This window comes from Oncorhynchus gorbuscha, linkage group LG23 (genome assembly GCF_021184085.1).
Source record: "Oncorhynchus gorbuscha isolate QuinsamMale2020 ecotype Even-year linkage group LG23, OgorEven_v1.0, whole genome shotgun sequence".
NCBI lineage: Eukaryota > Metazoa > Chordata > Actinopteri > Salmoniformes > Salmonidae > Oncorhynchus > Oncorhynchus gorbuscha.
In genome coordinates this window covers 56931378-57003466 of record NC_060195.1, presented here as the reverse complement: position 1 = coordinate 57003466, position 72089 = coordinate 56931378, and the positions used below count along the sequence as shown (strand labels likewise).

At 43.3% G+C, this 72089-nt stretch overlaps 2 protein-coding genes across 2 annotated transcripts; one reads left to right on the top strand and one right to left on the bottom strand.

The window, feature by feature from the left end:
- The first annotated feature begins 14633 nt into the window (after nucleotides 1-14633).
- On the top strand, nucleotides 14634-38926 carry LOC124010940 (beta-galactoside alpha-2,6-sialyltransferase 2-like). The gene is made up of 6 exons (XM_046323767.1): nucleotides 14634-14860; nucleotides 24835-25678; nucleotides 28179-28276; nucleotides 28657-28758; nucleotides 32280-32454; nucleotides 36895-38926. The coding sequence occupies exons 2-6, from the start codon at nucleotides 24928-24930 to the stop codon at nucleotides 37140-37142; spliced, it is 1374 nt and encodes a 457-aa protein (XP_046179723.1). The 5' UTR covers nucleotides 14634-14860; nucleotides 24835-24927; the 3' UTR covers nucleotides 37143-38926.
- Nucleotides 35131-64860, bottom strand: LOC124010941 (opsin-3-like). The gene is made up of 4 exons (XM_046323768.1): nucleotides 63970-64860; nucleotides 42863-43188; nucleotides 39150-39383; nucleotides 35131-36607 (listed from the first exon to the last, which is right to left on the bottom strand). Exons 1-4 carry the CDS (start codon nucleotides 64337-64339, stop codon nucleotides 36254-36256), a joined length of 1284 nt encoding a protein of 427 aa, XP_046179724.1. The 5' UTR covers nucleotides 64340-64860; the 3' UTR covers nucleotides 35131-36253.
- Nucleotides 64861-72089: the final 7229 nt, after the last annotated feature.

Sequence of the window (72089 nt, the reverse complement as noted above, 5' to 3'; positions counted from 1 at the left end):
CCCACTATATCCTACCATAATACTCTAGCCTACTATTGTCATGCAGGTGAAAGAGGACCCAAAAGCGACTTGGCGAAAACAGAGTCTTTAATCCAGTAAAGTAAATACAATCAAAAAACACAACTTTCACTCGAAATGACGAGGACAAACTGGAGACTCGATCTTGAACAGCAGGTGAACAGCAGGTTGCCTCGGGAAGGCACTTGAACCAAACAGACTCAGACACCTGCTCACCACGCAGCATCTGAGGAAAACACGACACGACAGGGCGATACACAAACACAGCACGGTGAATTCTAGACAAGGAACCGACAGGGCAGAAACGAATAACAAGGAGAGAAATAGGGACTCTAATCAGGGAAAAGGATCGGGAACAGGTGTGGGAAGACTAAATGATTGATTAGGGGAATAGGAACAGCTGGGAGCAGGAACGGAACGATAGAGAGAAGAGAGAGCGGGAGAGTGAGAGAGGGAGGGGGAGAGAGAGGGATAGAAAGAGGGAAAGAACCTAATAAGACCAGCAGAGGGAAACGAATAGAAGAAGGAGAAGAACAGGGACAAGGCATGATAATCAATGACAAAACATGACAGTACCCCCCACTCACCGAGCGCCTCCTGGCGCACTCGAGGAGGAATCCTGGCGGCAACGGAGGAAATCATCAATGAGTGAACGGTCCAGCACGTCCCGAGACGGAACCCAACTCCTCTCCTCAGGACCGTAACCCTCCCAATCCACTAAGTATTGGTGACCCCGTCCCCGAGAACGCATGTCCATGATCTTATGTACCTTGTAAATAGGTGCGCTCTCGACAAGGACGGGAGGGGGGAGGGAAGACGAACGGGAGTGCGAAGAAAGGGCTTGACACAGGAGACATGGAAGACAGGTTGGACGCGACGAAGATGTCGCGGAAGAAGCAGTCGCACAGCGACAGGATTGACGACCTGGGAGACACGGAACGGACCAATGAACCGCGGAGTCAACTTACGAGAAGCTGTCGTAAGAGGAAGGTTGCGAGTGGAAAGCCACACTCTCTGGCCGCAACAATACCTTGGACTCTTAATCCTGCGTTTATTGGCGGCTCTCACAGTCTGTGCCCTGTAACGGCAAAGTGCAGACCTCACCCTCCTCCAGGTGCGCTCACAACGTTGGACAAACGCTTGAGCGGAGGGAACGCTGGACTCGGCAAGCTGGGATGAGAACAGAGGAGGCTGGTAACCCAGACTACTCTGAAACGGAGATAACCCGGTAGCAGACGAAGGAAGCGAATTGTGAGCGTATTCTGCCCAGGGGAGCTGTTCTGCCCAAGACGCAGGGTTTCTGAAAGAAAGGCTGCGTAGTATGCGACCAATCGTCTGATTGGCCCTCTCTGCTTGACCGTTAGACTGGGGATGAAACCCGGAAGAGAGACTGACGGACGCACCAATCAAACGACAGAACTCCCTCCAAAACTGTGACGTGAATTGCGGGCCTCTGTCTGAAACGGCGTCTAACGGGAGGCCATGAATTCTGAATACATTCTCGATAATGATTTGTGCCGTCTCCTTAGCGGAAGGAAGTTTAGCGAGGGGAATGAAATGTGCCGCCTTAGAGAACCTATCGACAACCGTAAGAATCACAGTCTTCCCCGCAGACAAAGGCAGACCGGTAATGAAGTCTAGGGCGATGTGAGACCATGGTCGAGAAGGAATGGGGAGCGGTCTGAGACGACCGGCAGGAGGAGAGTTACCCGACTTAGTCTGCGCGCAGTCCGAACAAGCAGCCACGAAACGGCGCGTGTCACGCTCCTGAGTCGGCCACCAAAAGCGCTGGCGAATAGACGCAAGAGTGCCTCGAACACCGGGATGACCAGCTAACTTGGCAGAGTGAGCCCACTGAAGAACAGCCAGACGAGTGGAAACAGGAACGAAAAGGAGGTTACTAGGACAAGCGCGCGGCGACGCAGTGTGCGTGAGTGCTTGCTTAACCTGTCTTTCAATTCCCCAGACTGTTAACCCGACAACACGCCCATAAGGAAGAATCCCCTCGGGATCAGTAGAAGCCACAGAAGAACTAAACAGACGGGATAAGGCATCAGGCTTGGTGTTCTTGCTACCCGGACGGTAAGAAATCACAAACTCGAAACGAGCGAAAAACAACGCCCAACGAGCTTGACGGGCATTAAGTCGTTTGGCAGAACGGATGTACTCAAGGTTCTTATGGTCTGTCCAAACGACAAAAGGAACGGTCGCCCCCTCCAACCACTGTCGCCATTCGCCTAGGGCTAAGCGGATGGCGAGCAGTTCACGGTTACCCACATCATAGTTGCGCTCAGATGGCGACAGGCGATGAGAAAAATAAGCGCAAGGATGAACCTTATCGTCAGACTGGAAGCGCTGGGATAGAATGGCTCCCACGCCTACCTCTGAAGCGTCAACCTCGACAATGAATTGTCTAGTGACGTCAGGAGTAACGAGGATAGGAGCGGACGTAAACGTTCTTTTAGAAGATCAAAAGCTCCCTGGGCGGAACCGGACCACTTAAAACACGTCTTGACAGAAGTAAGAGCTGTGAGAGGGGCAGCAACTTGACCGAAATTACGAATGAAACGCCGATAGAAATTAGCGAAACCTAAAAAGCGCTGCAACTCGACACGTGACCTTGGAACCGGCCAATCACTGACAGCTTGGACCTTAGCGGAATCCATCTGAATGCCTTCAGCGGAAATAACGGAACCGAGAAAAGTAACGGAGGAGACATGAAAAGAGCACTTCTCAGCCTTTACGTAGAGACAATTCTCTAAAAGGCGCTGTAGAACACGTCGAACGTGCTGAACATGAATCTCGAGTGACGGAGAAAAAATCAGGATATCGTCAAGATAGACAAAAACAAAGATGTTCAGCATGTCTCTCAGAACATCATTAACTAATGCCTGAAAAACAGCTGGCGCATTGGCGAGACCAAACGGCAGAACCCGGTACTCAAAATGCCCTAACGGAGTGTTAAACGCCGTTTTCCACTCGTCCCCCTCTCTGATGCGCACGAGATGGTAAGCGTTACGAAGGTCCAACTTAGTAAAGCACCTGGCTCCCTGCAGAATCTCGAAGGCTGATGACATAAGGGGAAGCGGATAACGATTCTTAACCGTTATGTCATTCAGCCCTCGATAATCCACGCAGGGGCGCAGAGTACCGTCCTTCTTCTTAACAAAAAGAACCCCGCCCCGGCCGGAGAGGAAGAAGGCACTATGGTACCGGCGTCAAGAGACACAGACAAATAATCCTCGAGAGCCTTACGTTCGGGAGCCGACAGAGAGTATAGTCTACCCCGAGGAGGAGTGGTCCCCGGAAGGAGATCAATACTACAATCATACGACCGGTGAGGAGGAAGGGAGTTGGCTCGGGACCGACTGAAGACCGTGCGCAGATCATGATATTCCTCCGGCACTCCTGTCAAATCGCCAGGTTCCTCCTGAGAAGTAGGGACAGAAGAAACGGGAGGGATGGCAGACATTAAACACTTCACATGACAAGAAACGTTCCAGGATAGGATAGAATTACTAGACCAATTAATAGAAGGATTATGACATACTAGCCAGGGATGACCCAAAACAACAGGTGTAAACGGTGAACGAAAAATCAAAAAAGAAATAGTCTCACTGTGGTTACCAGATACTGTGAGGGTTAAAGGTAGTGTCTCAAATCTGATACTGGGAAGATGACTACCATCTAAGGCGAACATGGGCGTAGGCTTCTCTAACTCTCTGAAAGGAATGTCATGTTTCCGAACCCATGCTTCGTCCATGAAACAACCCTCAGCCCCAGAGTCTATCAAGGCACTACATGTAGCACCCGAACCGGTCCAGCGTAGATGGACCGACAAAGTAGTACAGGATCTTGATGGAGAGACTTGAGTAGTTGCGCTCACCTGTAGCCCTCCGCTTACAGATGAGCTCTGGCTTTTACTGGACAAGAATTAACAAAATGTCCAGCAACTCCGCAATAGAGGCACAGGCGGTTGGTGATCCTCCGTTCCCTCTCCTTAGTCGAGATGCGAATCCCTCCCAGCTGCATGGGCTCAGTCTCTGAGCCAGAGGAGGGAGATGGTTGCGATGCGGAGCAGGGAAACACCGTTGATGCGAGCTCTCTTCCACGAGCCCGGTGACGAAGATCTACCCGTCGTTCTATGCGGATGGCGAGAGCAATCAAAGAGTCCACATCTGAAGGAACCTCCCGGGAGAGAATCTCATCCTTAACCACTGCGTGGAGTCCCTCCAGAAAACGAGCGAGCAGCGCCGGCTCGTTCCACTCACTAGAGGCAGCAAGAGTGCGAAACTCAATAGAATAATCCGTTATGGACCGTTCACCTTGGCATAGGGAAGCCAGGGCCCTAGAAGCCTCCCTACCAAAAACTGAACGGTCAAAAACCCGAATCATCTCCTCTTTAAAGTTCTGGTACTTGTTAGAGCAATCAGCCCTTGCCTCCCAGATAGCTGTGCCCCATTCTCGAGCCCGGCCAGTAAGGAGTGAAATGACGTAAGCAACCCGAGCTCTCTCTCTAGAGTATGTGTTGGGTTGGAGAGAGAACACAATCTCACACTGCGTGAGAAAGGAGCGGCACTCAGTGGGCTGCCCGGAGTAGCAAGGTGGGTTATTAACCCTAGGTTCTGGAGGCTCGGCAGGCCAGGAAGTAACAGGTGGCACGAGACGAAGACTCTGGAACTGTCCAGAGAGGTCGGAAACCTGAGCGGCCAGGTTCTCCACGGCATGGCGAGCAGCAGACAATTCCTGCTCGTGTCTGCCGAGCATGGCTCCTTGGATCTCGACGGCAGTGTAACGAGCGTCTGAAGTCGCTGGGTCCATTCCTTGGTCGGTTCCTTCTGTCATGCAGGTGAAAGAGGACCCAAAAGCGACTTGGCGAAAACAGAGTCTTTAATCCAGTAAAGTAAATACAATCAAAAAACACAACTTTCACTCGAAATGACGAGGACAAACTGGAGACTCGATCTTGAACAGCAGGTGAACAGCAGGTTGCCTCGGGAAGGCACTTGAACCAAACAGACTCAGACACCTGCTCACCACGCAGCATCTGAGGAAAACACGACACGACAGGGCGATACACAAACACAGCACGGTGAATTCTAGACAAGGAACCGACAGGGCAGAAACGAATAACAAGGAGAGAAATAGGGACTCTAATCAGGGAAAAGGATCGGGAACAGGTGTGGGAAGACTAAATGATTGATTAGGGGAATAGGAACAGCTGGGAGCAGGAACGGAACGATAGAGAGAAGAGAGAGCGGGAGAGTGAGAGAGGGAGGGGGAGAGAGAGGGATAGAAAGAGGGAAAGAACCTAATAAGACCAGCAGAGGGAAACGAATAGAAGGAGAAGAACAGGGACAAGGCATGATAATCAATGACAAAACATGACAACTATACTAGCGCACTATATCCTACTATAATAATCTTGTCTACTATACTAGCCCACTATATCCTACTATAATATATATCCTACTATAATACTCTAGTCTACTATACTAGCGCACTATATCCTACAATAATACTCTAGCCTACTATACTAGCCCACTATATCAAACTATAATAATCTAGCCTACTATACTAGCACACTATATCCCACTATAATAATCTTGTCTACTATACTAGCCCACTATATCCTACCATAATACTGTAGCCTACTATACTAGCACACTATATCCTACTATTATAATCTATTTTACTACACTAGCCCACTATATCCTACCATAATACTCTATTCTACTATACTAGCGCACTATATCCTACTATAATAATATTGTCTACTATACTAGCCCACTATATCCTATTATAATATATATCATACTATAATAATCTAGCCTACTATACTAGCCGACTATATCCTACCATAATATTCTAGCCTACTATACTAGCACACTATATCCTACTATTATAATATATCTTACGACACTAGCCCATTATGTCCTACTACAATAATCTAGCCTACTACACCAGCCCACTATATCCTACCATAATACTCTAGCCTACAATACTAGCACACTATATCCTACTATAATAATCTATCCTACTATACTAGTCGACTATATCCTACCATAATACTCTAGCCTACTATACTTGCCCACTATATCCTACCATAATACTCTAGCCTACTATACTAGCCCACTATATCCTATTATAATATATATCATACTATAATAATCTAGCCTACTATACTAGCCGACTATATCCTACCATAATATTCTAGCCTACTATACTACACACTATATCCTACTATTATAATATATCTTACTACACTAGCCCATTATGTCCTACTACAATAATCTAGCCTACTACACTAGCCCACTATATCCTACCATAATACTCTAGCCTACTATACTAGCCCACTATATCCTACCATAATACTCTAGCCTACTATACTAGCCCACTATATCCTACCATAATACTCTAGCCTACTATACTAGCCCACTATATCCTACTATTATAATCTATGTTACTACACTAGCCCACTATATCCTACCATAATACTCTAGCCTACTATACTAGCCCACTATATCCTACCATAATACTCTAGCCTACTATACTAGCCCACTATATCCTACCATAATACTCTAGCCTACTATACTAGCCCACTATATCCTACCATAATACTCTAGCCTACTATACTAGCCCACTATATCCTACTATTATAATCTATGTTACTACACTAGCCCACTATATCCTACCATAATACTCTAGCGTACAATACTAGCACACTATATCCTACTATAATAACTCCACACTTACAAACCCCAAAATAACTCATTTTAACTAACCCATAGCCTTTGACAACCCTATTACTACCATTACTACTACTACAGTTACTACTGCTGTCACTACCACTACTAACAACCATACAGTGGTGGAAAAAGTACCCGATTTTTACACTTGAGTAAAAGTACAGATTCCTTAAAAGAAAATTACTTAATGAATTAAAAAATGAATTAAAACTGAAAGTCACCCAGTAAAATACTACTTGAGTAAAAGTATAAAAGTATTTGGTTTTAAATGTACTTAAGTATCAAAAGTAAAAGTATGAATAATTTAAAATGTCTTGTTTTAAGCAAACCAGACAAAATGTTTTTTTTTTTTTTTTTTTTTTTACGGATAGCCAGGGGCACAGTTCAACACTCAGACAAAATTCACAACCTAAAGATTTGTGTTTAGTGAGTGTGCCAGATCAGATGCAGTAGGGACGACTAGGGATTTTCTCTTGATAAGTGTGTGAATTCGACAATTTTCCTGTCCTGCTAAACATTCAAAATCTAACGAGTACTTTGGGTGTCAGGGAAAATGCATTCATTAAAATGTACATTATTTTTTTTAGAAATGTAGTTAAGTAAAATTTGTCAAGAATATAAAAAGTAAAGTATAAATACCCCAAAAAACTACTTAAGTAGTACTTTAAAGTCTTTTTTACTTACAGTTGATGTCGGAAGTTTACATACACCTTAGCCAAATACATTTAAAAATACATCATTGTCCATTCGGAAGACCCATTTGCGACCAAGCTTTAACTTCCTGACTGATGTCTTTGAGATGTTGCTTCAATATATCCACATAACTTTCCTTCCCTCATGATGCCATATATTTTGTGAAGTGCACCACTCCCTCCTGCAGCAAACACCCCCCACAACATGATGCTGCCACCCCTGTGCTTCACGGTTGGAATGGTGTTCTTTGGCTTGCAAGCCTTCCCGTTTTTCCTCCAAACATAACGATGGTCATTATGGCCAAACAGTTCTATTTTTGTTTCATCAGACCAGAGGACATTTCTCCAAAAAGTACGATCTTTGTCCCCGTGTGCAGTTGCAAACCGTAGTCTTGCTTTTTTTATGGCAGTTTTGGAGCAGTGGCTTCTTCCTTGCTACGTGGCCTTTCAGGTTATGTCAATATAGGATTCGTTTTACAGTGGATTTAGATACTTTTTTACCTGTTTCCTCCAGCATCTTCACAAAGGCCTTTGCTGTTGTTCTGGGACTGATTTGCACTTTTTTCTTACCAAAGTATGTTTATCTCTAGGAGACAGAACGCGTCTCCTTCCTGAGCGGTATGACGGCTGCGTGGACCCATGGTGTTTATACTTGCGTACTATTGTTTGTACAGATAAACGTGGTACCTTCAGGCCTTTGGAAATTGCCCCCAAGGATGAACCAAACTTGTGCAGGTCTACATTTTTTTTCTTTGCTGATTTCTTTTGATTTCTCCATAATGTCAAGCAAAGAGGCACTGAGTTTGAAGGTAGGCCTTGAGATACATCCACAGGTACATCTCCAATTGACTCAAATGATGTCAATTAGCCCATCAGAAGCTTCGGAAGCCATGACATCATTTTTTTAAGTTTAAAGGCACAGTCAACATAGTTTATGTAAACTTCTGACCCATTGGAATTGTGATACAGTGAAATAATCTGTCTGTAAACAATTGTGGGAAAAATTACTTGTGTCATGTACAAAGTAGATGTCCTAACCGACTTGCCAAAACTATAGTTTGTTAACAAGAAATTTGTGGAGTGGTTGAAAAACGAGTTTTAATGACTCCAACCTAGGTGTATGTAAACTTCCGACTTCAACTGTAAGTACTTTACAAGACTTGCAAGCACACATATATTTTCTTTCGGAAATGTCTTGTTTTAGTTTTGTAAATGTTATTCTAAGAACGTCAGTGTGTATTTATTCCCCACTTTACAAAAAAAAAATGAAATCACCTTGGCAGAAAACGCAATATCCTTGTCTGCCTGCTGCAACACCCACCATAATGGCCTACCTCACGGAGATGCTGTGGCCATTCTGTTGATTTGAGCCTACGGATGCATTAGATGGCTGCTAGGTGATGCCTAGGCTAGAAAATTGTAATTCAACCAAGACACATTCATATCCCCATGATACCATTATCTGAAGGCTTTCATTTATATCATTGTTGCACAACAGAATAACACCTCCATACCTATGTAATAATCACTGTGGAAGTGGGACTCCATATCAGGCCGTATCATCTGGAACTGTAGGCTTACATGTTATTCTCCCCCAGCTTCATTCAATATAAATGCATCCTTCTCCAACTCCTCTCATATTTATGAGACACTTTCTAAGTCGGCCAAAAACAATCCCGCTGTTACCACTTTCATGAGGCTTGTTCGGAAAGGGGAAGGAGGATATACTGTAGCAGGCATGCTATCTGGTCATTCCAAACAATGATGGGCTTCATAATATAATAATAATATATGCCATTTAGCAGACGCTTTTATCCAAAGCGACTTACAGTCATGTGTGCATACATTCTACGTATTGGTGGTCCCGGGGCTCGAACCCACTACTCTGGCGTTACAAGCGCCATGCTCTACCAACTGAGCTACAGAAGGACCATATGAACACACATCTCTAAAACAGAATGCATGTTGATGTTCCCGCTGAAGCTAAACAGGTAGACTCAATGTTGTTCTGACCTTATTTCTTTCATGCACAGAAACTTTGAAAAAAACACGATGCCATTTATCTAATACAGGATATGTAATGGCCCATCATGCACACACGCACTCAGAAATACAATCATGTGCCACCAACGAATGTTGTATCACTGTTTAACATTAAAAACATGATATCTAATTAAGATTCCATTCATATATACAGTATGACGTCTCATGTGGTTTTTCCATAAGGGTTAGTATCGGCTTCTTAGCGGACGAAAGCAAATGTGATATTTCAGAGGAGAGGAGCAGTAGAGCGCCTAGCACCGAGCCTTGAGGGTAAGAGTATTGCTGGTTACTGTACAGCAATCTCATTCAAATTCCAGGCAAGGAAATCAGCACATTGGGCCAGTGGACACACACACCCACTCATTACCAAAGTTGTCGTGGAAACAACCTAGTTCTGGCTGGCACTGGGCCCGTGTGGAAGGCCCCCAAAAATTGTGAAAGACTCCAGTTACCCAAGTCATAGACTGTTTTCTCTGCTACCGCACAGCAAGCTGTACCGGAGCGCCAAGTCTAGGACCAAAATAATCCTTAACAGCTTCTACCCTCAGGCCATAAGACTGCTGAACAATTAATCAAATGGCCACCAGGGCTATTTACAGTTCGGGTGAAGTCCCTTTGTTTTTACAATGCCGCTACTCACTGTTTATTATCTGTACATAGTCACTTTACCCCTACCTATATGTACAAATTACCTCGACTAACCTGTGCCCCCCCCCCCCCGCACATTGACTCGGTACCGGTTATTTTATTGTTACTTTTTATTATTTTTTTATTTTATTTTTTACTTTATTTTATTTTGTAAATATTTTCTTAACTCTATTTCTTGAACTGCATTGTTGGTTAAGGGCTTGTAAGTAAGCATTTCACGGTATCTGTTGTATTCGGCGCAAGTGACAAATACATTTTGATTCGATTTGGCACATAGGGGTTTGAACTAAAGAAAGCATTGGGGTTCTGTCTGGGGACTGTACTAGCACATGAAATGTCCCCTAGCTCCCCCCGAGACAGCAACAGCTAGTTATGTCAACCCAAAACATTGTTAGGAAGTCTGGTATGTACAGATATTAGATCATATTCTTCTGGATCCAACCATACAGCATGCAGTGGAAAAAATAGTACATAACACCTGTTTACATGCTGAACCAGAACCATCAACCAAGGGAAATAGCAGGTTGTCAGTGCTGTTATTTTGACTGATGGGGAAGAAAGCATATTACACCATCCCTATCCCACAGAGTCTTCCCCTCGTCTCATTTTCCTACAGGGCTCAGAAGCTTCTTATGAACCCATGACCCACAGGCCTGGGGAGAGAGGAATGGATTTGAGTTAGAGACTGACTGACAGTCTACCGGTTAAAACTGGTTTTCATTTGCCTGCCCCACTGCTAAGCCCCACAGCCTTTGAATTCAGCTGCAGATTACCGGCAGCAGGTAAAGTGTTGGTCGCATGTTAATCCATCCACCTGACAGGTGTGGCATATCAAGAAACTGATTAAAAAGCATGATCATTACACAAGTGCATACAAATGGCGCCGGAGAAGAAGGCAGTCGTTTTACGTGCCCCCAACCGATCATGTTTTTTTATTTTTTTGTTTGTTTATTTGCTTTGTTTGTAACTTATATTTTGTATATAATGTTGCCGCTACCGTCTCTTATGACCGAAAATCACTTCTGGACATCAGGACTGCGATTACTCATCACGGACTGGCAGAATCCTTGTTTTCCTATAGTCTGACGAGCCCGACGCGAACGATATACAGGTTTCTCGGGAACAGGCCCAGATCCCTGTGATTTGTGTGAAAAGAAGGCGGAGAAAAAGGGTCCGGAGGGGGGGGGGGGTTGCCTTCTGAGAATTCGTAGGCGATCGAATAAACCCCCAATTCCTTCCATTCTGCTAGCAAACGTGCAATCTTTGGACAATAAAATAGATGACCTACGCGGAAGATTAAACTACCAACGGGACATTCAAAACTGTAATATCTTATGCTTCACGGAGTCGTGGCTGAACGACGACACTAACAACATACTGGTTATACGCTGCATCGGCAGGATAGAACAGCAGCGTCTGGTAAGACAAGGGGCGGCGACTATGTATTTTTGTACATAACAGCTGGTGCACGATATCTAAGGAAGTCTCGAGCTATTGCTTGCCTGAGGTAGAGTATCTCATGATAAGCTGTAGACCACACTATATACCTAGAGAGTTTTCATCTGTATTTTTCATAGCTGTTTGCATACCACCACAGTCAGAAGCTGGCACTAAGACAGCATTGAATGAGCTGTACTCCGCCATAAGCAAACAAGAAAACGCTCACCCAGAGGCGGCGCTCCTAGTAGCCAGGGACATTAATGCAGGGAAACTTAAAACTCTGTACCACCTTTACTCCACACACAGAGATGCATACAAAGTGCTCCCTCGCCCTTCATTTTGCAAATCTGACCATAATTCTATCCTCCTGATTTCTGCTTACAAGCAAAAATTAAAGCAGGAAGCACCCGTGACTAGATCAATAAAAAAGTGGTCAGATGAAGCAGATGCTAAGCTACAGGACTGTTTTGCTAGCACAGACCTCCGATGGCATTGAGGAGTACACCACATCAGTCATTGGCTTCATCAATAAGTGCATTGATGACATCGTCCCCACAGTGACCGTACGTACATACCCCAACCAGAAGCCATGGATTACAGGCAACATCCACACTGAGCTAAAGGCAAGAGCTACAGCTTTCAAGGAGCGGGACTATAACCCGGAAGCTTCTAAGAAATCACGCTATGCCCTCCGATGAACCATCAAACGGGCAATACAAGACTAAGATCGAATCGTACTACACCGGCTCTGACTCCAACCACCCTAGTCATAGACTATTCTCTCTGCTACCACACTGCAAGCGGTACCGGAGTGCCAAGTCTAGGTCCAAGAGGCTACTAAACATCTTCTACCCACAAACCATAAGACTCTTGAACATCTAATCAAATGGCTACCCAGACTATTTGCATTGCCCCCCCCCCTTTACACCGCTGTTTCCATCTATGCATAGTCACTTGAATAGTCACTACCTACATGTACATATTACCTCAACCAACCACTGCCCCCGCACATTGACTCTGTACCGGTACCCCCCTGTATATAGTCTCACTATTGTTATCTTACTGCTGCTCTTTAATTACTTGATACTTTTTTTCTTATTCTTCGCTGTATTTTTTAAAACTGCATTGTTGGTTAGGGGCTCGTAAGTAAACATTTCACTCTAAGATCGTACACCTGTTGTATTTGGCGCATGTGACTAATAACGTTTGATTTGATTTGTGCTGGCGACAATAAAAAGCCACTCTAAAATGAGCAGTTTTGTAACACAACACAATGCCACACAATGCCACAGATTCATGCTCCCTCAAGTTTTGAGGGAGCATGCAATTGGCTTGCTGACTGCAGGAATGTCCATCAGAGCTGTTTCCAGAGAATTTAATATTAATTTCTCTACCATAAGCCACCTCCCAAGTCCAACTGGCGTCACAACCGTAGACCACGTGTAACCATGCCAGCCTAGGACCTCCACATATGGCTTCTTTCCCTGTGGAATCGTCTGAGGCAAGCCACCAGGACAGCTGATGAAATTGAGGTTTATTTATTTCACCCAGTCATGTGAAATCCATAGATTAGGGCTTAATTGGTTTATTTCAATTGACTCATTTCCTTATATGAACTTTAATTCAGTGAAATGATTGAAATTGTTGCGCTTATATATTTGAACATTTTGTACTTGTGATATCAATTTAGAATGTTTGAGTCTGCATTACACCATTTTAAATAAATGGGGGTACAGAAAGCTTTATGGTTTTAAAAGAAAACAATAGGAGCAAACTACTGTGTCTGCACATTTCAAATTTCATTTGGTGTTTGTAGCTAAAATGGTTTAGTGCAGTGGGAAATGCTCAAATCGACTTTATAGCCCATGGATCTTGTATGCAAATGTGATATGCTTTTAGTTCAAAAGTATAAATATGTTCAGCAATCTTTTGACAAGCAAAAGTCAGTCTGCACATTTTAACATTAGTTCCGTATTTGTAGTTTAAACAATTCAAGAGCAGTGGCGAATCCAGGAATGACCCATTGGAGTTTATGGAGCCTTAATGCACATTTTAAATGGCTACAGTTGAAAAATAATAAACCGTATCAAATCTCTATTGACAAGCAATGGACGCTGAGTCAGTCTAAGTTTTAAAGTTGGTTTGGTGTTTGTAGCTTAACAGTTGAAAGCCTGATTTTGTAAAAAAAATCATTCAAGTCTACGGTCCTTGAAATGCATTGGGATTAATGTCTATATGGTTGTAGTATGAAACGTATAACAGTATCAAAATATTTTTTCAAGCAACCTGAAGACAGTCGGCGTGCACGTTTTAAAGTCGGTAGCTTTTACGGGTTTGGCACTACAAATTCCAGCATAAGGCAATTAATAAGAAGACATTTGAGGCAGTTATGATTATGATGTTTTGTTTGTTGTAGCCTACACTTATGCACTGCAGTAATGTAGAAATCCTGGGGTGTTTCTTTTTAGTATCTCATGTCGTACATCTGCGCTACTCTGGGTTGCTTTTCCATGGAGAGCTGAGGCTGTGCAAGGCAATTGAACATGATTAGATTAGCTGACAGTTCGAGCAACAGACTCAGTATGTATGCTTTAAATGACTAGTGTCACTGTAGAGATTTTGCCTGCCAAGGGCATGGTCTCGTGACAATTATGGTGTGCAATGCATCAAGAATCGCCCCTATCCCTATACAAATCTCGATACAAATGACATTATGTTATCTGACTCAGATAGGAAATAATAGCAAATATGTTGGTCTTACTCTTCTGTGGTGGCAGGCTGTAATTGGGTAGGGCTATATTTGATGTGGAAGCTTTAGACTGGGATTCTGATCTGTCTGCAATATTAGATAAACTAGGCATGGTGTAAATACAGTCGACACAGAAGTAAAATAGCAACTTTGTTTCAATATTTTGTCTCCTTTAACTAGCAGTTCTATTCCACATCATGACAAGTAAACTGCTCGGCCCTGGCACACAGTACATTCACTTATGCCCCGCCCACCCTACTCTACTCTCTCTCTCACCGCTCCCCCCCAAAACAATTATCCAGGAAGGACGGCTATTTTATACCTCAATTGAAAGAACCACAACGCGACATTACACATCCTATAGTGTGTTGTCAAGCAGCACTGAATAGCGTTCGATTGCAACTTACCCCTTTCTTTGAAGATGGGGCGAAAGCATGCATTCCGTTTAGTCTTTGCATTCCGGATCTAAACCTGAAGAAATGTCGATGTTCGCCGGAATTAAGAGCGTTTGACTAGCTCAGGTAAGGCATTTTTTACCATCTTTGTACCAGACAGAGCAATCGACGATGCCATGGGTATTTCAAACAGAGGGTTGTGATGAGAGGGACGCTTATATAGAGATCACAATGGGTTTCAAACTGTGCCACGGAAAAGGGGGCATGCAGAATGAATGGTTAAAACATGATCATTGGCTTCTATCCGAAATATAGCGTGAATTACAAAGTTGCCTACATCCTAATAACATGTTCAAAACGTGTGCCTATTTCACCTACAACAAAAATATGGGTTCCCCATCGAACTGAACGCCAGTGATATTATATTCTTAATGCCTAATTGGAATATTTCTCAATATTTTGTAACAGTCTTCATTCCTGCAATGAACTGATCCCACAGCACACCTATTGATGTTGAGAGGATCAACACGAGCTGCCATGTGAAGGCTTTTATTTGAATCAATATTGGTTCTCAAAGTCAACTTGGCTACCTCTTACAGCACAACGAATCATACACACATTGGACTACATTGACTAATCTTTTCATAACTTTATGTTTTTTGACATTTTGGACATGATAAACTACACTATGGACTCGCACATGTTAATGAATTCAGTGTCCATATGACCACAAATGACCATTGTGGAATGATTTGGGTTTAGGATTGAGGAGTGTCGGGGTCTGGTGTGTGTGCTCAGAGAGACAGACAGGTGAGAGGCAAGGTGACCGAGTCTTGCAGCCCTGTCTGATAGCCCTTCTCAAGGCTACCTCAATACCACCAGTTCCAGGACACCTGGCCTGACACTTCTGGGTCAGTAGCCCCAGATACCAGCTGACAATAGACTACAGACTAGGCCCAGTCTGTTCAGCCACCTTTCACAGTCCTGACATCTTAATGCCTGGACACCTGTGAACAGCTGGTGTTGGGAATGGGGTATCCCTCCCGTGTGTGTGTGTGTGTGTGTGTGTGTGTGTGTGTGTGTGTGTGTGTGTGTGTGTGTGTGTGTGTGTGTGTGTGTGTGTGTGTGTGTGTGTGTGTGTGTCAATTGCAGCCCTTTGTTAAAATACCCAATCCTAAATCAACCCAAAGCCCCTACCGCCTAACCCTGGATAGGTACAGCTGTCAGTTAGGTAATAGTTCCTCTTTGCTCTCTAATAATGGTTGAAGTTGTCACCAAATTGCTTTTTATTTTCCTATTCTCTCAGATCTACACAAGTGCGTATTGCTGTAGCGGCAATTTGGGGATTTGGTGAGAAAATGACATGCAGGTAAAGAACACCTTGTCTCGCCATGTGGTGTGTTACCTAATAAGGCCAGAGGAGGTGTTGTGTATATAGCCAATGAATGCCAATATACCACGGCTAAGGGCTGTTCTTATGCAAGATGCAGCATTCAGCCAATCAGCATTCGGGGCTTGAACCATTCAATTTAGAATGTTAAGTAAACATCTTCACAGAAATGTGTTGGAAGATGAGCTTCCTGCGTTATGCTGCAAGATACAGCATGAATTAATTTCTGGGGCTTTTTGAAAGCGCCATGGTTTGTTCCAGACAGTATAGGGCACTTTCATGTAAAATGCCCCATGAGCACATCAAATTTGGTATCACATGAAACTCATAGGCCTTCATTTCTAAAAATATAGACTATCTACTTTTTTAAACAAATCTCCTTCCAAAAAATTAGGATTAAGCAAAGGCTTTGATTTCTAGCCTAACGGATGGACAAAGGGTTTTAGAAAACATCTAGTACAGTCTTTTATAAGCAATTAGAAATGCATCAAAACACAATAATGTTGAAATAAAGGCCCCTACCAACTAATATCTACATTCATAATGTAGTTTTGCAAAAATTATTAGTCTTCTGTAAGTTTAAGAAATATTGCCTAGTGTCTTGTCATTCTGTTACCAAAAAAACCACTTATCTTTAAGATATTTTATAATTTCTCTTCCTGATGAGGACAGAGGAGAATGAAAGCTCACAGAATTAACAAGTAAAGGTAGACCTATCAATTAGCTGTAGGTTTTTACGGATATCAATTTGGTTTATGATTTATTAAGTGATTCAAACACATTATTCTGTTAATAAATCAGTAAAAGACAATTACAAAACAACTCAGAATGACTGAAACTGAATTGGCTGTAATGGGAATTCATAGTAGTCACAAACCACAGTTGGGTCACCTGCTACGGTCTTCTCTTCCACTGGCATACTGTTAAGTTCAGCTCGTAACAGTTTTCTTTCTCTTTCTGTCACATAGTGGTCAAACCAAGAGTGTGAAAACAGTCTGGACAACCCCTCCCTCTTTGTCTCTCCAGTTAATGTCACCTCTCCCAGCTCTTACTGACACCTACCCATGAGCCCCCTCTCTTTCCATTTACTGTAACCAGCCCCTTCACCCACTGAACTCTGACCCACACCGGACTTCCATGGATGTTGAAGTTTGGTCAGTCCAAATCTAAACCAATCGTGGACAGTAAAGAGAAGTAGAGTGTAGGACAGTATGGTAGCCCGGGTTGGGAAGTAACTGATCACACATCACACTCCAGACTGACAATTTCCCCTGGTGGCACTGGAGCCACTAGGATTTTCTGTTGGTTGCACCAGTCCATGATTTGGACTCACCCCCAAAACAATTTCTGCGTCATAAAAAAATACATACATATATTTTTTTTCTTTTTTTTTCTTTCTATCATCTAATGTAATTCGGTGCTTTATTACAAAGTGTAAGCGAATACTGAGATGGTATTTCATATTTTAATGATGGGATTTGAGTGTGCAGGCTAATCCAGTGATTGTCGTGCATTTTGGGTTAACAGTTAGGCTATTGTTATTTTTGACTGTTAAAATAGGGCCCCAGAAATGTCTTATTTCATTTTTTTTCAATACAGATGAATTTTCCGTCATCTTTATGTGCACTAATATCATAGGCACATTTTACGTGGGGCTAATTTACCACCTGAGTAAGTGCAAATTCCCAGAACTTCAGAACGCAATAAATATAATACTCACTGCAAGTAGCCATGTATCAATCTAACAGTTGAGTCAGGTGACCATGTAGAAGGTGCGGCTCGCATCAATGCGACCAATTGAAGGTAGTGCATTGAGTTGAATGGATTGTTTAACTTGGCAATCAATGGTTCAGCATCATTCTGTTACTGTGGAATAGCCCCTATTTGATTTTGTTGCTGCTTTGAACCCCCTGGCCCCTGCTGTGAGTCACGTCTGGTGCCAGCCTGCGTAAGATGGGCCCACTACAGTAGTTTTTGTGATAGGCTAACCAACTTGCCCCCAAAAAGGTAAGAAGAAAGACCTCTTCATTCACTCCTGTATCATTTATATTACCACAGTGGATCCCGGACTTTTCATTTGAATCCGCAGGGAGACTTACGAGGTCCTCGGGATGTTTGGAAATGTAAATAAGTTGCCATTACCACCGAACACTGGAGCTGAGTCAGTCAGCCTCTCTGTCTCAGGATGAGGTGGTTTTTGCTCTGGCGGCACTGAGAGTCCTGAGACTGACATCCATTTTGGGATAAGATCGCAGGAAAACCGGGCCACAGGAGGTAGGACCTGATCACCACACATCCCCTAGGAGCCCATATATGTGTGACTCATTTTTCTTTAATCTAGAGCTCCCATCAAACAAACACGGAACTTTGCTGTCTCCTTCCTGACCACAGATGTTATCGTGTACTATTTCTATCCGTGCATTGTGTGATATCTGCACAAATCAGGAAGTGGAGAGGATTTCAATCAAATGAAAACTGCAGTGTAATATTTCTGGGTAGCATACAGTACTGTTACAGTAGCCCCCTCCCATAGTAACATGAACGTTTCTGGGTACTTTGTAACTAGGTACAATTTATTATCATGATACAGTGAAGAGCATGTGTTTGCTGTCTCGCCAGTCGTAATATTATCGAGGGAGGAACACTGACGGATAAGGGAATCGCAAGCCAACACAAAACACCACTCCATTTGCTTAAAAATAACCTCTTAACGTTTTTCTCCTGCAGCCATGTGGGCGTTGAGTGTCTATCTTCTACATGTGACGTGAGCTGAGAGGTAGTAGGGTAGATAAGCCTGGTGGTATAACGTGTACTGTAAATTCCCCACCTGCCATGGTTATTAGAGAGCCTCCCTCAATGTTGCTTTAGCCAGGAGCCAAAGCTACATTTACCTTCCTCCCACATCAAGAGCTTTTGTCATGCACCACATCAAGAGGTAGATTTAAGCAATAAGGCCCGGGGGGTGGGGTATATGGCCAATATACCACGGTAAAGGGCTGTTCTTAGGCACGACGCAACACAGAGTGCCTTGATACAGCCCTTAGCCGTGGTATATTGGCCATATATCACAAACTCCCAAGTTGCCTTATTGCTATTATAAAATGGTTACCAATGAAATTAGAGCAGTAAAAATAAATGTTTTGTCATACCTATGGTATACGGTTTGATATACCACGGCTGTCAGCCAATCACCATTCAGGGCTCGAACCAACCAGTTTATAATTATGCATATACAGTATGCATTATGTGCCATGGCAATTTAGGAGCGTTTTCTAAATGTGCCAGCAGCACATGAGAGAAGAGAATAACAGAAAAGATGGAGCTTAGCGAGGCGTGTCATTGAAGATGGAGGAAGGCATTTTGTCAGCAGAAACAGGACAGGTGGGATATCATCTCTCCACGGAGAGACCTCCTGCTGCTGGCTCTCTGGAATGACTTCTACAGGCTGTGTATGTGTGTGTTTGAGAGAGTGTGTGTCACACTGTGTGCCAGTGTGAGTTTGCGTGTGTGTGTGGGTTTGAGTGTGTGTGTGTGCGCTTGCCTGTGTGTTTGCATGACTGTGTGTGTGCGCGTGGGCACTGCTGGAGAGACCAGGGGCCATGTGCCAAACCCCGTGGCCCATTGTGAGACCAGCTGGTGTATGAAGAGGGCCAGCGGTCAGTTGCGTTCCCAGCCAGGCTGGAGCTGAAGATGTCTCTTTTCCACTTTAGAACATAATACCTGCTATGTCTATGATTGGCTATAAGGCAGGAACCAGACCCTATCTCTGTTTTTCATCTTTCTATCTCCCCCTCTGTCAGATGTGGTTTTATGAATCATCTCAGTAATCTCAGAGGCACAGAGGAAACATCCACAGCTGTTGTTTGGCTTCCCTTGTCTATCTCAGCCATGCTGTTTCTGTTTTCGCCTACACCTTGACATTACCGTCAGGATCTAGATGGATTGTTTTTATGTGAGAGGATCTGTGTGTATGTTTATCTGTGGGGAGAGGATCTTGGTGTGTTCTTATGTGTTGACTTAGCTAATGTGTATTTGATGAAGCGTTGTGTTATTGTTGTTACAGCACTGTGTTCAGGTTGTTGCTACAGCACTGCGTTCAGGCAGGCAAATGACGCTCGTGCTCGCCCAGTTCAATTTGTGAGTGTCTGGTTGGAGAGAAAGCAGAGGGCCAATTGTGTTCCTCCTGGGCCAAGATTGTCTCTATCTGATTGGAGACAGACGTGTGACCTCTGACCCCTGTGTCCTTATTAGGGGGGGGGGTGTGGGGGGTGTTAGTGGTGCAAGGATCAGTTTAGGCCAGCCAGCTTTCCACAAGGCTTTTTAGTGAGGAATATATAGTCAGTGCCTGTGGATATGTCAGTGCAGAGTTCATTCATGGTGTTTTTAGCTAAATACAAGGTTTGGGAAGCCCAATCTTTTTTTTTCTTTTCTCCCATGCCATACTAATGCCACTCAAATCCTGCTTTTGAAATGGAGGGCCTGCTTTAGTAGCCTGGTTTAAGCACAATTGAATGGAACAAAGAAGAGACTTCTCTCTTCAGAATACTGCCAGTGGCTTACCCAATGGAATTTAAATTCATCACCTTTAATTTCTCACCATTCAGTAGCGTTTCCTGATGCAGATAGAGGTTATTATTTCAGTTTAACCTTCCGTGTCATTCACGCTAGCCTCCACTGCACTGGCTCACTGGAGGAGATGGAAAGACCCTTTGAAGATGTAATTCGTGTGGGTGAAGTCCTGAGAGAGAGGCTGAGGCTTGGTGGTCCTTGCCCAGCGCAAGCTCTTGCTGTGAGGGGGAATCAGCCCTCTGACTTTTCAAACCCCGTAAACTCATAATTAAGACACTAGGTTGTGGCAACACTTAACCTAGTCTGCATTAGAGGTCGACCGATTAATCGGAATGGCCGATTTCAAGTTTTCATAACAATCGGAAATCGGTATTTTTGGATGCCAATTTTGCCGACATTTTATTTATTTGTTTTATTTTTTAATATATTTAACACCTTTATTTATTTAACTAGGCAAGTCAGTTAAGAACACATTCTTATTTTCAATGACGGCCTAGGAACGGTGGGTTAACTGCCCTGTTCATGGGCAGAACGACAGATTTTCACCTTGTCAGCTCGGGGATCCAATCTTGCAACCTTAGTTAACTAGTCCAACGCTCTAACGACCTGCCTCTCATTGCAATCCATGAGGAGCCTGCCTGTTACGCGAATGCAGTAGAAGCCAAGGTAAGTTGCTAGCTAGCATTAAACTTATCTTTATAAAAAAACAAATCACTCAATCATAATCACTAGTTATAACTACACATGGTTGATATTACTTGTTTATCTAGCGTGTCCTGCGTTGCATATAATCGATGCAACGCTGGGGGAGGATTTAACAAAAGCGTATTTGCGAAAAAAGCACAATCGCTGGACGACTGTACCTAACCATAAACACCAATGCCTTTCTTAAAATCAATACACAGAAGTATATATTTTTAAACTTGCATATTTAGCTGAAAGAAAGCAGCAGGCTCGTAATCATTCATTCAAACAGTACTTTCGTGCGTTTTTGCCAGCAGCTCTTCTCAAGCACTGTGCTGTTTGACTTCAAGCCTACCAGCCTAATGGCTGGTGTAACCGATGTGAAATGGCTAGCTAGTTAGCTGGGTGTGCGCTAATAGCGTTTCAAATGTCACTCGCTCTGAGACTTGGAGTAGTTATTCCCCTTGCTCTGCAAAGGCCGCGGCTTTTGTGGAGCGATGAGTAACGCTGCTTCGAGTGTGGCTGTTGTCGATGTGTTCCTAGTTCGAGCTCCGGTAGGGGCGAGGAGAGAGACGGAAGCTGTACTGTTACACTGGCAATACTATAGTGCCTATAAGAACATCCAATAGTCAAAGGTATATGAAATTCAAATGGTATAGAGAGAAATAGTCCTATAAATACTATATTAACTACAACCTAAATCCTCTTACCTTGGAATATTGAAGTCTCATGTTAAAAGGAACCACCAATTTTCATATATTCTCATGTTCTGAGCAAGGAACTTAAATGTTAGCTTTTTTTACATGGCGTATATTGTACTTTTACTTCTCCAACACTTTGTTTTTGCATTATTTAAACCAAATTGAACAGGTTTCATTATTTATTTGAGGCTAAATAGATTTTTATTTATGTATTATATTAAGTTAAAATAAGTGTTCATTCAGTATTGTTGTAGTTGTCATTTTGGTCCTCCAATAATCGGTATCGGCGTTATCCTATCTATCCATCTATCCTACCTATCTCTATCGCTCGCTCTCTCAAGAATCAAAATTGTCAACGGGACGACAATTGAACAATAAGCATACAGTAGAGGACATGTGCAGGTTGATTGGTTTGTCAGACACTGTCCCTCATCTTATGGCAGGCAGCAATTTCTCTGCATCTTCCCCCAACAGGACGGGTAGCCTACTCTCACCAGAGAGGTCTTTGAAATTTTGGGTTTCAAATTTTGGGAAATGACACTCTAATTGTTTTATATTTTTGACATTTTGTCAGGAAATGCATCTCTGTCTCAGATTGTGCAATGGTTGCACAGCCTTTCCTCTACAGGGAGCCAGGTTTTCCTGTGTCTACCCTTGTCAATGGCAAGGCTGTGCTCACTGAGTCTGTACTTTGTCAAGGTTTTGATCAGTAACCATGGTCAAATAGTTAGCCACGGTGTCCGGTCGATTTAGGGCCTGCTAGCACTGCATTTTGCTTTGTGCTTCTGCTTGTGTTTCTTAATAATAAATGTAGTTTTGTTTTGACTGTGTTGTAATTTGGTTTATTCTGATTGATTGGATGTTCTGGTCTTGAGGCTTCAGTGTGTTAGTAGAACAGGTTTGTCAACCCAGGACCAGCTGGATGAGGGGACTCTTTTCTTTGCTCAGCTCTTGGCATTGCAGGGCTTGGTAATGATATGAGAGGGAGTCACTGTATTTTAGATGTTTCTAAAACTTAATTGCTCTTTGAGTTTTTATAATTAGTGGATATTGGCCTAATTCTGCCCTGCATGCATTGTTTGTAGTTTTCCTCTGGACATGTAGGAGAATCTTACAGAATTCTGCATGCAGGGTTTCAATGGGGTGTTTGTCCCATTTGATGAAATCTTGTTTTGCAAGTCGACCCCACACCTCACTGCCATAAAGTGCAATTGGTGCAATGACACATTCAATTAGTTTTAATATATATTTCAATTTGAATTTGTTTTTTTTAATGGCATAGGCCATGCGTGCTTTTTCTCTGTTCATTCACTGCCTCATTAAGGTATCCAGTTGAGCTTATTTTTAAACCTAAGTAATTCTTAGCTTAATACTCAGCTGTGATGGCTCCGTCTCTACCACTGCTGTTTGAAAACATCAAGGCTCTCCATTTAGTCTAAAGAAGACTCCAGGGGACAATTCCACTACAAATTGGAGGAACGTCATTAATTAGCGAGTGCTGTTGTGAGAACAACACTGCGTGCCACAGCCTTTGATTACATTTACCTGCTATTATAATGACTGCTACTATTCTTGTTCATTTGGTCATCCAATATGTCTTCCCCTCCCCACCCCATTGGGCTAACTAATGGACAGGTTGGTAAGAATTGGCTGCACCTGCAAAAGAACGTGGCACAGTGGTGAACGGAGAAGGACACATTCCAATATTTTCTCTGGACAACACGTTTTCCCTGAGTGAGCACACCAATTTACGTTTTGCTCAGAAATATCCTGAAACGATGCACATCACGTTAACTCAGGTTTCACTTCACAAACCGGTCCCACTGTGGATGATTAAGCTTTTTCTACGGTGTGGAAAAACATGGTCTGTCTGCTCTGTTTTCACTGTGGTACGTGGGAGAGGTACAGCACAGCTCCCCAACCCCTCCTCTGCCCCTGCCCATAGATAATGTAAACAGACATGACCTAACCAACTCAGGGCCACAATGCTGTCAAAACTACAGTCAACCTCAACAGGATCAAAGAGTGAATTCGAGGATAGATGGAAGGAAGGATTTGATTATTATTCTACATTTCCCCATTGCTTGGTAAACTAGGAATCAGCACCTTCTATTTTAAGTAGAAAGTTCTGACACGGGCAGGATACGTCCGAGAGAGAGGAAGGCTTTCATGTCTCAAAAGTAAAAGACAGTCCAGTTCTGTTACAACTTCAAAGAGGAGAAAGCAAGGCAGGGAGGAAGCATTTTCAACAAGGGAGATGTGTCCATCCTGGTCTTTGTAGTGTTTCTTATGTCTCTCTGTCCACGACCCTGCGGAAAATCTAATTACCATAATACAAAAATCCCTATCAAAATTTCTGTTTAAGCTAGAGATATCGTTTTTTTATGTGTGTGTGTGTGTGTGTATGTATGTATGTATGTATGTATGTATGTATGTATATATATATGTATATATATATATATATATATATATATATATATATATATATATATATATATATATATATATATATATATATGGGCTACTTACAGGGATTCTAAATCAGCTAGCTCAATGTTTCTTAGTATTGCCTTCTTAAAACAATTCCATATGTTAGCTTAGTAGAAACCCAGCCGCGGGCCCTTAGACCTTAAGCTATTATACAGATGCGTTGTGTTGTATGACATGGGCCTGTACTACTGAAGTTGCTCATCCACTTTATTGTATGAAAATGTGCTATACTAATAAAGTTAATAAATGAATAAATCTCTTTTTAGGCCTCATTCTGAGCACTTCCAGGTCGGCCTCTAGGGGTCACTGACGGGACAGGACCCCAGCTGCACCCCACCCTGTCTCCCAGGTCCTCCACCATGACCCCAACCATGAAGCAGTGGAGGCAGCTGGTTCTGGTGGCGATGCTGGCCTGGCTCCTCATCTTCCTGGCCCTGCTCTCCCACTTCCTGGACCCCCGGGACGTGGAGCTCCGCTTGCCCTCCTCGCTCACCCACACCGAGACCCGCCGTCTGGCCTCCATCCAGGGCAGTCCATCGGGCATCAGGGCTTCTCCTCTCGAGGTGTCGTCCTCCTCTTCCCCCGCCAACCAGGGCCACAGCCGACAGGGAAAACAGGAGGCCCTGGAGCTGAACCAGAATGGTGAGGTGGTCTGGAATGAGGTGGGAGATCAGGAAAGGGAAGAGAAGATTAGGAGGGAGAGCCGGAGGAGGAGGAGGAAGAAGAGAGGGGGCAGAGACGAATACTACTTATCCCAGTCCAAGGCAGTGGTCCAGTGGCTGCGGAGGGGCATTGCCTCAGCGGGGATGCTTGCTCCACACCTGCAGAAGTCCATGAGGGACTACCTGCATCTCAACAGGCACCATGTGGCCTACAGGGGGCTGCGCAGGGGTAGGCAGAGCAAGAGGGATGTACTCTGTGAACTGAAGGAGCAGGCCAGGTTGAGGACACTGGATGGGACAGAGCAACCCTTCTCTGGCCTGGGCTGGGACAGGCTAGTGCCCCCACGACCTCTGGAGCAGCTTTGGGGCCAGGGGTCAAGGTTCAAGTCGTGTGCGGTGGTCACCTCGGCCGGGGCTATCCTCAACTCTTCTTTAGGGAGAGAAATTGGTGAGTGCTGTGGGACAGGTGATACACTTTTTTTCCGAAAATCGGCAGGATTTATAACGTAACTGTTAGCTCCAATGTAAATGAAGACACAGCTGCCAAGTTCTTGTATAAATCTAGATGGAAGTAAAGCTCAAACTAGATTTATTACACCCAGCAGAATGTTGCAGCTGCATAACACAACGTACAAGTCACATAATCACAAATGTATACCTTCTAACTGGGCAGAGTCACCTCCTTGTATGTCTAAGATAAACAGTTTCTCTGTTGCTGGGCAGGAATTAAGTCTGTTCTTGGTAGTGTCTTGGCCCGGCCTGAACCCAGAACTTTCGTAGGCGGGGAGGTGTGTGTGTGGATGAAGGCTTCAGTTGGAGTGTTATTGGGTTCGTCCCAGTGGTCTCTTCAACTGTTGTCCTCACCTCCACCTCTGTTGACGACCACATTTCTCCTGACCCTAGTTCCACAGAGACTAGGCTAGCTTATCAGGAACTGAGGCTCGACTGTTGACCTTTATTCACATGAAATGCAAAGCATGTCTGGAACGACAGACAATGCAATATCACACTCAAGCTCCAACATCCTAACTAATAACAAGTTAGTAATACTAATCAGACTGTACAAGTTATTACAGCTGATTGTCAGACTCGTCTTCATCACTGCATAAGTGTATTGCTTTGGTAGGTTTGATTCACCCTTGGAATTGAACTGGCCTCTACCCTTACAGTGCGTAAGAGCTCTGAAGCTGGGAAGTTCCTCACGCCTATAGAAATCGCTCCGCGTTCAGTGCGTGTGACTGGGAGCCCTGGCTTACTCTACGGGGATCTTTAGACCACTCTGCTTTGTTTTCATTCAGTAGCCTTTCGTGTTGATCGCATCAGACTGGCTTGTCACTCCTCTTGCATCTGTTCAGTTGATGTGATGACTAGCCCGCGTGTCCTTGAAATGAGGAGGAAGAGCCGTGACAGTAATGCAGGCAGCTTTTTACAAGTGACACCTCAGTCCGTAAGATCAGACCTCCAAGGGAAAGGGTTTGCCGCTCTCTAGTGTTGGAGTTTGGTTAGTGACTCATAAGCGTCATGATGAGCATAATATTGTAGTTTACCAGAGCCTAGACTACATGTACACATATTTTTTTATTTTTTTATTTTTAAAAACGCTACATGCAACAATTTCAAAGATTTGACTTGGTTACAGTTCACGTAAGGAAATCGGTCAATTGAAATAAATTCATTAGGCCCTACTCTATGGATTTCACATGACTGGGCGTACAGATATGCATCTGTTGGTCGCAGATGCCTTAAAAAAAAAAAAGTAGGGGCGTGGAACAGAACCAGTTCGTATCTGGTGTGACCACCATGTGCCTCTGGGATGTTTTCAGCTTCCAGGAATTGTGTACAGATTCTTGCAACATGGGACCATGCATTATCATGCTGAAACATGAGGGTGATGGCGGCGGATAAATGGCACAACAATTTCTATGCATTTAAATTGCCATGGATAAAATGCAATTGTGTTCTTTGTCCAGACCATATCCCCACCTCCACCATGGGGCACTCTCTGTTCACAACGTTGACATCAGCAAACACCATACCATATCCCCACCTCCACCATGGGGCACTCTCTGTTCACAACGTTGACATCAGCAAACACCATACCATATCCCCACCTCCACCATGGGGCCCTCTGTTCACAACGTTGACATCAGCAAACACCATACCATAACCCCACCTCCACCATGGGGCTCTCTGTTCACAACGTTGACATCAGCAAACACCATACCATATCCCCACCTCCACCATGGGGCCCTCTCTGTTCACAACGTTTACATCAGCAAACACCATACCATATCCCCACCTCCACCATGGGGCCCCCTCTGTTCACAACGTTTACATCAGCAAACACCATACCATAACCCCACCTCCACCATGGGGCTCTCTGTTCACAACGTTTACATCAGCAAACTGCTCGCCCACACGACGCCAAACACGCTGTCTGCCGGTACAGTTGGCAAGAGTGCATAGCTGTCATCAAGGCAAAGGGTGGCAGTTTTTGATTTGTTTAACACTATTTTGGTTACTACATGATTCCATATGTTATTTCATAGTTTTTATGTCTCGACTATTATTATACAATGTAGAAAATAGTTCAAAATAAAAAAACTTGAACAAGTAGGTGTCCAAACTTTTGACTGGTACTGTTTATATATAATTTATAAATCGTCTCAGACTATTGAATGAGACGATATACAAATGTTTTTGAGAAGATAATTATAAAAATACAGTTATTTCTTTTCATTTTGTTAAGCCGTGAAAATGCAATGAAATTTAAGGTTATTTGTTTATGTAAGGGAAAAAAATGGTGTTATTAAATTGGGTTGTGATATTCTGTCTGAAGAAATGTTGGCCCACATTCACCAACCACATTACTTATGTAGATAAACCATGCCATATTAATGGTACTGTTGGGTTGATGCATGCAGCTAATGTCCATACCCTGTACTCAGATTCCCATGAGGCTGTGCTTCGCTTCAACGCTGCTCCTACAGAGGGCTATGAGAATGACGTGGGCAACAAGACCACCATCCGCATCATTAACTCTCAGGTGGGTCGCCCACTTCTCCTCCTGTGACCTTCTTTGGTACTCAGGACCCCCTATTGATTGACAGTGGAATCACTGACACTCTGCCTTTTTTTGAATATGATTTGAGTTGATCTAGAGCTGAGTGAAACCGCTAGTCTGATCACTAAGACAGTCTATCCCAGCACTACCACACTTATCTAGTCAGTCATTCATGATACACCTATCACTGGGAGAGGACAAGTTGGCGTATGGGATCTGTACATGTGGACTGTAGGTGAGATGTACTCTTATTGCTTGCCTCATATTTGTGTGTCCAATACCCCAGTTCCAGCTAAGATTACATTTAGCCTGGGGGGCTGGAGAGCTGTCAGTACAGCGATCAGTAATTTGTCTCCCTGCAGATCCTGGCCCGGCCCAGACATCGCTTCAACACCAGCTCTTTGTATAAGGATATGACACTGGTGGCCTGGGATCCTGCACCGTACTCTGTGGACCTGCTCAGGGTAGGTCTCTCTGCTCTCTCACTCACTCACTCACTCACTCACTCACTCACTCACTCACTCACTCACTCACTCACTCACTCACTCACTCACTCACACTGTCAGTCACATGCTGTAGTGTATGTGTCATTAATGACTTCCTAATCATCTTCTGGTTCATCTTAGGGAAAGTCTGGTGTAGAGTGAGCTAGCACGCATCGCCGTTGTGGCCTTAAGCAAAGCACTTAAAGCCCTACAATTGCTCCAGGAGCGCTGCTTCCAGCAATGGTGTGTCTTGTGAGAGAGCGTAAACACTTAATTTCCATTCTAAATAGACAATAAAGTGCCTCATATTTTATACAAAACCATCTTAGGGTTTCCACTGAATAATTCAGAAAGTGTCCGTGTGTTTAGATTCAGGTATCTGGTGTGTGGCTTACACAGGCCCCTTCCTGAGATCTTGTTAGCGGTAGCGGTCATGCTGACATTCTAGCAGAGGCTTTTCTCCAGTGCAACTAACAGTCAGTTAACCAACTGTGTGAACACGCTCAATGGTGACAGTGCTGTCTTCAGCCTTTTGATTTAATGTGGTTAAAGTGTGACTCCAGATGCCAGGAAACATGATGACCAACTGGGTGGTAATGAGGAAAAGCTGAACGATACGGACTTAGACTTAACCATTTCCCCACCTCACCAGGACTGAGTGTCTCGTTAATTAGTGTTCATCAACAGGCTATAACCTCTGGAGATGCTCTGTTTTGTTTTAAAGTAGTTTGACAAATTGCTGTTACATTTTCAACAATGTAAGTGTGAAAGGGAATTCTTCTGTGTTCTTTGTTGAGACACTGGTAGGGTTCCAATCTTCCATTCTCAGAGTATGCGAGATGTGATTTTTTTTTCTTGTCAATTGAAAGAGATGGTAACTAGCCTAATGGTCCTAAAATCAATCACATTAAAACAAACACTAATTAAATGTTTCTTATGAAAACACAAATTTAGGCCTTGTCAGTTTGTTAGAATTTCCTCCTCTGTCACACAGTTCAGTTGGCAAACTTTGTTGAACGTTGCAAGTAGAGCAGACGCAATTCCTTATTTTACATGTCAGAGAGGCATGTTTGTTCCACATAGAAATATTTATATCTGAATGTTCCATTGCTGAACGTACCCTTGTATTCAGACCCCTTGACTTTTTCCACATTTTGTAACATTACAGCCTTATTCTAAAATTGATTAAATATTTTTTTCCCCCATCAATCTGCACACAATACCCCATCATGAAAAAGCAAAAAGAGGTTTTTTAGACATTTTTGGAAATGTATTACTAATAAAAAACATATCACAGTTACATAAGTATTCAGACCCTTTACTCTGTACTTTGCTGAAGATCATTTGGCAGCAATTACAGCATTGAGTCTTCTTGGGTATGACGCTACAAGCTTGGCACACCTGTATTTGGGGAGTTTCTCATTCTTCTCTGCAGATCCTCTCAAGCTCTGTCAGGTTGGATGGGGAGCATTGCTGCACAGCTATTTTCAGGTCTCTTCAGAGATAATCGATCTGGTTCAAGTCCGGGCTCTGGCTGGGCCACTCAAGGACATTGAGACCTGTCCCAAAGCCACTCCTGTGTTGTCTTGGCAGTGTGCTTAGGGCCATTGTCCTGTTGGAAGGTGAATCATTGTCCCAGTTTGAGGTCCTGAGCACTCTGGAGCAGGTTTTCATTAAGGATCTCTCTCTGTACTTTGCTCTGTTCATCTTTCCCTCGATCCTGACTTGTCTCCTAGTCCCTAACCCTGAAAAACATCTCCACAGCATGATGCTGCCATCACCATGCTTCACTGTAGTGATGGTGCCAGGTTTTCTCCAGACATGAGGCTTGGCATTCAGGCCAAAGAGTTCAACCTTGGTTTCATCAGACCAGACAAACTTGTTTCTCATGGTCTGAGAGTCTGTAGAGACCTTTTGGCCAGCTCTAGGAAGCTTTGGTGGTTCCAAACTTCTTCCATTTAAGAGTGATAGAGGACACTGTGTTCTTGGGGACCTTCAATGCTGCAGAAATGTTTTGGTACCCTTCCCCAGATCTGTGTCTCGACACAATCCTGTCTTGGTGCTCTAAGGACAATTACTTCAACCTCATGGCTTGGTTTTTGCTCTGATATGCACTGTACACACACACACACACACACACACACACACACACACACACACACACACACACACACACACACACACACACACACACACACATTTTAAGCTTTTATTTCTTTTAAGCTTTAATACATTTTCTAAAATAAATGAAGTGTTCACCTTGTCATTATGTGGTATTGTGTGTAGATTTCTGAGGAAAATGTTTTATTTCATACATTACAGCCTTATTGTAAAATGTAACAAAATGTGGAAAAAGCCTAGGTCTTTCCGAAGCCACTGTATATGGAGAACAATGTAATAGTGTTTTATATTACCTCTGCTGTCTGCCACACACAATTTTATGGCATTAGTTAGAATACATATAGGACACACACGCATAAGGCCAATGATCAAGGACTGCTATTCTAATGGCCTCCACTTTGAAAGTGAAAGCCATTGTTTGTGTGTGTGTGTGTGTGTGCACGCGCGTGTGTTTGTATCGCCTACTGTTCTACATGCACCCAATTTGTATGGATGGTTGAACACGTTCATTGAGACTTTACCAAGAAATTTGCTCCAGACCCAGAATCCAATTTAAAACGAATCACTGTTCTGTATCTAATGCTTAAAAGGCATCATTTACTCAATTTTGCCCCATGTTATCCTGACCGTTTGAAAGAACCAAAGAGTTACCAACACTGTATCTGTCACCTAACAGCTTAACGTCACTGGGTGTCAGATCAAAGGCTGATTTTATGTTCACTCTGCGGTCAAAGCAGTGCCCTTGTACTGTAGGGATTAGGGTGCCATGTGGGATACAAAATAAGATTAACTTCCAGAATAGAGAGCTAATTAAAGCACATCTGCTGTAGTCATTCATCAATACCTGCTATGGGTATTGGTGTAACAAACCTTGACTTTAAAATGTTGCGCTGTGGACGGTCTCTTGTCATCAATTTCAAGGGGATATTCATGCCTGACTTTGTTCACTGAATCATGGATTTAGTGGACTCTTGTGTAAGCCGTGGTGTATGAAAGGAACGTGGATTTATACAACATTTTAGTTTGGGGCGTAGGGATTCCTGTGGTGGTGTTGTGAGTCAGTCAGTATGGTGGTGATGGATTCAAGAAAATCTGCATCGCAATATCTGTAACATTTTAACATACGTTCTTTCCCGTAGTCAAATAAAGTACTAATACTAATTTTAGGTACTCTAGAAATACAGTAGTAGGCTGACCCTGCTGAGCTTCAGGAGTTGTTTAATTTAACAAAGGCACTGTGTCAACACTGCAGTGTTAGCAGTGAGTCTGACCCTCGGGAGATGCTGTCATAATTGTGCTGACCCGGAGTAGCAGCGTTCTATTTCAGATAGCGTAAAGAGAGATGCTTGGTGCTGACTGCAGTCTCCTCTCCTCTTCAGTGGTACGGGAACCCAGACTATGACCTGTTCACCCCGTACGAGGAACGCCGGCGGCTCCACCCCACACAACCGTTCTACGTCCTCCACCCTAAGTTCATCTGGCAGCTGTGGGACGTGATCCAGGGGAACACCCAGGAGAACATCCAGCCTAACCCCCCATCCTCTGGGTTCATAGGTGGGCATGCGCCTCTGATCATACACCCGGGCAACCCACCCACCCATCAATGTATTTGTTTGACCGCTGTGTTTGAAATGGTACCCTGTTCCCTATGACGGGAACACTCTCTTCAGCCAACGTGCATCGAATTCACACAACTTTATTAACCGTTGAGATGCAGCACATACTGCAGGCCTAGTTCAGAACACATGGTGGTATCCTTGGTTCAAGGAGACAAGCAGGCTTTAAGGAAATGGCAACCAGAAGGATGTTTTTTTTTCTTTTTTTTTCTTCTTCTTTAGTGAGTGAGATCTGCGATTGCTCAAAGGTAAAAATACAGAGCTTAATTGTTATTCCCTGTGTGCTCAACATCTATTTACAAGGTTACACAGTCAAGAGGGCACAGGTGCTCATTAAACGATTGGCGTTCCATCAAGTTGATTTTCGATTTTTCTAACGTCATTAAGCAAATACTCATTTTCAAGTTAGCCCGGTGGGTAGGAGCGTTGGGCCATTTAACCGAAAGGTTGCTGGATCAAATTCCTGAGCGGACAAGGTAAGAATCTGTCATTCTGCCCCTGAGCAAGGCCGTTACCCCACTGTTCTCCGGGGCTCCGACGACCTGGATGCCGATTTTATTTTTTTAATATATATTTTTTCTAAGGCAGCCTCCCTCCCGCACCTCTCTGATTCAGAGGTTGGGTTACGTGCGGAAGACACGTTTCAGTTGAATGCATTCAGTTGTACAACTGACTAGGTGTCCCACTTTCCCATATTGTGTCCTGTGTTGCTGTTTTGGGACTCTGGGAAGAGCAGGGTGGTGAGACATGAGAAATGATGTGAATATTAGGGGTAAGATTATGGCAGGGCAAAAACATGGGCTGTTATCAAAGCGAAGCAACCTGTTTCACTTTGAATCGTTTTCTCAAAGCGATTTCAATTACATCATATGTTTCTACTTGGGTATCTATATCATTCGAAACCGGCACCAAATATTTCCACCCGGACCGAAAGTACAGAGGAGAGTCCAGAAAGAACAGCAGAATGGTGATTCATTCCTGTGTTGTTTTTTTCCCTCTTGTTTTGTTCTCAATTTACATGAGGATGGGGATGGGGGGGGTTACAACATAGACCCCCATTGCAATTCCTGGAATCCCAGCAGGAAGGCTTGAGGAGGTTGTCGCCCCGAGCAAGTTACTGTGCTACCGCCACACACACACAGAGAGAGAAAGAGAACACACACTCACTGCCAGCAACAGTGCTCAGTGAGGCAGACCATAACTCACAGAGTGAAGATTGCAGTCCATTTATTTAACTGTTTTGGGGTTACAGCTTATTAGGCAGTGAGAGGCGGTGCTGTTCAGTTTGTCATGTGGATAAAGACAAGCAAGTGCCGTATGATGGCTACAGCCAGCCACTATGTGGCGGCCCAGTGGGGTGCAAGGCTGTTGACTGCCTGCTGGGATCTGGTAGGTACCTATGTACATCATTTAGACTTGTAGACTGAGGCACATGTCAACATGCAAAGTCAGATACTGCATAACACTACAGGCACAGAAAGATGGTAACTTTAACAGGTTGTGGCTTTCATACAACGCCTGGCTGTCATCATGACATGCAAATATTGGTTGGGTCAGCAAGGGTTTCCACATTGTCATAATTGTAAACAACATTTCAAACTGACAATTGAACATTGATGTGATGTCTTTTGCCCAATGGGATGATAGCTTCGAGTGTTGCAAACATGCACACTTTCTGTTACACTTCTCCAACTGTTTCTGGTTTATTACCCTACCCACCCTGCAGTGAAATGGAAAATCCCTTCACATTGCCAAAAATGTCATTCCGGTTTAGAGTGCAATACTAGCCAGTTTTACACAGTTCACCCAGATGCAACATCTATAAAATGTTCTTGCGCACAGATATGATCTTAAATAGTTAATCCACAGCTATATAGTGATTTAATAACCACAAAGTAGGCGTGAACATTTTGATTTAGCAACTTAGTGCGATCGAGAAATGAACATGGTTATGTGTGATTTACACCCTTAGTTATCTGTATAAACATTGTGATTATCCTTCATATTATTTCAAGAACTGATATGAAGTGTAATATAAAAACTGAGCAAATAAAGAGGCCCAATTTGATCTCACATATGCGGTACAAAGCATTCAGCTTCACCAACATCATTCACATAGGCTTCATAGAAGCTTTAGAACCAATTAAGATGAACTGTCTATTTCACTTAATTTGAAATGGACACAGTTATGACCGTATACTGTAACATGCTGACCAGACCGGACACGTCGCGTGCGCCGCAAAATAAATGTAGAAATCCATGTTATTCAATTATTGCGCACGCCAACGAGCGTCTGCGACGCCAAGGGCTAAAATAGAACTCATTCCTATTTCTGACGCAGGTCGCACTGCAAGTCCGGCCTCTCCCATCTCCTCATTGGTTATACCCACGTGGGTGACTGAAAGACTGACTGTTTTGCGGGTAGCTGTGGTAAAACAATGAACAAAGATGCGATCACCATTTAATTTAAAAGATGAAAAAGCCTGGAAGGAGGATGCATTACTAGAAACGATTCGGTTGACCGTTTTATGTATGGATTAATTGTCGGAGTAGAGGTCCTTGTGCATTTCAGGTAAAATAACAAAAATGTTTATGTCCCAGGACAAATTAACTAGCAACAGCAAGCTAGCTAAATCGGACAAATTAACGTTAGCTAGCAGGTGCAAGCTAACTAACTAAATTGCCATACATGTTTCATGATTTTTTTTTTTTACCTGTCCCCAAATTAATGTCAGTTATTCAGAGTTTGTTTGGATATTTTAACCTGCGTGTCGTGATCGCATTTGGTGTGGGGGGCAAAATACATAGCGCACGATGGCGCACGCGGGTTGGGTTCCGTGTATAACAGTTATGACAAAAGCCTTTTAGGTACTGTAACAGTAATGACAACACTAAAGCCGCTGCAGTCTTAATACAACTCTGGGGTCTATCGACGTAACAATATGAAAACAGAAGTTGAGGAAAAATACAAGTTTTTATGTTTAAGTAAACACCACCACACGGTTGCGTTCTCGTGGCAAGACTTGACAGGAAGATATCTACCTACACCTTTTACTGAGTGACAAAGTAACAGTTGACCATCTAACTGGGTTGGGGCGGTTGACACACCTTCGATAACATGGATCATCAACTAGATTCAGGCGCGGGCAGACGTATTTTTTTTCTTGAGCGGATGGGCGGGGGGGACAGAACAATTGCTGTAGATGTCAAAACGGATAACATTTACTAAAGCATAATCATTTCAAAACTTAAAATCAATTGGAGCTGCTTTCATGGTGTTTTTAGTCTTGCGTAAATTCCAATATATATTATGTATTTTGCTATGAACTTGCAGGGCCAAATAAATCCACCTGCAGGCTTGCCAGTTGGGATACCCTGTTTTTATAAGATAATAGATCACAGGTTAGTTTCTGGGGTGATGACTTGGAATAGATCACTTTGTTAGTAGAAGATATTGATAGTTCTGTCTGGGTAACGTTGTGGATTAGGTCACTGACTGTATAGAAGAGTTCTCTGGTGACCCAATGACTCATGATGGCTCATTTTATGGGTAGTCTGGGGCGTTCTCATGATGACAAATCACTATGGAGAGTTGTTGGGTGACGCCACATGAGAGATCACTGTGTAGACAGTTTTTTTTTTTTTTTGGGGGGGGGACGCCATATGACAAATGCCAGGGATAACACCATATCCTCTGTAGAGTTCTCGGTGGTGACTCTATCATATAACACAGTGGATCACTGGATAGCGTTTGTCACGTGGTGGAAAGGGGGGGTGGATTGAGAGGGGCTTCGGGGGGTAGTGAGGGGGGTCGGCGGCTGTCCACAGGAGGTGATCTCTTGGTTGGGGTCTGGGCTGGTCTGTTCGGAGACTGGGGTGGTGACTTCACGGTTGTTAGTGCTGCACTCCACTGTGTGGGGATGGTGGTTATGGTGGTTGGTGCCGGTGGTGAGCTGGGGCGTGACTGCTACGTTGTTACTGTGACCCCGGCGGTTGAGCTGGATGACGGTGGTCTTGGAAGGCATGGAGGAGACGCCGTTCTCAGAACTGGGCCGTTTGCAGTGGAACAGGATCAGGAAACACCTGTAGAACTGCAAGAGGGGGACAAAGAGAGCGTATGTGAGGAGTGTTTGTGAAAGGGGATAAGTGTACGTGAGAAGGTGTGTTAGACACAGCGAGTCACTCCCTGTTTGTCAACACAGTGTAAACTCATTTCTTCACATTAAAAAAAAAAGATGCAAACTAAAGGTCGAATTCCAGAGAATTTCCGTGGTAAATTATTTTGAGTCTGTCTGGGAAACTGTCCCTAAAATAATTTGACCCGTAGATTGCAGTATAAGCTGTAATGAATTAATATTTGCCCTCTTTTTAATTCCAGGCATCGTCCTGATGATGTCTCTGTGCGAGGAGGTCCATGTCTATGAGTACATCCCCTCTCTGCGTCAGACAGACCTGTGCCACTACCACGAGCACCACTACGACGCCGCCTGCACCCTTGGGGCGTACCATCCCCTGCTCTTTGAGAAGCTACTGGTCCAGAGGATGAACAGCGCCTCGCAACACGACCTCAAAACCAAGGGCAAGGTCACGCTCTCTGGGTTCAACGCGGTCAACTGTGGGCCCTGACGTTTGACCTCCTATGGCCATCAAGAGACGGCGCGTGCCAATACTAATCAAGCGACTGAAGAGACTAAGTTGAGTCACCACTGTCGTCTGTGGGCCATGCTCTGGCGTTTGACCTTTGACCTGGACGAAAGTGAAGAGGAGTAGAGTGGTGCCAATACTAATCAATCTTTATGCTGTAGAGGTTAAGCTATAGCGTGCTCCAGAACTGCTTTTGCAGCAATGGATAGTGTCCAGAGACTGTCAGGGTGTTGAAATGATAAGTTGTTTCACAAGCCGTTTAAACATTAAAAGAAGTGAAAAAGTTTAAAGGCCGAACTCTGAAGTGACGCCTGCAGAGGAACTTCTTCGTTTTCGCTGAGCCTGGAAAAAGACAAAAACAGCCTGTTGCTGCTGGTTAGGATAGCAATAGTCATCAATGTTGTAAGGAGGGGGGTTTAGGGCATGTGGATGTCATGTCGTATTGTGTAATGAAGTAGTCCTTCAGGAATGTATTCCTACTGGAGAGATGGGTCATCTTTTTAAGGTATTGTTCTTGTGACACAATGTTGTACATGGGTGAGGTCTGAGTATGAACGTGGAAAAGTGATCTATAGATTAAAATATTGAACATCGGTCAAAGGGCATTTATTGCCGATTCAACTAATGAGGTGCATTTCCATGTACAGGTCATGTTTAGAGCATGGAAATAGAGAATTGAAAACATGCAGTGTAAAGGGTTTACTTGAGAGGGTAGGTTTGAATTTAAGCAGTTCAAAAGGCATGTTGTGTTCCTTTTTGGTTTAAAAATATTGCAGACCTTATTTGAGAAATTCAGGGATAGTAGTGTGTGTAGGTCTATGAGGAAAAACAACCACTTTTTTCTTTTCACTTTTTTTGTGTATGGACCATTCTTAACCTAACCACTGATCTGTGTGTGTGTGTGTGTGTGTGTGTGTAAGGAACTCAAACTTTATCAGTGTCCTCGATGTACGTACGCTATTTAAAGTTACTGTACCACAAGACCAGATGGTAACTGACAGCAGTTACTTTTCCTGGCCTTGACATGATTCTACAGCCACACTGTGTAAATAGAATATAAATGTGGTTTGTTTGCCTATTGAAGTCTGGTCAAGTGTAATGCAATGAATGCACCTATGAATAGTTAGAGGCACATTTATAAAAAAAATAATAAGTTTAACCTTTAACTAGGCAGGTCGATTAAGAACACATTCTTATTTACAATGACTGCCTACCCCGGCCAAACCTGGTGTGTGCCGCCCTATGGAACTCTCAATCACAGCCGGATGTGATACAGCCTGGATTTGAGCCGGGGACTGTAGCCTCTTGCACTGAGATGCAGGGCCTTAGACCAGGAGCACAGTGGTCTAAGGCTTTTGGTAACGGTGATAGACTTGATACTGTGCCAAATGTTCCATGTGAAGTTAACTGTTAACAACTACGTCTTCTAGGAGTTAACCACTACAAAAGCAAAGCAGAGGCCTCAGCTTAGAAATATATAAATGGACAAAATGTCCTTACGATGATTCACTTGTTTGTGTACATTGTGAATGGAATGCACAAAAACACAACAATAGAAATGTCAAGTGTTGGCTGAACTACTGTTGAGGGTAAACACTAATATTGACACCTTTTGGGATCTTTAAACAAAAATCTTGTTTTTGTTTTTACATAATTTTCTATAGCCAGAATCAGTTTGTACTGAACATAATTTGTTAGTCTAAAATTTGTATTTCTTTTCCATTCTTTTATACTTAAACTGTTGTGAATAAAGATATCTTACTTGCCTTGTGAGTTGACCATTGTTTAACTAGCTGTTTAACTACATATCCCACAATTCAAGAGGAAAGCTCATCTCCTCCCTTTGATTGAAACATACTTGACCAGTGGAAGAAATAATGGTGGAAGCTCCTCATTGGAATGGCTTTCATCTGGTCACGTCTTTCACATCAACGTAACGAAGGAGAGGAGGTGAGTAGAGGACACATTTTTGGTTTAGGTTCTGCTCACCTGTTTGTTCATGAGTATATAGATGAGGGGGTTGATGACTGTGCTACTCTTAGCCATGATGGAGGGCACCACGGTCACGATGGGGGTGATGAGGCCCGGGTGTCCAAAGGTGGCCATCATGGCGATCACACCGTACGGCATCCAGCACAGCAGGTAACACACCACCGTGGTGATCACCATAAACAGGATGTGGAACTCTCTCCGCCGCGCTGCCGACTTACGGATCCGCCCCACCTTAGAAGAAATGATCATGCATAAATGTATGTCCTGAGAGGCCAATCACATAGGAGGATGTAGAAGGACATACAAGGCCTTGTTACAATACTTAAGAGAAATGTAATTTCCTTCCTTCACTGCTTAGGCTAATCAATGCTTACATTTGTATTTTATATAAAAGCCTCCTTTCCCTTGACATAGTTTGATCGGTGTCATACTTCACCTACACTTCAAAAAAATCATCCTTCCTTGTAATAGGATAATTACTGTTTCAATTATTTTAATAAAGACTTCCTTCCCTAATTGACTTTTAAAAAAGGCTAAGTGACCTGATAGGACTGGATGAGTGAAGCAGGGTTTTCAGATCACTACCTTTTACTTATCCTGTCATGTCACATCAGTTATTGCTTGAACTTCCAGGAAGGCAGAGCGCTTTTTAAAAACTATTCTAACAGGGCTACGCTTTAGTCACGCAAGTCGAAACACTTAGTCTCATTGCCAGACCTGTCTGATATGAGTATTCTGAAACACCTGTAGCCATAAAATCCATCCCAGCTGAGAAAAAAGTCACACTTGGCAACTGCCTAATTATCAAGTCACAAGATGCTTTCTTAATAGGATATCAGTCTTAATTGCAGTGTAAGAAAGGGAACCAAGTCTTCATTTTTTTAAAGGATACTCCATCTGTCCAATGAACGCTGTCTTAATCATATAAAAGTAGTGTTCAGTTTCTCTCCTTGCGCACACTCTTCTCTCAATCCTACCAATCTGTAACCACCAACTTCCTTTCCATGCATCTCAGTCTACAGACCACTGAAGACGGGGCATCTTTCTACAGGAAGTCCATATGAAGGAGTAGTACTGAGTGCATATTACGTGTCTATATATACATACAGTGGGGCAAAAAAGTATTTAGTCAGCCACCAATTGTGCAAGTTCTCCCACTTAAAAAGATGAGAGGCCTGTAATTTTCATCATTGGTACACTTCAACGATGATAGACAAAATGCGGGAAAAAAATCCAGAAAATCACATTGTAGGATTTTTAATTAAATTATTTTTAATTAAATTATTATGGTGGAAAATAAGTATTTGGTCACCTACAAACAAGCAAGATTTCTGGCTCTCACAGACCTGTAACTTCTTCAAGAGTCTCCTCTGTTCTCCACTCGTTACCTGTATTAATGGCACCTGTTTGAACTTGTTATCAGTATAAAAGACACCTGTCCACAACCTCAAACAGTCACACTCCAAACTCCACTATGGCCAAGACCAAAGAGCTGTCAAAGGACACCAGAAACAAAATTGTAGACCTGCACCAGACTGGGAAGACTGAATCTGCAATAGGTAAGCAGCTTGGTTTGAAGAAATCAACTGTGGGAGCAATTATTAGGAAATGGAAGACATACAAGACCACTGATAATCTCCCTCGATCTGGGGCTCCACGCAAGATCTCACCCCGTGGGATCAAAATGATCACAAGAGCGGTGAGCAAAAATCCCAGAACCACATGGGGGGGACCTAGTGAATGACCTGCAGAGAGCTGGCACAAAAGTAACAAAGCCTACCATAAGTAACACACTACGCCGCCAGGGACTCAAATCCTGCAATGCCAGACGTGTCCCCCTGCTTAAGCCATTACATGTCCAGGCCCGTCTGAAGTTTGCTAGAGAGCATTTGGATGATCCAGAAGAAGATTGGGAGAATGTCGTATGGTCAGATGAAACTGAAATATAACTTTTTGGTAAACTCAACTCGTTGTGTTTGGAGGACAAAGAATGCTGAGTTGCATCCAAAGAACACCATACCTACTGTGAAGCATGGGGGTGGAAACATCATGCTTTGGGGCTGTTTTTCTGCAAAGGGACCAGGGCGACTGATCCGTGTAAAGGAAAGAATGAATGGGGCCATGTATCGTGAGATTGAGTGAAAAACCTCCTTCCATCAGCAAGGGCATTGAAGATGAAACGTGGCTGGGTCTTTCAGCATGACAATGATCCCAAATACACCGCCCGGGCAATGAAGGAGTGGCTTCGTAAGAAGCATTTCAAGGTCCTGGAGTGGTCTAGCCAGTCTCCAGATCTCAACCCCATAGAAAATCTTTGGAGGGAGTTGAAAGTCTGTGTTGCCCACCAACAGCCCCAAAACATCACTGCTCTAGAGATCTGCATGGAGGAATGGGCCAAAATACCAGCAACAGTGTGAAAACCTTGTGAAGACTTACAGAAAACGTTTGACCTCTGTCATTGCCAACAAAGGGTATATAACAAAGTATTGAGATAAACTTTTGTTATTGACCAAATACTTATTTTACACCATAATTTGCAAATAAATTCATTTCAAATCCTACAATGTGATTTTCTGGATTTTTTTTCTTCTAATTTTGTCTGTCATAGTTGAAGTGTACCTATGATGAAAATGACAGGCCTCTCTCATCTTTTTAAGTGGGAGAACTTGCACAATTGGTGGCTGACAAAATATTTTTTTGCCCCACTGTATATAGATGCAGCATTATGTTATTCATATTGTGGGCCGATAGCCCATTAGCTGTTCTATAAATACATGACTGTGAACATGCAAGTGTGATTTGGCAGTTAAACTGCAGGATTACCCCTGTGGTAGTATATGCAATTAGACACTTGAATGGTAGCCTAACAATGGATGGTAAGCTGCTACCAACTCAGTGTTCTTGTGGTTAGTGTCTGCCCTGAGATTGGGAGGTTGAGAGTTTGATCCCCGGCTGAGTCGTTCCAAAGACAGTAAAAATGGGACCCGGTGTGTCTCTGCTTGGCACTCAGCATGAAGGAGATCGATTGGAGGCAAAGCGCTGCAATAGACTAGCATCCTGTCAGGGAGATGTACATCAAGCTGCCTCGTGCTACAGAAGAAGGAGAGCTGTTTTGGCTCGCTTGTGCAAAGCTACTTACTCGCGGTGCCTAGTCCTCTATAATTCAGTGGTGACCGTGCTAGTAATCAGTAATACATTGACTTTGCGGGGCTAGCTGGGTTCACTATCTTAATGTATGTCAAACAAATTATTACTTAAACACGGAAGGGTGGAGACACCAGATAACGCTGACTGGGAGAGCGAGATATCACTAGGCAGTGCTTCAGCATTCTACCCAATAACTGACAGTTTTAACACTGCAAGTCTTTCTGATTATCAGTGGTTTATCAGCAGGTTCAGACCCTGACACAACATGCTGATCTGGGGCTTTACATGAGTAAACTTGACTCTCCTCTGCTCAAGCCTCACTTCGATTGATGTTTTATTGACGAAAACACACACGTGCAAATGCACCCACCCATGTTGGTTTTAGGTACTGTAAACACCTACCACTTCTTCACAGGTAGATGATTACAGTTATTCAGAATAAGAAGTTTGCGTGAAGAATAGCGAATAAACAGAATATGTGTAGGCAAACATTGCATGGTGTGTTTTGATTGATTTCAAGCCATTTTTCATTTGAACCCATGTGGACAGGTGGGACAGCCCACCTGTTTGACAGCGTAGAGCAGCCTCCCGTAGCAGTAGACCATGACCAGCACAGGCAGCCCCAGACAGAAGATGAACAGGCAGATGATGTAGGAGTGAGATTGCGGAGTCTGGGATGTCCAGGTGACCGAGCAGCTGGTCCCGGCCCCCTCCAGGCCGTAACTACTCCAGCCCAGCAGGGGGGGCACTGTCCAGAACAGGGAGTAGAGCCAGGAGCCCGCCACAGCCAGCAGAGGCTTGCGGTAGTCGGGGGCCCGCTTGTTGTACACGGTTAAGGTGCTGTAGCGGTCATAGGAGAGGAAGGCCAGCGAGATTAGCGACACAATTCCTGAGAGATGGATAGAGAAAGAGAGGGAGGTAGTGAGAGAATGAGAGAGAGCGAGAGAGAGAGAACAAGAGGGATGGTGGTATACCGTGATTACCCATTACATGGATTATTGCGAGACAGTCACTGAGACAGATTGTGGTGCACTGGCAGGCTACCCTTGAAAACAGACTTATTTCATGCGTTCTGTTTGGCTTTTCTAAACTGAGCCTTAATACCCAAGTAAACAATCACTTTTGAAGGGGGAACATGTGAAATTCCCTATTTTATGCGGCTATTTTAAGCAGCCCCATGAACACATCAGAGTGTGCATTACAGCAATGAAGAGGAATATTGCAGCCCCTGCAATTATGAAAACAATACTGTAGGTTTCAGTTACATTTTGAAAGCAAACTGCCTTCAGTAGTCTAAGTTCAGTGGGATCTGTGAGAAGTTGTGCACCGTGTTATGTTATCAGATTGGAGTGACATGTCCAGTAATCATATGCATATGGTTCTCTATACTGGATTTCTACACTCTTAGAAAAAAGGATTCCAACAAAAACCCTTTTTGGTTCCAGGTTGAACTATTTTGGGTTCTGTGTAGAACTCTTTGTGGAAAGGGTTTTTACATGGAACCCAAAAGGGTTCTACCTGGAATCAAAAAGGGTTATTATCCTATGGGGACAGCTGAAGAACCATTTTGGGTTCTAGATAGCAGGTTTTTACCATATAATACTTTAATTTAGCCACTTAAAAACCCCCAAATATATCTTATCACTTCAAGGGCAATATCATATGACGCTTGTACTGTATGTGTACGTGCAAACCATCTCAGCCTCCAGTATTTATGGTGCAATAGTTTGTGTCAGGGGGCTAGGGTCATGCTGTTATATGTGGAGTATTTCTCCTGTCTTATCCGGTGTCCTGTGTGAATTTAAGTATGCTCCCTCTAACTCACTCTCTTTTTCTCTCTCTCTCTCTTTCTCTCGTTGGACCTGAGCCCTAGGACCATGCCTCAGGACTACATGGCCTGATAACTCCTGGCTCTCCCCAGTCCACCTGATCATGCTGCTGCGCCAGTTTCAACTGTTTCAACAGCAGGCAGGGCTAATGGAACCCTGACCTGTTCACTGGACGTGCTACCTTGTTCCATGTCTGCTGTTTTGGACTCTCTACCGCACCTGCTGTCTCTAACTCTGAATGATCGGCTATGAAAAGCCAACTGACATTTACTCCTGAGGTGCTGATCTGTTGCACCCTCTACAACCACTGTGATTATTATTATCTGACCCTGCTGGTCATCTATGAACAGAGTTCCTCTGTGGAGATGGGAGAATCTTCCAGAAGGACAAACATCTCTGCAGCACTCCAACAATCAGGGCTTTATGGTAGAGTGGCCAGACGGAAGCCACTCCCCAGTAAAAGGCACATGACAGCCCGCTTAGAGTTTGCCAAAAGGCACCAAAAGGACTCTCAGTCCATGAGAAACAAGATTCTCTGGTCTGTTGAAACCAAGATTGAACTCTTTGGCCTGAATGCTAAGCGTCACGTCTGGAGGAAACCTGGCACCATCCCTACGTTAAAGCAGGGTGGTGGCAGCATCATGCTGTGGGGGATGTTTTTCAGCGGCAGGGACTGGGAGACTAGTCAGGATCGAGGGAAAGATGAACAGAGCAAAGTACAGAGAGATCCTTGACGAAAACCTGCTCCAGAGCGCTCAGGACTTCGAACCCAATGAAACATCTCTGGAGAGACCTGAAAATAGCTATGTAGCGACACTCCCCATCCAACCTAACAGAGCTTGAGAGGATCTGCAGAGGAGAATGGGAGAAACTCCCTAAATACAAGTGTGCCAAGCTTGTAGTTTCATAAACAAGAAGACTCAAGGCTGTGATCGCTGCCAAAGGTGCTTCAACAAAGTACTGAGTAAAGGGTCTGAATACTTATTTAAATGTGATTTCATTTTTTTTATTGTTTGTTGATTAGCAACAAAAACATTGTTTTTGCTTTGTCGTTATGATGGGGTATGGTGTGTAGATTGATGAGAGAAAAAATAAATTCAATCCATTTTAAAATAAGGCTGTAATGTAACAAAATGTGAAAAAAGTCAAGGGTTCTGAATCATTTCAGAATACACTGTATGTAGCCTATCTGCACTGTGCTTTGGGAATCCCTCTCCACTGACTGAATTATACCACAGAAACAAGCTTAGTGAAGTGCGATTTTTCTTTGAAGCTAAAGTACAAGTACATGCTTCACAGATCACATGGCTATGCAAATAGCATTTCCCAACAACTGAAATGGTATAGACTTAATCTAGAGTAAAGGCCCCTGACGGGGCTTGTTATTTTTTATTTTTTTTAATTCACCGTTATTTAACCAGGTAGGCAAGTTGAGAACAAGTTCTCATTTACAATTGCGACTTGGCCAAGATAAAGCAAAGCCGTTCGACACGAACAACAACACAGAGTTACACATGGGGTAAAACAAACATACAGTCAATAATACAGTAGAAAAATGAGTCTATATACAATGTGAGCAAATGAGGTAACATAAGGGAGGTAAAGGCAAGAAAGTCCATGGTAAATACAATATAGAAAGTTATTTATTTATTATTATTTTTTTCACCTTTATTTAACCAGGTAGGCTAGTTGAGAACAAGTTCTCATTTGCAACTGCGACCTGGCCAAGATAAAGCATAGCAGTGTGAACAGACAACACAGAGTTACACATGGAGTAAACAATTAACAAGTCAATAACACAGTAGAAAAAAAGGGGAGTCTATATACATTGTGAGCAAAAGGCATGAGGAGGTAGGCGAATAATTACAATATTGCAGATTAACACTGGAGTGATAAATGATCATTTACATTTAAGTCATTTAGCAGACGCTCTTATCCAGAGCGACTTACAAATTGGTGCATTCACCTTATGACATCCAGTGGAACAGCCACTTTACAATAGTGCATCTAAATCTTTTAAGAGGGGGGGGGGGTGAGAAGGATTACTTTATCCTATCCTAGGTATTCCTTAAAGAGGTGGGGTTTCAGGTGTCTCCGGAAGGTGGTGATTGACTCCGCTGTCCTGGCGTCGTGAGGGAGTTTGTTCCACCATTGGGGAGCCAGAGCAGCGAACAGTTTTGACTGGGCTGAGCGGGAACTGTACTTCCTCAGTGGTAGGGAGGTGAGCAGGCCAGAGGTGGATGAACGCAGTGCCCTTATCAGATGGTCATGTACAGGTAGAGATATTGGTGTGCAAAAGAGCAGAAAAGTAAATAAATAAAAACAGTATGGGGATGAGGTAGGTGAAAATGGGTGGGCTATTTACCAATAGACTATGTACAGCTGCAGCGATCGGTTAGCTGCTCAGATAGCAGATGTTTGAAGTTGGTGAGGGAGATAAAAGTCTCCAACTTCAGCGATTTTTGCAATTCGTTCCAGTCACAGGCAGCAGAGTACTGGAACGAAAGGCGGCCAAATGAGGTGTTGGCTTTAGGGATGATCAGTGAGATACACCTGCTGGAGCGCGTGCTACGGATGGGTGTTGCCATCGTGACCAGTGAACTGAGATAAGGCGGAGCTTTACCTAGCATGGACTTGTAGATGACCTGGAGCCAGTGGGTCTGGCGACGAATATGTAGCGAGGGCCAGCCGACTAGAGCATACAAGTCGCAGTGGTGGGTGGTATAAGGTGCTTTAGTGACAAAATGGATGGCACTGTGATAAACTGCATCCAGTTTGCTGAGTAGAGTGTTGGAAGCAATTTTATAGATGACATCGCCAAAGTCGAGGATCGGTAGGATAGTCAGTTTTACTAGGGTAAGTTTGGCGGCGTGAGTGAAGGAGGCTTTGTTGCGGAATAGAAAGCCAACTCTTGATTTGATTTTCGATTGGAGATGTTTGATATGAGTCTGGAAGGAGAGTTTACAGTCTAGCCAGACACCTAGGTACTTATAGATGTCCACATATTCAAGTTCGGAACCATCCAGGGTGGTGATGCTAGTCGGGCATGCGGGTGCAGGCAGCGATCGGTTGAAAAGCATGCATTTGGTTTTACTAGCGTTTAAGAGCAGTTGGAGGCCACGGAAGGAGTGTTGTATGGCATTGAAGCTCGTTTGGAGGTTAGATAGCACAGTGTCCAAGGACGGGCCGGAAGTATATAGAATGGTGTCGTCTGCGTAGATCAGGGAATTGCCCGCAGCAAGAGCAACATCATTGATATATACAGAGAAAAGAGTCTGTCCAAGAATTGAACCCTGTGGCACCCCCATAGAGACTGCCAGAGGCCCGGACAACAGGCCCTCCGATTTGACACACGGAACTCTATCAGAGAAATAGTTTGTGAACCAGGCGAGGCAATCATTTGAGAAACCAAGGCTGTCGAGTCTGCCGATGAGGATGTGGTGATTGACAGAGTCGAAAGCCTTGGCCAGTTCAATGAATACGGCTGCACAGTATTGTTTCTTATCGATGGCGGTTAAGATATCGCTTAGGATCTTGAGCGTGGCTGAGGTGCACCCATGACCAGCTCTGAAACCAGATTGCATAGAGGGGAAGGTATGGTGGGATTCGAAACGGTCGGTAATCTGTTTGTTGACTTGGCTTTCGAAGACCTTAGAAAGTCAGGGTAGGATAGATATAGGTCTGTAGCAGTTTGGGTCAAGAGTGTCCCCCCCTTTGAAGAGGGGGATGACCGCAGCTGCTTTTCAATCTTTGGGAATCTCAGACGACACGAAAGAGAGGTTGAACAGGCTAGTAATAGGGGTTGCAACAATTTTGGCAAATCATTTTAGATTGTCTAGCCCGGCTGATTTGTAGGGATCCAGATTTTGTAGCTCTTTCAGAACATCAGCTGCCTGGATTTGGGAGAAGGAGAAATGGGGAAGTCTTGGGCAAGTTGCTGTGGGGGGTGCAGTGCTGTTGACCGATGTATGGGTAGCCAAGTGGAAAGCATGGCCAGCTGTAGAAAAATGCTTCTTGAAATTCTCAATTGTAGTGGATTTATCGTTAGTGACAGTGTTTCCTATCCTCAGTGCAGTGGGCAGCTGGGAGGAGGTGTTCTTATTCTCCAAGGACTTTACAGTGTCCCAGAACTTTTTTGAGTAAGTGTTGCAGGAAGCATATTTCTGCTTGAAAAAGCTAGACTTGGCTTTTCTAACTGTCTGTGTGTATTGGTTTCTAGCTTCCATGAAAAGTTGCATATCACAGGGGCTGTTTGATGCTTATGCAGAACGCCATAGGATGTTTTTGTGTTGGTTAAGGGCAGTCAGGTCTGGAGAGAGCCAGGGGCTATACCTGTTCCTGGTTCTAAATTTATTGAATGGGGCATGCTTATTTAAGATGGTGAGGAAGGCATCCTCTACTGACGGGATGAGGTCAATGTCCTTCCAGGATACCCCGGCCAGGTCGATTAGAAAGGCCTGCTCGCTGAAGTGTTTCAGGAAGCATTTGAAAGTGATGAGTGGAGGTTGTTTGACCGCTGACCCATTACGGATGCAGGCAATGAGGCAGTGATCGCTGAGATCTTGGTTGAAAACAGCAGAGGTGTATTTAGAGGGCAAGTTGGTTAGGATGATATCTATGAGGGTGCCTGTGTTTACGGATTTGGGGTGGTACCTGGTAGGTTCATTGATAATTTGTGTGAAATTGAGGGCATCAAGCTTAGATTGTAGGATGGCTGGGGTGTTAAGCAAGTTCCAGTTCAGGTCGCCTAGCAGCACGAGCTCTGAAGATAGATGGGGGGCAATCAGTTCACATATGGTGTCCAGAGCACAGCTGGGGGCAGAGGGTGGTCTATAGCAGGTGGCAACAGTGAGAGACTTCTTTTTAGAGAGGTGGACTTTTAAAAGTTGAAGTTCAAATTGTTTGGGTACAGACCTGGATAGTAGATCAGAACTCTGCAGGCTATCTCTGCAGTAGATTGTAACACCGCCCCCTTTGACCGTTCTATCTTGTCTGAAAATGTTGTAGTTCGGAATGGAGATTTTGGTGCTCTTCCTAAGCCAGGATTCAGACACGGCTAGAACATCCGGTTTGGCAGAGTGTGCTAAAGCAGTGAATAAAACAAGCTTAGGGAGGAGGCTTCTAATGTTAACATGCATGGAACCAAGGCAATTACGGTTACAGAAGTCATCAAAAGAGAGCGCCTCGGGAATAGGAGTGGAGCTAGACACTGCAGGGCCTGGATTCACCGCTATATCACCAGAGGAAAAGAGGAGGAGTAGGATAAGGGTACGGCTAAAAGCTATGAGAATTGGTCATTTAGAACGTCCAGAACAGAGAGAAAAAGAGCTTTCTGGGGGTGATAAAATAGCTTCAAGGTATAATGTAAAGACAAAGGTATGGTAGGATGTGAATACAGTGGAGGTAAACCTAGGTATTGAGTGATGATGAGAGAGATATGGTCTCTAGAAACATCATTGAAACCTGGTGATGTCATCGCATGTGTGGGTGGTGGAACTGAAAGGTTGGATAAGGTATAATGAGCAGGGCTAGAGGCTCTACAGTGAAATAAGCCAATAAACACTAACCAGAACAGCAATGGACAAGGCATATTGACATTAAGGAGAGGCATGCTTAGTCGAGTGATCACAAGGGTCCAGTTAGTAGTGAGGTTGGTTGGGGTAACGGCAATTCAGACAGCTAGCCGGGCCATCGTTAGCAAGCTAGCGTAGGACGGTGTTCTGTTTTTAGCCACTTTGTGCGTTTCCGTTAGTAGATTAGTGGTGTTCCGTGTGGTAGATGGGATCAATCCAATTGGCAAAATGGATATAGTAATAGTGACTCAAGAAAAATTGTCTGAGAGACCTATTCAGAAAGCAGCCGATAAGACAGCTAACGATTAGCGGGCCGCAGATGGCCATTCAGGTAACGTCGCGACGGAGGAGCCAGTTGGATAACTCCCTCGTGCAGATAACGTCGGTAGTACCGTCGTGAAGGCCCGGTGGGGCTCCGCATCGGCAGTAAAACGGGTCCGGATAGGTGAGATGAAATCTCGCGTCTTGTGACGGCCGGCCGCCCAACAACCTGCCCGCTCGACCCTATCCCCTCCTCTCTTCTCCAGACCATTTCCGGAGACCTTCTCCCTTACCTCACCTCGCTCATCAACTTATCCCTGACCGCTGGCTACGTCCCTTCCGTCTTCAAGAGAGCGAGAGTTGCACCCCTTCTGAAAAAACCTACACTCGATCCCTCCGATGTCAACAACTACAGACCAGTATCCCTTCTTTCTTTTCTCTCCAAAACTCTTGAACGTGCCGTCCTTGGTCAGCTCTCCCGCTATCTCTCTCAGAATGACCTTCTTGATCCAAATCAGTCAGGTTTCAAGACTAGTCATTCAACTGAGACTGCTCTTCTCTGTATCACGGAGGCGCTCCGCACCGCTAAAGCTAACTCTCTCTCCTCTGCTCTCATCCTTCTAGACCTATCGGCTGCCTTCGATACTGTGAACCACCAGATCCTCCTCTCCACCCTCTCCGAGTTGGCATCTCCGGCGCGGCCCACGCTTGGATTGCGTCCTACCTGACAGGTCGATCCTACCAGGTGGCGTGGCGAGAATCTGTCTCCTCACCACGCGCTCTCACCACTGGTGTCCCCCAGGGCTCTGTTCTAGGCCCTCTCCTATTCTCGCTATACACCAAGTCACTTGGCTCTGTCATAACCTCACATGGTCTCTCCTATCATTGCTATGCAGACGACACACAATTAATCTTCTCCTTTCCCCCTTCTGATGACCAGGTGGCGAATCGCATCTCTGCATGTCTGGCAGACATATCAGTGTGGATGACGGATCACCACCTCAAGCTGAACTTCGGCAAGACGGAGCTGCTCTTCCTCCCGGGGAAGGACTGCCCGTTCCATGATCTCGCCATCACGGTTGACAACTCCATTGTGTCCTCCTCCCAGAGCGCTAAGAACCTTGGCGTGATCCTGGACAACAAACTGTCGTTCTCAACTAACATCAAGGCGGTGGCCCATTCCTGTAGGTTCATGCTCTACAACATCCGCAGAGTACGACCCTGCCTCACACAGGAAGCGGCGCAGGTCCTAATCCAGGCACTTGTCATCTCCCGTCTGGATTACTGCAACTCGCTGTTGGCTGGGCTCCCTGCCTGTGCCATTAAACCCCTACAACTCATCCAGAACGCCGCAGCCCGTCTAGTGTTCAACCTTCCCAAGTTCTCTCACCCCGCTCCTCCGGTCTCTCCACTGGCTTCCAGTTGAAGCTCGCATCCGCTACAAGACCATGGTGCTTGCCTACGGAGCTGTGAGGGGAGCGGCACCTCAGTACCTCCAGGCTCTGATCAGGCCCTACACCCAAATAAGGGCACTGCGTTCATCCACCTCTGGCCTGCTCGCCTCCCTACCACTGAGGAAGTACAGTTCCCGCTCAGCTCAGTCAAAACTGTTCGCTGCTCTGGCTCCCCAATGGTGGAACAAACTCCCTCACGACGCCAGGACAGCGGAGTCAATCACCACCTTCCGGAGACACCTGAAACCCCACCTCTTTAAGGAATACCTAGGATAGGATAAAGTAATCCTTCTCACCCCCCTTAAAATATTTAGATGCACTATTGTAAAGTGGTTGTTCCACTGGATGTCATAAGGTGAATGCACCAATTTGTAAGTCGCTCTGGATAAGAGCGTCTGCTAAATGACTTAAATGTAATGTAAATGTGATTGTAGCCCAGGAGTGGTTGATGGAACTCTTCAGCTGGCTAGCTCCGGAATAATTGAAGTTTGCTCCGGGACCGACGTAAGCCAACAGTCACACGGATAGCAGCTAGCTAGCTGCGAGATCCAGGTGTAAATGTTCAGAGCTTTCGGTTGAAATCCGTGGATATGGAGAGAAAAATAGGTCCGGTATATTCTGGTCTGAGTCGCGTTGTACAAAACTGCCGATAGCTTTTCGAGCTAAAGGATAGAGGATGACCATCAACCGTGGTTAGCTAAATACTAACGTTATCCAGTAAACTGGCTAGCTTCTGGCTAGCTCCTGGTTAGCTCCTGGCTAGCTTTTGGCTATCTTTTGGCTAGCTTCTGGTTAGCACCTGGTTAGCTTCTGGTTAGCTTCAGGCTAGCTTCTATTGTGGATTTCAGATTTGAGGTAAATAATACTTATTTTTTTTAATTGGTGAGGCAGGTTGCAGGAGAGTGTTTTGAAGTTGAGTTTTTGGAAAAGAAAATATATAAAAGATAAGCGAAGAAAGATTTTAATATATATATATATATACACGGGACACGACAAGATGAGGACAAAGGACGTCTGACTGCTATGCCATCTTGGACACACTATGTTTACACATCACATATCAACCAAATGAGAAATTAAAGGAGAAAATACCTTTTACGCTCATATATTTCTCACCATCACGGCAAGTTATGAGTTGTGAGTGTGACTGCGGTATGTGTGTATAGGGGTGTTAGGGGTGGGCTGAAATGACGCATTTGCTGCAAATGAGTCATTCCATCACTCCACATATTCCACTGTAATTACTGCACTATCAGATATGATTTCATTGACATCTGATCAAGTGGTTCATATTATGCATTTGGAATAAGACACTGGGAAATGCCTGCAGGGTATTAGCAACATGTACATATGGCTTAATCAAATCCCAAAGTTGAGCAACTGAAGTGTCAAAATCCCTCTAATTCACTACTGATACTCCTATCACTGCCACCAATAACGTAGGTCCATTATCTGTCACAACCTACCCAGAACCGATTCCAGTGAATCACACAATGGATAAACCGAAGTGGTACTGGTTATAGCAGTGTGTGGATCCTTCTTTTCTTCTGAGATATAATCAAATTATTTCCACACACCTGTAAAAAGGCAACTCAGATGTGCCAGTGATTTTCCTACAGTGAATCACACAATGGAAAATGTCACACGATGCTCTCCCGGCTGTGAACGCTTGCTTTATCCATCAGTTACATAACCAGTATATGCTAATGACAACTATTTACAGAGCCCAATCAGGAACCCCCTATGATCCTCCAGCCCCATGTATAATGAACACACACACACACACACACACACACACACACACACACACACACACACACACACACACACACACACACACACACACACACACACACACACACACACACACACACACACACACACACACACACACACACACACAGAGAGATGAGTAACAAACCCCCTGTCACGGTTACCCTGTCCAGCCAAGAGGACAGTAATCAGCCCAAACTGACTCATCTCTACATGCAGTGGCATGCACACCCATCTTAATCAACTCTCTCTGTCTTCAGGCTCTTCACGCACACAACCTCCAGGCACCAACAATTCATATTCATGTAAAATATTGTATGTTAATAGAAAAACATGTCAATCATAATTCTAGGTAACAGAAAAAAATATGTAATTATAATTCTAGGTAATAGAAAAAATATTTAATTATAATTCTAGGTAATAGAAAAACATATTTAATTATAATTCTATGGTGTGGAATATGGCCAATTATTTTGAGAAATTGATAATTGTGTTGGACAATTGGACATTATAATGGTAATGTTATGTCAATGTATAGGTCTCAAAGTTGAAGTCATTGAATAGAAATATACATTTTGCTTGTATATTGTAGAATATTAACCATACAGTTCATCTAGGTTCTATAATTTGTTTTTGGAGCGGTGACTGGAAAGCCAGGTGTCGATATCGACAGTATTCATTATCTACATATACCCCTTGGCCAAATCATCCCCCAACATGCTCTCCAATTCCACTGCTAAACTGATGACACACAAATCTATGTTCAATCCAAACCTACCTCTGACCCCTCCCCCACCATCACGCATCAGCTGTTTAAAATAAATAAAATCGTGGATAAGCTCAAACTTTCTGAAACTCAAAATCTGCACCGTACAAATCCTCGCATGGCTTGGCCCCCTCCTGTCTCTCTGACATGCACATACACATCTACACCCCCATCCGCAGCCTTCCATCCATCCTACGCTTCATGGGGGGATCGCGCCTTCACTCTCTGGAACTCTCTCACCCCTGAACTTCCTGAGTTCGGACTCCATCCGAATCTCCAAAAACAACCTTTTCAGAATAGCATTCAGCCTATAGCGTTTTAAACCGTCTAGCTCTTTTTTTTTCTTTTTTTCCTACCTATCGGGTTACAGAGGTCTTTCAAGTAGCCTCTCGATTTGAACTGCCTTCGTGAGCTTGACATTGTTATTGCTGTTGTTGCTGTTTTCCCCCATGTATTAATTATCTTGCTATTTTTGGGGTGCCGCGCGCCTTTGTGGTAATGCACTTTGCTTTTAGGATGGTCGTGTTTATTTAGTCTATTTTATGTTTTACTCTGTATGTGTCCCTAGGTATCTTCAAAGGCACAAATACAAGGTATTATTCTTATTATATAAGATGCTGTTGCAAATGAAAACGTTGCTGTCGGAAGCTGCCGAGGCTGTTGCTTTAATAAGGACCTCTGAGCCCCGACGGGTCATCTTTCAACATAAGTTTACTAATTTATCGAGGGGTGAGAAAGCGATGTGAAATTCAGAAACAGCCTTGGCTTAGCTCTGTAGCTCAAAACAGTGGGCAGATGCTGCATGCCTGGTCATTACAGATTGGATATTCAATCTACTCCACTCCACTCCCCAGTTACATTTCTTTGACTCAATCAGTGTAAGGCACACAATCACACTCCCTCCTTCGAGGACCGGAGGGCGGAAAAGACGCTACAGCAGCAAGGCCAGTGATTGGCTCTTCCCTCTGGTTGACCCCTAGGGGAGCCGACCTGTCAGTGCAGATGAGGAAGCGGCCGAGTTCATCCATGTCCTTTAACCCTCTTCCCTCCACCAAGAGACTAGAGGGACAGTCAGACTCAGACCATGGTCCGTTTATCATGCCCAGATTTCTCCTATGCCGATATTCCATATTGAATTCCATCTAGAAATCTCATAGGAGTACCTGATTGTATATATTTTCCCTCTTGAGAAACCCCCCTGCCCAATTATACATTTCCCGAGGTTTTCATCGATTTATTTGCCCATTCATTTTTTAAATTTGGTATGTCATCTCGCTCTGGGTCGCCCTTAAAGAGTAATTACATTTTCTCACATGTATCAGAATGTAACTATCTCAACATCATTATTTTCTATAAATAGATCAACAAGAAACAGTGAACCAATACCAATAACTTACCAAACTATAGTATGCATGAGAGCATCCAGTAACTCAAACAGACTGAATATATGTGATACATATATCAGTGGGCATTACATACATTCTTAATATATAATTCAATTAGATGTATGGAGTCACAAAGGACTGACAGTGCCTTCGGAAAGTATTCAAACCCCTTGACTTTTTCTACATTTTGTTACGTTACAGCCTTTTCTATAATTGATTAAATATTTTATGTAAATGTTTCATCAATCTACACACAATACTCCATAATGACAAAGCAAAAACAGGTACTTTTTTTGTTGCTAATTTCTATAATAAAAAAAAAAACTGAAATATCACATATACATAGGTATTCAGACCCTTTACTTAGTACTTTGTTGAAGCACCTTTGGCAGTGATTACAGCCTCAATTCTACTTCGGTATGACGCTACAAGCTTGGCACACCTGTATTTGGGGAGTTTCTCCCATTCTTCTCTGCAGATCCTCTCAAGCTCTGTCAGGTTGGATGGGGAGCGTTGCTGCATGGTTATTTTCAGGTCTCTCCAAAGATGTTCGATCGGGTTCAAGTCTGGGCTCTTGCTGGGCCACTAAATGAGATTCAGAGACTTGTCCCAAAGCCACTCCTGCGTTGTCTTGGCTGTGTGCTTAGGGTCATTGTCCTGTTGGAAGGTGAATCTTCACCCCAGTCTGAGGTCCGGAGCGCTATGGAGCAGGTTTTCATCAAGGAGCTCTCTGTACTTTGCTCCGTTCATCTTTACCTCGATCCTGACTAGTCTCCTAGTCTCTGCCGCTGAAAAACATCACCACAGCACGATGTGTCACAGTAGGGATGGTGTCAGGTTTCCAGACTTGACACTTGACATTCAGGCCAAAGAGTTCAATATTGGTTTCATCAGCTCAGAGAATATTGTTTCTTATGGTCTGAGAGTCTTTAGGTGCCTTTTGGAAAAATCAAAACGGGCTGTTGTGCCTTTTACTGAGTGAGGAGTGGCTTCTGGCTGGTCACTCTACCATAAAGGCCTGATTGGTGGAGTGCTGTAGAGATGGTTGTCCTTCAGGTTCTCCCATCTCCACAGAGGAATTCTAGAGCTCTGTCAGAGTGACCATCGGGTTCCCGGTCACCTACCTGACCAAAGCCCTTCTCCCCCGATTGCTCAGTTTGACCAGATGGCCAGCTCTAGCCAAATTTGACAGTTGATGTTATTTCTTATTGAAGGAAAGCTTATAAATTGCTTTCAGTACTTCATGGACATTTGCATTGCGGCGGGTGCAATGTAGCGGCGGCAGCCTATCAGAAGAGTTGGGTGTGTGGCCTGTTGTGGGGCGTGGCTTTCAATTGGTTATTTTTGGCCACCCTTGCGAGTGAATTCCATTCCAGGTAGTGTGTTCTGTAATTTTTAAAAAATGATTATATATTTACTGCCAGCACTAAATCTTAAATGATATCTGTGTACGAACTGTGATATTAAAGAAATGGTCACAATTTGATTTTAAAAAGTATTATTTAAAGAAAGTGTTTTGAGTTATGGAACAAACTTAATACAGTATCTTGACTACCGGGAAATGTGTTTAATCGTTTGGAACCCAATTGCAGAAAATCTGATAGTTAATTCTGAAGTGAAAAATCGACTTGGTAAAATGTAGTGGTATATTAGTAGTTATGTTATTTATTAGGTTTAACCAAAGGGGAAAAGTAAGTTGAGTGTTGAAAGAAATAGGTTGCAACTTGAAATCTAGGTTTTTTATTAATCAAATACTGTATAACGTTTGGCATTGAATCATATATTTGGTTTCAACAAATGTACTTTTTTTCAATTGAGAAAACCTAACTCATTTACTTGATGAATGTTAGGGTTGATCCAAAGGGTCATTTTTTACAGTGCACATACTTCCTTCTACACACGTACATCATTCTACATTTGTATGTCATTCTACGTACAAATAGTCTCTTTGGTTTTAAATCTAAAGCAGTCATTACACCATGCTTTGAACCATGATGACTTGTGTAATCTCATCTCCAAATCTCCCGCCATCTCCATCCCATGTTAGTTCATTTCTGTGAGAGTTCTTCCTACACTCTAAAAGATCCTCCTCTCCTCACAGCATGTTCTAATCTTCAAAGATCTTTTTAATCATGTCTATCAGCGCCCCTCCAGATTACTCTCGAAACAGAGATTTGGGCCCTGCCACGCTTGAGCGCAGGGAAAAAAGAAGCCACATTCCACATAAAGAGAAATGTCTATGGTTGTGCAGATATTTGTGGATCCCTTCTTCTGTTTGGAGGCTGTTTTTTGGGAGAATAGACATAAAAGTTTGCGGTTGTAGTCAATTTTTAGGAGAAGAGTAGATCTTCTGGAACTGTTTTTGCTTCAGACCTCCATTTTAGGTACTGCTGGGTAGCGGATGGTCGGGAGGCCAGGTTTGGAATGAGGACCCCAAGCAACAGCTGTAACCCATTACATAGCTATCTGCCAAGGGCACAATGACTCTGCATGGAAAACTCTCTTAATTTAACTACCCAAGATGCTTCAGAGGCCCAGGACATCTGTTAATTATTCAACAGTAGTAGCCACAAAAGGTCTAAATTATTGAACATTATATTATGTGAAAATGCAAGGTGCGTCCGCTTTGCTCAAAGTAAAGTTCCTACATCTGTATTGACTGACCACTGCAGTGCAATTTGTGTGCACGTATTCTGCAGAGGGTTTCAACTGCGCACAGTATGACACATAGAAATATAATATAATTACTCTTCCTGCTTTACTTTGTGGCCGCTGGTCCACCCATCACGGTACATTGACTTCAATGGAGATGCAGGTTCTAGTAAGTTTATTTCTATGGTATCCCACCACCCACAACCTGTGGATGAGTTCATCTCTGAGCACTATTGAGAAACAGGGAATGGATGGAGAGAGTGGGTAGGGCTGACTTTGTGCTCGGTGTGGTGTGACTAACAGGGGGAGAAATGTATTGGTATTTCAATGCCATTCACAGTTCACACACCATCCTGCAGATTCCATCTCAGAGGTCGAGGTCACCTTGGCGGTCCAATAGTGACAGCCAGCGGAGAGGGGGCTGGATGGCAGTTTTTTTTGCCAGGGGAGTAGTATATGGATGTGTCCCTTTCACTGTGTCATTGTGGAATGGGCCGTTGTTCTGTAGAACTCACACCTATAGTGGGACATTTTGCCCACTAAAAGGACAGGGTGTGAAATGAAAGTGGTTTGGATTTCCTGGATTCTGGAACACCATGTACTGCACCCTATTAAATTAACATAACACTTTGACACCAACACTACTATGCTCCAATAGAGGGAAGCATTGGTATAATCCATATTGCAGTAGTGTAACCCTCTCAAATTGTCACATGTGCCCAATAAAACAGCTGCTCTTACAAAAAAAAAAAAGTGCTAGAACCGAAAAGGATTATTCGCCTGTCCCCATAGGAGAGCCCTTTGAAGAACCCTATTTGGTGCCAGGTAGAACCCTTTTGAATTCCATGTATAACTAGGGCTGGGCGATATGGCAAATAAATGATCATGATATAGCAAGACATTTTTTTTAAATATATAAAACAAATAGTGCAAGTCGATAGGCATTTTAACTGTTAGCCTAACGGCACATCACAGTTGAAGTTGGGGTAGGTGTTGTCTGACAGGTTACAAGCAAGAAAGACAAGTCTGTCTACAAGTTGGCATCAACACTACTATGCTCCAATAGAGGGAAGCATTGGTATACTCCAAATTGCAATAGGGTAACCCTTCTCAAATACTCATATTCAAATCAAAATCACATTTGATTTGGCTTTAAAGCTGCCCTATGGCAGGTCACTATGAGGGGGAGCTGGTCGCATGAATGCACAGGTAGCGCTTTGCCAGGTGGAGGACTTAGGGAAAGTGTTTTGGGGTGGACCTTCCACCAGTCCAGTATATTGGTTTCACTGTCGGCATCAGGAGACTGAAGGTAGCGACTGAGTTCCCTTTCTACCAGCTGGATTTCAGTGAGACCTGTGGTAGTGGAGAGGCTTCTTGAAAAAACTGCCCAGTGACTTTCTCTTTTTAGCTGGCAGTTGTGGTGAAGCAGCAGCATCGACTCCCTGTGCTGGGCTTGGGTTTTCATGTCCCTCAGTGTCCATCTCTTGAGACAGCTCTTGCTTTATTGTGGCCCACCTTCTCCTCTTTGATGTAATGTGTTTTAAACCGAGGGTCGACCAACGAGGATAAGTCCAGGAGGTCATCGTATTTCTCCTTCAGATAGTCCATGACTATCGTTTTGATGGTTTGGGTGAGCTCTGTTTCTATACCAGGCTGTGTCAAAGACTACAGCCACCCATGTCATAGACTGGTTTCTCTGCTACCGCAAGGCAAGCGGTGCCGGAGCGCCAAGTCTGGGACCAAAAGGCTCCTGAACAGCTTCTACTCCCAAGCCGTAAGACTGCTGAACAGTTAATCAAATGGCTACACAGACTATCTGCATTGATCCCCTTTTTCTTGCACTAGCTCTATGCACACATGCTACACTAACATTCCAACGCAGCCATGGGTGAACAGGGAGCACAGGAGGGAACTAAGCATGCACCCCCGAGGGGCCCCCGGGTTGAGGGTCAGGGTGGCGGATGTGTTGTTGCCTACCCTCCCCAGGGGTCATTTATAAGGGTTTATTTCTAGTTTGTAGATCTGTAATAAACGGTTGTCATAAACAGTTAACACATTGTTTGAAATGGTGTGCTCATTAGCTGCTTGTTAAATAATCAGCTCAGAAAATAAGAGCTTGCCTGTGACACAATTACTCCAATAGTTGATTTTACTGAGAAAACAAATCCATGACCTGATATGTAAACACACAAAGGCCCAGAAGACTCTTCTTCTATCTAACAACTGCAGAGGGTAGCCTAGCAAGCCAACAGCCAGGCAGAGCTATGGCATAATAGGTGCTGGGCTCAGTGCTCTGCTATATCCCATGAACAGACTGACCTTCTTATCAACCATAAACAGCCCTCAGCCCGTTTTCAAAACACTTGACTCATGTGATGTCACAAACACTGAGAATTGTCCTAGTTTTGCCACCTCAAACCAGAGACAAATGGGCCGGGCCGAGAGGAATTCAGAGATACTCCGAGTAGATATTGAAGGAATTCCCCTTGACCACACCCACAGATTGAGGAAAACAAACAGTATTTTATATTGTTGCTGTAAAGTTGCTGTATTGTTCAATGTACAAGTAAGCAGATCAAAAATCACAACCTACAGTTCGCTATACTCCGACATAGGGATTTAAAGCCCGCAAGAAGAGCCGATGATTTTGGGTTTGTATATCGATTACCTCTCTTTAAATGATGATTTATTCGTTTTAGTCTCTGAATCGTTTAATCAAACTTTTCGCCACCAGTTCCTGATATAAGAGGGGATTAAAAACTACAAACGGTCCCCTGAATTAGCCTAGTGTGCATGGGCACACGTGTCGCCTCAGTGTCGTACTCTTGACTACAGCTGCAAAGAGGCGTTGGCAGACTTATTGCTGAGACAATTTGTTCAACGTTTTTGTTGTGGTAAAGGGCAATATAGCAGGTTGTGGAACATTGGTGGAATAATATAATTTTACGGTCGTTAGAAGATGTAACAGATTGGCATTTTAAGGATCAGGACATGGTTCTGCATTCTCCTTTATTGATATGCAATGATAATTAAATGATAATGATATTAAAATCCTGGCCTGCACTCACTTCTCAATTCCCCTCATGGGTGCACCTTTTGTGGAAAGCTTTGGTGGAGAAAACCTCTTGGGGCAAATTAGGAGAAGTAACAGAATGGCATTTGAAGCAACAGGGCAACCTTATGCATTTGTCCTTTTTTATATTCAATTATATTGAATGATAATAATGATATTCAAAGCCCACCCTCCCTCCTCAATTCCCCTCCTGAGTGCACCCTTTGAAAGTGTGTGAATCCCCACTCCTCCTGCTGATCTTTCATCTCCATTTGATTTACAGTGAGTGAGCCCAACTTCATATGTATATACTCTATTTTAGTCAAGGCTCATCACACCTTTTCTACTCATATACCGTCCATACACACCATTATATACATATATATTTATGTTCCGGACACGGACATTTCTCATTCTGATATTTATTTATTTTGATTTTTGGGGGATTATGTACAGTTGAAGTTGGAAGTTTACATACACTTAGGTTGAAGTCAGTGAAACGCATTTTTCAACCACTCCACAAATTTCTTGTTAACAAACTATAGTTTTGGCAAGTCAGTTAGGACATCTACTTTGTGCATGGCAAGTAATTTTTCCCACAATTGTTTACAGACAGATTATTTCACTTATAATTCACTAAATCACAATTCCAGTGGGTCAGAAGTTTACATACACTAAGTTGACTGTGCCTTTAACAGCTTGGAAAATTCCAGAAAATTATGTCATGGCTTTTGAAGTTTCTGATAGGCAAATTGACATCATTTGAGTCAATTGGAGGTGTACCTGTGGATGTACTTCCATACCTACCTTCAAACTCAGTGCCTCTTTGCTTGACATCATGGGAAAATCAAAAGACCTCAGAAGAAAATTGTAGATCTGCACAAGTCTGGTTCATCCTTTGGAGCAATTTCCAAATGCCTGAAGGTACCACGTTCATCTGTACAAACAACAGTACACAAGTATAAACACCGTGGGACCACGCTGCCGTCATACCGCTCAGGAAGGAGACACATTCTGTCTTCTAGAGATGAACATACTTTGGTAAGAAAAGTGCAAATCAATCCCAGAACAACAACAAAGGACCTTGTGAAGATACTGGAGGAAACATGCACAAAAGTATCTATATCCACAGTAAAACGAGTCCTATATCAACATAACCTGAAAGGCTGCTCAGCAAGGAAGAAGCCACTGCTCCAAAACCGACATAAATAAGACAGACTACGGTTTGCAACTGCACATGGGGACAAAGATCGTAATTTTTGGAGAAATGTCCTCTGGTCTGATGAAACAAAAATAGAACTGTTTGGCCATAATAACCATTGTTATGTTTGGAGGGAAAAGGGGGAGGCTTGCAAGCTGAGGAAACACCATCCCAACCGTGAAGCACGGGGGTGGCAGCATCATGTTGTGGGGGTGCTTTGCTGCAGGAGGGACTGGTGCACTTCTCAAAATAGATGGCATCATGAGGGAGGAAAATGATGTGGATATATTGAAGCAACATCTCAAGACATCGGTCAGGAAGTTAAAGCTTGGTCGCAAATGGGTCTTCCAAATGGACGATGACCCCAAGCATACTTCCAAGTTGTGGCAAAATGGCTTAAGGACAACAAAGTCAAGGTATTGGAGTGGCCATCACAAAGCCCTGACCTCAATCCTATAGAACATTTGTGAGCAGAACTGAAAAAGCGTGCGCGAGCAAGGAGGCCTACAAACCTGACTCAGTTACACCATCTCTGTCAGGAGGAATGGGCCGAAATTCACCCAACGTATTGTGGGAAGCTTGTGGAAGGCTACCCGAAACGTTTGACCCAAGTTAAACAATTTAAAGGCAATGCTACCAAATACTAATTGAGTGTATGTAAACTTCTGACCCACTGGGAATGTGACGAAAGAAATAAAAGCTGAAATAAATCATTCTCTCTACTATTATTCTGACATTTCACATTCTTCAAATAAATTGGTGATCCTAACTGACATAAAACAGGGATTTTTTACTATAATTAAATGTCCGGTATTGTGAAAAGTTTAAATGTATTTGGCTAAGGTGTATGTAAACTTCCGACTTCAACTGTATGTATTGTTAGGTATTACTGCACTGTCAGAGCTAGAAACAAATATTTCGCTGCACCTTAACGTCTGCAAAATATGTGTTCACAACCTATACAATGCATTTGATTTGATTTGGATTATAAATAATATACTTTTTTGCAAGGGCAAATCAAGTATCAAAATGTAAAGTGCCAATGACAAACTTTAGAAGCATTTTTAAAACGTGAACACACTACACGTTTGCATTATCTGCTGTGCAGGAAATTCCCTGCTACAAAAGGGTGATCAAATTGAGATCCTACATCTTGTAGCCCTGAATCCACTTCCATTCCACTAAACAATTTCACACACACTGCCTAGCGTCACAGACAAAAAGCTTCCTATATCTGGGTCTAGACAGATTCATTGAATGTATCTCGAAAGTACAGTGAGATAACTAACATCATCACGCTGACAGAATGGGTTTCTATTTTTCTCTCCCTCTCTTTCTGTTTCACTTGGCCGTGAGAGTACAGAAGCAATGATTTCACACGTCAGAGGAGTCACAATTAAACTGTCTGTGGGGCACAGATGCAACTGCTGACAACACACTATCCATAAGACAATTCTGCTGCATGTGTGACATCAGGAATTATAGTGGGCTAAACCAGTCATGAGTCCCTAGTTCAGGACTCCAACCCGGTTCCTGGAGAGTTAAACGTCCTAGCGCAGCTGATTTGGATTATTAGCAGGTTGATAAAGTGAATCAATTATTTGGCACAATGATTTCTTTAAACGCATTGATGAGGCATCGAGGCTTTGATTGTGTTATTGTGAGAAAAATATATATAGTTACTTTGGTGACTATTTTGTTACGTAACAGTTGACTAAACTCACCGAAACAAGAGTTGGCGAAGCCGTACCACATGCACCCGTGCTTCCCATACAGCCAGCGTGCCTGTAGACTGGAGGCGAAGCTGAGCGTGGTGCCACAGAGGCACACCAGCATGTCACTCACGCTGATGTTCAGCAAAAGCATGTTCACAGGAGTCCGCAGAGTTTTGAACTTAATAAACAGGATCAATACCACCAGGTTATTGATGAAACCAAAAACCATAATAGATCCAAGGAAGACGGACATAACATGGTGTCCCGTCCGAGACAGTCTTTTCGCCGGGGGCTCGTTCCATTCTTGATCCAGAGAGCTCAGTGGATCGTCGATGCTTCCATTCGAGCTGAAATTTAAATTAGCCGCCTCGGTATACATCGTTTTCAGTGATCCACATTCGAGAATGTCTCACATGGAGAAACAATTATAACATTTCTACCGTCTATTAACTACAATAGGCTACAGCATCACGTTTTCAATTGGCAATATCAACTGCCGACGGAGTTGTAGGCTAGAGGTGGTCGTATAGAGCCCACCGGAAAAAAACTTTAACTTCATTTTGAATCCAGACTTAAGCCTTGTATCCTCAGGAGGTGCAAAACAGGCTCATTCCGCTTGGAAACTGTAGTAGACAATTAGACGTTGCAATTTGGAGTTGAAATAATGTATAATGCAAATAGAAATAATAATACAAGGATAATAATCAACAATAATAGTCACTAATATCCGATCAATCCAGATTAATCCACATTTGCGTAAAATAAAAATAGACGAAGCCTTATAATAAGATGATTATTATAAGGTGAATTTAGTTGGCTTGTCTCTCTACAAAAGCTATGGCACAGACGAATGCAATCCAATGGCACTGCTCTTCTCATAGCTCCACCACATTCAGATTAGAATGCATAGACTGAGCGCGCTTACTTGGCTGGCCTCCCTTTAGTAGCGCCGATGGGTTGCGTTTATCTGTCGTGAAGGCAACTAGAGTGTAACATAATGACGCAATAAAATTGCTATCGCCTACCAATCAATGAGAAAAAGCACTGTAGTCTCCCCCCTTGTGTGTTGGTATAACTCACCCATTCCCTGATGGGTGAGTCATTTCTGAGATCTATCACGCAAACAAGTCGAAGGGGGACAAGCTCCTGGTAGCTTATTTTATGGTGGGTAAAACAGGGACTTCAGCTACCAGTGGTCATTATGAATAGTAACACTAAATTTACTACATTCATATTGAATTTATTAAATAAGTTATTTAAACAAATGACACAAACTCAAAAGTGGGAGTTTGTTTGCAAAATTACATAGAATGGTGTTTCATGTGATTGTTTTCATTTTGGAGCTGAAAAATCGGAAATTCCCAAGGAAAGTGTAAAACGAAAGACTGCCCTTTCATAGGTGATCGCCGGGGGATTGAGTTTAACCACAGCTCTCTCTCTCTCTCTGAGATTCGGCTTTACTTGAACATGAAGGACATGGATTCTCAAACTGATGTTCCCTCTCTATTTCACACAATATTAAATGGACTGTTTACTGTTCCCTGCTTCCCTATAATCTTTGTAGAATGATGAGCAATGCAGCATAGAATATATTGCAGCCTATGACACTTTCAAGACAGTTCAAGTCTTTCAGCAGATAAAGCACAATCACAGAACATTATAAATATTTTAGGGAAAGAATTTAAGGAAAGATTTTAAAAGTTCACAATAAGTATTGTTGACTCAAAAACCCTTTTGGAAAAACCACATGATTTCACAAGTGGTAAATCACATGATGTTTTGCAAATGTTAAATGTATTCCACATGTGAAATTCATTTTCACATAACCTTTTACACATGTGAAATCGGAAACACTTCATATGTGATAATAGTTCACGCGGTGCCCTGTCGTTAAGATGTCCTCAGAACGTTACGCAGTGTTTTCAACTTACATATTTGACACACATTGTGTATGTTGCTTTTTTACAGTAATTGTTGTTTAACATGTCTTCACCTGGGATTTGAACTCACAACCTCTTGGTTTATGGCATTCCAATTTAATTGCACATGTATTCCTACACTTTGAACTTCAAAGTAAATCTCAGCTTTGTTAAAAATACACTCAAGAAAAACGATTATATTTATCAAAGTGATTCAGGAATAACATTAAAACAGAATAATATTCCCCACCAACATTAGACAACTACACAGACAACCATCGAAATTGCTGAAATAAGTCAATTAAATCAATGAGGGGAGAATAGTCCAATTAATAACTGATAACTAAGATAGCAGTGCAGATGGCACTCTTTTGCTAGGTGCAAAGATGTATTATAGGTCAATAATCTTTAGAGGACTTTTATGAATGCTACAGACTTTGTGGCACAGCAGAAATATCAGCATGTCCCAAATCCAGACGTTGTGAGTTCAAATCCCAGTTGGGGATTTGAAAAAGTCAGTACTTTCAAAGTACTTTCAAAGTCATATTGAAAAAGTCAGTACTAAGTGATCATGTCAAATGTCATCATCTTGATTAAAGATGTTTACGCTATTTTAGCTGAACAGCACACCACATACCTTAAGCCCCCCATACCATTTCACTACTTCCCTTACAAAAAACACATGTGCAATGTGCAGTTTTCATGTTGAGCTGAAATTCTCACATGAAAACAAGAGACACACGAGGTCAGTTGTTCAAACCACATGTTCACCTGTATTACATTCAGAGTTCACATATTAACACCACTTTTCACATGAAGGATAATAACACGTTTTCACCTCACACATGAATTTTTGATTCACATTTGAAATTTGCAGTTTTACTTGTGACAAACGTTCACGTGTGAAAATTGAATTTGCACTTTCCCGTGTAAAAAATGTTTTCACATGTGAAAATCTAACTCTCACACGTGGAATTGCATTTTCACATGTGAAAAACATTCACGTGACAATCGAATTTGCGGTTTTACATGTGAAAAACGTTCAACAGTTGTCAGGTGTAGTTTCATGATATCACATTCAAATGTTGCATCCCCATGTTGTCACATTTATTTCACGTGTAAATTCATGCTAGATTCATAGATTCATCACATGTTGCTTTTACATGTTGTCACATGTTATCACACTAACTAGTTATATGACCGAGTTCAAACGTATAGCGAACACCTTTTCACAGGCTGCAAAATGTACGATAGTTTTCATTAGACACACATCCATGCTGGTCCGTGGTACTCAATACTTTTTGTACAGCACAGCGCTGCCAAGTTACAGACGCTCCCCCTCTCATGTCTTATCGCTTGAATAATATTTTCTTGTTCTTCATCACCACCATCATCACCACCACATCAATATCCTTCACCAAACGATCTTCCCTGGCGTACACAGTTTTGAAGGTGTTACAGCAGGTGCAGCGAAATGCTTATGTTACTAGCTTCCAACAGCGCTATATAATGTCTAACAAATAGAATGCAAATACACAAATAATAAAAAGATGAACTCAAGAAATGACAGAATGGGTCTAATCATCAACCCTGGGTAGATATATTAGAGTGAGCATGTGTCAGAATCCAGAATATAAATATGTGGTGTGTATAAACAGCGTATAAGTAAGGCAGCTCCTAGCATCTTCCCATTTACCAAAATGGCAGTCAAGGAGAGGTTGTGCGGTGCTTCATCACCGTCACTACCACCATCACCACCACCATCATATTCATCACCACATCATCATCCTTCTACACTAAATCGACAGTCTCTTTCCTGACAATGTGAAACAGCTGTGAGCGTTTTCCCATTTACCAACTTGGCAGTGAAGGAGAAGTGGGACGGTCGGTGTGCGTCTTCCTGTGTCCTTGCCACTGCCAGATCCTGTTAGTGAAGGATTTATGCTCACGCTGGCCGTGTCGTTTATGTCTGGTCACGCTCCTGTAATCACGCTGATATTTATGGATAAATTCCTCTGTTGAAGGCCTGTAACTCATAGTGCATTGATTAACCTTGTACAAATCAACTCAAAGTGTATTTGCCGCGTACAGATATTAGCAGATGTTAAAGCAGGTGCAGCGAAAGGCTTTTGTTTCTAGCTCCAGCAGTGCAGTATAAAGTCTAAAAGTACCAATACACAAATAATCCCAAGAAAAAAAAAATTTTAAAAGAAGAAGAAGACACAAAAGATTAAGAAATATCAGAAGGAGCAATATCAGAGTCTGGGATATACATATGTGATGTGTATAGACAGTACGGACAATATGTAAGTAGGAATAAGGTACACCACAAGGCCAAAAGTATGTGGACACCCCTTCAAATCAGCGTAACTGTACTGTACTCCATATTTTGGAATGAGATGTTCGACGAGCCATGTAGTGTACAACAGTTGTTATGTAGGATGAGTTATGTCGAGACTACGATATGCATGCACACATCAAGTGAGTAATCAATTAGCTTCCATTTTCAGAGATCAAATTACATTTCAACAGAATAATGTTTGCAGGAATGCTAATCTTAACTGTTTCTTATTTACATTTGAGTCATTTAGCAGACGCTCTCATCTGTTGTTCTGTTGCTTGGTGTATGATTCTGATAATGATCTGTCAGAAAGACAAAGCATGTGGAGCACTGGAAGAGCTTCCAGACATGGGGTTCAGCATCTGGCTGTCGCATGCTGGTCAGGCCACAGGCACGTGTCCTTCTTGACCTTGAAACAAATACAGTAGAGTAAAAAATAATATGGGTGTTGAGGGACTGAATATAGTAGATTAAAAGACGAACGGATGGAGAGTCAGAAAACAGATACATAAGGCACAGTAGATTGCTCCTGAGTGGCGCAGCAGTCTCAGGCACTGCAATGCTGGAGGTGTCACTACAGACCCTAGTTTGACCCCGGGTTGTATCACAACCGGCTGCATTCGGGAGTCCCATAGGGCGGCGCAAAATTGGCCCAGCGTCGTCTGGGTTAGGGGAGGGTTCGGCTGGGGTAGGCCGTCATTGTAAATAAGAATTTGTTCTAACTGACTTGCCTGGTTAAATACAATTGTAAAAATTATATTCAGATGCCCTGGCGATCTCCTCAGCCAGATCCTCAGACGTCCATGCACACGCACTTCCTTGGCCATAATCGTCCCCTACCTTCATTTTCGGATTCCCTCAAAGCATTTTCAACCCCCGTTCTCCACAAAACATTAGCTATCCACGGTAGTCAGCTAGCTAGCTGGCTAACTTTTATCCACGTTTTTACTTCTGCCACCATTGTAATGATCTGGCTAGATCATAAATTAATGAATTGTCCAGACAGAGGAATGAGTTTACGAATTCCCGGTTTATTAACCCAACTCAACATGTAATTATGAAAATATCCGAACACAGTGCTGTTATCGCCATGAAGCTATTAAGGCCCAACATCAGGCAAACTTTAGAAAATGTATTGAATAGGGTCCAATAATTATATCTGTAACATTTTGTGAAAACAGTCTTTGAATGAGAAGAGAGCTCTGTTTGAGCACAGGATGTGTGGGATGAAATAGATGTCACTCACCATTTGCCAATATCATGTGCTTATTACAGGCATTGTCCCTTAGGGAGCGCGGTTGCTGTACCCTCTGGAAAGAACATTGATGTTGCGTTCGGTTGAGAGAATATATCTTCCCCTTTTTCACTCTTATTTTGACAGGGAGTCATGCTGAGACCACGGTCTATTTCACAGATGAGCCCTGTATACACACCATCACACACGAGCACACATCAATATTCACATCAACATACGAAAAGCCAAACACAATCATAGAAAACAAACGCATTCAACAGTAAAAAGATCCTAAATCATGCTTTTCAGTCAGTCCAGATACCCAGATACTTTTAAGCGGGGACATGACCAATGAGAGCCCCATCCAATGCACACACACTATACAGTTGAAGTCAGAAATGTACATACACCTAGGTTGGAGTCATTAAAACTCGTTTTTCAATCACTCAACACATTTCTTGTTGACAAACTATAGTTTTGGCGAGCCGGTTAGGACATCTACTTTGTGCATGACACAAGTAATTTTTCTAACAATTTGTTTACAGACAGATTATTTCACTTATAATTTACTGTATAACAATTCCAGTAGGTCAGAAGTTTACATACACTACGTTGAGTGTGCCTTTAAACAGCTTGGAAAATTCCAGAAAATGATGTCATGACTTTAGAAGCTTCAGATTGTTATGCAGGTGAGTGAGGACCCAAAACCGACTTAACAGAAACAGAGTTTATTAATGTCCAAACAGGGAAAACATAAATCCTCAATCTTTACAGGAGATGTCCAAACAGGGAAAACATAAATCCTCTATCTTTACAGGAGTGTCCCCCTTCTTGGTAGTAGAGGAGAATTGCAGGGCTAGCGGCAACAGACTGCAGGTCCCTTCGGGTAGGCGCGGGCCGTAGAGGACAGAGACACCTGCTCACACGCAGCATCTGATGAAGAGGCAGACAACGACAGGACGGAACAAGGGCAAAGCAAACAAGAATCCGACAAGGACAGAAGCAGAAACAGAGAGAGAAATAGAGACTTAATCAGAGGGCAAAAGAGGGAACAGGTGTGAGAGAGTAAACAAGGTCGTTAGGAGAATGAGGAACAGCTGGGGGCAGGAACGGAACGATAGAGAGAGAGAGAGAAAGAGAGAGAGAAAGTAACCTAATACGACCAGCACGGGGAAACGAAGAGAAGAGAAAGCACAGGGACAAGACATGACAATACATGACACAGATAAGCTAATTGACATAATTTGAGTCAATTGGAGGTGTACCTGTGGATGCATTTCAAGGCCTACCTTCAAACTCAGTGCCTCTTTGCTTGACATCATGGGAAAATCAAAAGAAATTCACAGTAAAACGAGTCCTATATCAACATAACCTGAAAGGCTGCTCAGCAAGGAAGGAGCCACTGCTCCAAAACCACCATAAAAAAAAGACAGACTACGGTTTGCAACTGCACACAGGGACAAAGATTGTATTTTCTGGAGAAATGTCCTCTGGTCTGATGAAACAAAAATAGAACTGTTTGGCCATAATGCCCATCGTTACGTTTGGAGGAAAAAAGGGGATGCTTGCAAGCCGAAGAACACCATCCCAACAGTGAAGCACGGGGTGGCAGCATCATGTTGTGGTGCTGTGTTGCAGAAGGGACTGGTACACTTCACAAAATAGATGGCATCATGAGGAAGGAAAATGATGTGGATATATTGAAGCAACATCTCAAGACAACAGTCAGGAAGTTAAAGCTTGGTCACAAATGGGTCTTCTGAATGGACAATGATCAGAAGCATACTTCCAAAGTTGTGGCAAAATGGCGTAAGGACAACAAAGTCAAGGTATTGGAGGAGTGGCAATCACAAAGCCCTGACCTCATCCAATAGAAAATTTGTGGCCAGAACTGAAAACCGTGTGCGAGCAAGGAGGCCAACAAACCTGACTCAGTTACACCAGCTCTGTCAGGAGGAATGGGCCAAAATTCACCCAACCTATTGTGGGAAACTTGTGAAGGCTACCCAAAACCTTTGATCCAAGTTAAACAATTTAAAAGCAATGCTACCAAATACCAATTGAGTGTATGTAAACTTTTGACCACTGGGAATGTGATGGAATAAATAAAAGCTGAAATAAATAATTCTCTCTACTATTATTCTGAAATTTCACATTCTTAAAATAAAGTGGTGATCCTAACTGACCTAAGACAGGGAATATTTACTATGATTAAATGTCAGGAATTGTGAAAAACTGAGTTTAAATGTATTTGGCTAAGGTGTATGTAAACTTCCGACTTCAACTATATATACAAAAGTATGTGGCCACATTTCTGCCCTGCTAGAGCTCGCCCCGTCAATTGTAAGTGCTGTTATTGTGAAATGGAAACAACTAGGAACAATGGCTCGGCTACAAGCTCACAGAACGGGACCACCAAGTGCTGAAATGTTCAGCGTCTGTCCTCAGTTGCAAGACTCACTACCGAGTTCCAAACTGCCTCTGGAAGCAAAGTCAGCATAAAAACTTAGCCGCACACAAGCCTAACCTCACCATTCGCAATGCCAAGCATTGGTTGGAGTGGTGTAAAGCTCGCCGCCATTGGACTCTGGAGCAGTGGAAATGTGTACTCTGTAGTGATGAATCACGCTTCACC

Coding starts and splice junctions, on each gene's coding strand:
- LOC124010941 (XM_046323768.1), bottom strand. CDS start 64,339: ATGTATACCGAGGCGGCTAATTTAAATTTCAGCTCGAATGGAAGCATC. Junction 43,189..63,969: donor CTTCGCCAACTCTTGTTTCG/GTGAGTTTAGTC, acceptor TCCATCTCTCAG/GAATTGTGTCGCTAATCTCG. Junction 36,608..39,149: donor ATATACTCATGAACAAACAG/GTGAGCAGAACC, acceptor CCCCTCTTGCAG/TTCTACAGGTGTTTCCTGAT.
- LOC124010940 (XM_046323767.1), top strand. CDS start 24,928: ATGACCCCAACCATGAAGCAGTGGAGGCAGCTGGTTCTGGTGGCGATG. Junction 28,277..28,656: donor TCCGCATCATTAACTCTCAG/GTGGGTCGCCCA, acceptor GTCTCCCTGCAG/ATCCTGGCCCGGCCCAGACA. Junction 28,759..32,279: donor ACTCTGTGGACCTGCTCAGG/GTAGGTCTCTCT, acceptor TCTCCTCTTCAG/TGGTACGGGAACCCAGACTA.